Here is a 72,089-nt window from a genome sequence, read left to right as displayed (position 1 = left end):
ATGAATTCAAGCCTTGCAGTAGGCTCTGTGCTGGCAGTGCAGAGCCTGCTTGGGATTTTCTCTCTCCCTCTTTATCTCCCTCTCTTTGTCCCTCCCTGCTTGTGCACTCATTCTCTCTCTCTCTCTCTCTCTCTCTCTCTCTCTCTCTCTCAAAATAAATACATAAACTTAAAAAAAAAGTGTTTCAGGAAATAATAAAATTAAACATTAAGGTATAATATTTTCCAAATTGTATATCTTTTGTTTTTCTTTCCTTGATACAGTAGCTAAGATTGCCACAATAATATTGAATATAAGTAATGATATAGAGGACATTCTTTCTTTTCCTACTCTCCAAGGGAAGTTTATGAAATTTTCACCTTTAAACATAAGGTTGGCTGTCAATTTTTCTGTCAGGTTGTGTGTGCAGATGTATAAGATAATGTTGGCAACACAGGAAGAAAGTCTGTTGTGTGTGTGCGTGTGTGTATGTTGTACATATATAAAAAAAATTCTTAGGATTAATTGAAGAATATGAAAAGAAGTCTCAATACAAAATCAGTATATACAACCAGTTCGTTTTCTATATATTTGTAACAAGAAAAAGTTAAACTTTTTAAATCTACCATTTACAATGGTATTAAAATCTATCAAAAGAGGTATAAGATTTAATAGAGAAAATCATAAGACTTTACTGAAAGACATTAGTAAAGACATGAATATATAAATATGTCATGTTGGTTGAAAGATAATATTAAAAATATCCCATGGGTTGAAAGATAATATTTCAAAGATAACAAAACAAAACAAATTAATTAAGATGTTTGATGTAATTGAACCAGAATCCTAATATATTCTGGTGAGGAGAGGAATTTACAAATATTCTAAAATTTAAATGGATGGAAAATATTCAAAAGTACATAAGACATTATTGAAAGAAAAGAACAAGTTTAGAGGATTTGCCTTACCAGAGATAGAGATCTATTTTAATGCTACAAAGTTAAGTGAATTTAGTATTGGTGCAGCATTAGGAAAATAAACTAATGGAATGTAATCGAGAGTGGACCTCAATCTATAACAAATGAGGTAAAAAGGTAGATGTTAATTGCTGCTGGGACAATTCAGTATTCATATTAAAAAGAAAAAAATATATACCCTTGCCTCAGATAAAGGTAGACAGACCAGTAAAATGAGAGGTCATGTGGCACTCCCAGGACGGAATGGACAGACTGGCCATCTTTTATCCATGTAGGTGTCTGAGTTGGCCTCCCTATTCAGCTGTAATTTCATGGACATAGTTGAGGTCACTGCAAGAACTTGGAATCTCAGTGGGAGCAGCCACTGCATTCTGCTAGTGTAAAAAAGTCCTCCTGTTTCTTTCTTTTTTTTTTTTAATTTTTTTTTCAACGTTTTATTTTATTTTTGGGACAGAGAGAGACAGAGCATGAACGGGGGAGGGGCAGAGAGAGAGGGAGACACAGAATCGGAAACAGGCTCCAGGCTCTGAGCCATCAGCCCAGAGCCTGACGCGGGGCTCGAACTCACGGACCACGAGATCGTGACCTGGCTGAAGTCGGACGCTTAACCGACTGCGCCACCCAGGCGCCCCAAAGTCCTCCTGTTTCTAGTGGGCCTGCTCCAGTGCTGGCTTCACCTTACCTCCCCCGCCCCACAACCTGCTTCAGTACTGCCTGACCAAGAGACCTTGACAGCCTCATGGATTCATTGAGGAAAAATCTGATCACAGTGTGTGGGACCCATTCATGGCTGTCCACACAGTTATAGCTAATAAATCAGTAAAATGAAATAAATATTAAATGTAAAAGGAAGTAAAATAAAGGGGGTTGAAGCCAAAGAATAAGTGGGACAAACACAAAAGAAATATCAAGACTTTAGATTTAAACCCAAACATTTAAACAATGACATTGAATGTAAATTGTCAAGGTACCCTACATAAATGGCAGAGATCATCAGGCTGGATTTAAAAAAGTACACATATCTAACTATATGCTGCCCAGAAGAAACACACTTCAAAAAATTTTTTTTAAGATTATTTATTTATTGAGAGAAAGAGGTAGCTTATGAGCCAGGAAAGGGCAGAGAGAGGAGAGAATCCCAGGCAGGCTCTGTAGGGAGCCTGACGTGGGGCTTGAACTCATGAACCATGAGATCATGACCTGAGCCAAAGTCAAGAGTTGGTTGTTCAACTGACTGAGCCACCCAGGCACCCACACTTTAAACATAAAGAATTAAATAGACTAAAACTTGAAGTATGGAAAAAGATACAGCATGCCAACTTCAAAATAAAAAAAAAAAGCTGGAATGGTTATAGTATCAGACTAAAAATCCAACTAAGTCCAAACAGAATAAAGGAACACACACACACACACACACACACACACACACACACACACACCAAACAAAACACACACTAAGGCACATCATAATCAAAGTGCTGAAAAGAAATCATAAAGAAAAAAAGCTTACAAGAAGTCTGAGAACAAAGACACATTGCTTATAGGCTAATAGTAATAAGGTTGACTGCTCTTCATCAAAAATAATGCAAGCAAGAAGACATTTTCAAAAAGTCACTAAAATACCATTGAAAAAAATAAGACGCAAAAAATAAGACGCAACATATAATTTTATATCCAGCAAAATGCATGTTAAAAAATCAAGTGAAATAAGTTTTTTTAAATAATAAAGGACTAACATGATTTGTTACCAGCAGACTTGCTCTTTAAGCAACATTAAAGAAAAATCTTGAGGCTTTAGAAACATAATAGATGAAACCTCAGCTCTCCATACAGAAACACAGAATGCTGGCAATAACAAATCAGTAAGTAAATATAAAAGGCTTTTTTTTCTTATTCATTAAATTTTATAGAAATAATTAAGGCAAAAATAATAACAATATTCTATGGAACTTTTAACAGATATAGAAGTAAAATGTGTGAAAATAATAACTCGAAGAAGGAAAGCATAGACATTAACTGTTTTAAAGCTGTTGTAATTATAAACATAAAATATAAAGCTGTATTTAAAATAATATAATATTATTTGACTTTGTGATGAATTAGAAATATGCATATAATTCTGGAGAAACCACTAACAGAAAAAAAAGAGGCTAGCTTATAAGCCAACAGAGGAGATACAATGTCAAACCATTTTTAAAAAGGAACAGAATAGGCAGAACAAGTTTAAAAGATATAGCAAGATGATATACTTAAACCTGAAATATCAATAAATAAAGTGACTTAAACTCTTCACAAAAAAGGTATACGTTGGCAGACAGGATATTAAACTAAGACCAAAATGTATTTCGTTACAAGAGACACAAACTAAATATAAAGACACAAATAGTTAAAAGTAAAATTATAGAAAAATATATACAAATCATAAGATAAAATGGCTATATTAATATCACATAGACAAGACTTCAGAAAGAGTATTATTAGTGATAAAGAGGGTCATTTCATAATAATCAAAGGGTTAATTCATCAAGAACACATGATAATCCTAAATGTGCATATACCTAATAAGTCCAAAATCAGTTTTAAAATACATGAAGCAAAACTTACATAAATGAAAGAAGACATACTGAATTGAGAATTATACATGGAACCTTCAACACTTCTTTGTCTGCTGTCATTGAGGTAACATGCAGACTGAAAATCAGTAGGCTTTTTCATACCAAATGTTAATGGAAACACACCATATCAAAATATATGGGATTCAGGTAAAATGAATTTAAAGAAAACTAAAAGAAAATTGCACAGTTCAGGGGTGCATGGGTGGCTCAGTTGGTTAAGCGTTCAACTCTTGATTTGGGCTCAGGTCATGATCTCATGGTTTGTGAGTTCATGCCCCCCCGTTGGGCTCCATGTGGGGCATGGAGCCTGCTTATGATTCTCTCTCTCTCTCTCTCTCTCTCTCTCTCTTTTTTTTTTTTTTGCTCTCGCTCTCTCTCCCCCCCCCCACCTCCGACTGTCTCTCTCAAATAAAAAGAAATGCATAGTTCTAATGCTTACGAAATACAAGAAGAAAGGTCTCAGATCAAACTACTACCTTAAGGAGCATAAAAAAAAAAAAAAACAACGAAGAGCATATTAAACCCAAAATAAGCAGAAAAGAAAATGATAAATATAAGAGCAAAAACCAATAGAATAGACAACAGAACATTGGAGACCATTTTTAAAATGAAAACTAGGCTTTTCAAAAAAAGATTGATGAAAATGACGAACTCCTAAAAAGGAAGGCTTATCTGGAACAAAAGAGTCAAAACCAAATGACTAATGTGAAGGGTGAAAGATTATCCTATTTATATAATCTCTAGAAAGTGCTATCCAATCTACAGCAACAAAAGAAGGTGAGTTTTCCTGAGGTGGGAGGCAGAGGAAAGGGGAAAGAAGGAGAGTTTGCAAAGAGGAAACTTTTGAGATGGAGTTAAAAATAAATGACTGTAGAGCTAAATAAAATCTGAAATATCAATCTTCTGGAAGTTTTTGAGGGCATACAAAGTTTCCTTATACAGCACAACAAATCACTAACTGCAAAAAAAAGTCCTAAAATATACTTCATTAAAATTAAAGAAACAAAACAAAACCCTACTGCTCATCCAAGTACACCATAAGAAAATGAATAGGGAACCATTAATTGGGAGAAAATTCTTGCAATATATGTGTCTGACAAAGGATTTGTAACAAGAATAATATATAAATATCAACTCCTACAACTCAATAATAAAAAGACAAACAATACAATAAAAATGGGCAAAAAAATTTGAACAGCTACTTCACAAAAAAGTGTATGAAAGACTAATAAACATATGAAAATTCCTTGCAATCATTAGTTATCAGGAAATTTAAATTAAGACACAACAAGGGTGTGCCTGGGTGGCTCAGTCGGTTAAGCATTCGACTTTGGTTCCAATCATGATCTCATGGTTCATGAGTTTGAGCCCTGCATGGAACTCCATGCTGACAGCTGAGAGCCTAGAGCCTGCTTCAGATTCTGTGTCTCCCTCTCTCTCTGCTCCTCCCCCACTTGCACTCTGCACTGCTCTTTCTCTCAAAAATAAATAAACATAAAACACAATAAGATATCTACTATATATCCCTATGATGGATAAAATTAAAGAAAACGATGAACTCCCAAGTTACAAAGGTGTGAAATGAGAGTGTTCATATACTGGTTGTGGAAGTGTAAAATATTACAACTAACTTGGATATTTATCTGAAATTTTCCCATGAAGTTAAATATTTATCTATTTTTGAGTAAACATATTATTAGATAGATATATTATTAAGTAAATATATTATTACATAAATACCTAGCAACTCCATTTCTTGGGCTCGAACTCACGAACCGTGAGATCATGACGCAGGCCAAAGTTGGACACTCAAACGACTGAACCACCTAGGTAGCCCTCAAAAGCTTAATTCTGACTAAAATAAGTAAAATACAAATGAATATATATAAATACATCATTTGGTTCTATTCATATGAATTTCTAGAACAAGAGAAATATATATTGAGAGAAATCTGAAAAGCAGCTGCTTTGTATGAGGCAAGGGAAAAAGGGAAGGGATGATGCAAGTAATCTATACTTATACAAACATGTCTGTTCTTCTTGTGTTAGTAATATCCAAATGTGTTGAAATATACCCTTAAGATATGTACATTTCTCTGTATATTATTCGTAGGTAATTTAAGGAAAAAAAAAGAAAAACACAGGTATATGCAAAGAAGATCAACATGATCAAAAACAAAGAATATTAAATAGAAAGAGAATCATGTGGGTTAATGAAATGAACTACATTTAAGTTTAAAATTTCTGTTCATTAAAGGACACCATTCAGAGGGTGCAAAAAAGATTGTGAGAAAACAAAAGACTTGTGTCTAGAATATAGAAAAAATTTCATTTAAGGAAGAAGAGGAGAAAGAACCCCTCCCAATAGGTGGTAGATTTGAACAAGGATTTCACCAGAAAAAAAAAAATCTAAATGGATGACTGCCATATGAAAAGGTGTTTATCCTATTCAATAATTAAGAAAATGTAAATCAAAACCACAAGATAACTACACAACCACTAAAAACTAAAAAGTAAAAACAACTGAAAATGCCAAGTGTTGGCAAGGCTGTAGAACAATAGAAACTTTTTATACACTGCAGGCAGAATTATAAGGATTATAAGGATTCACTGAGCTGAAAATATTATACAAATAATACCTTTATTTATTTATTTATTTATTTATTTATTTATTTATTTATTTATTTATTTTTAATATTTGAAATTTATTGTCAAATTGGTTTCCATACAACACCCAGTGCTCATCCCAAAAGATGCCCTCTTCAATACCCATCACCTACCCTCCCCTCCCTCCCACCCCCCATCAACCCTCAGGTTTTTTCTCAGTTTTTAAGAGTCTCTTATGCTTTGGCTCTCTCCCACTCTAACCTCTTTTTTTTTTTCCGTCCCCTCCCCCATGGGTTTCTGTTAAGTTTCTCAGGATCCACATAAGAGTGAACACATATGGTATCTGTCTTTCTCTGTATGGCTTATTTCACTTAGCATCACACTCTCCAGTTCCATCCACATTGCTACAAAGGGCCATATTTCATTCTTTCTCATTGCCACGTAGTACTCCATTGTGTATATAAACCACAATTTCTTTATCCATTCATCAGTTGATGGACATTTAGGCTCTTTCCATAATTTGGCTATTGTTGAGAGTGCTGCTATAAACATTGGGGTACAAGTGCCCCTATGCATCAGTACTCCTGTATCCCTTGGGTAAATTCCTATCAGTGCTATTGCTGGGTCATAGGGTAGGTATATTTTTAATTTTTTGAGGAACCTCCACACTGTTTTTTCAGAGTGGCTGCACCAATTTGCATTCTCACCAACAGTGCAAGAGGGTTCCCATTTCTCCACATCCTCTCCAGCATCTATAGTCTCCTGATTTGTTCATTTTGGCCACTCTGACTGGCGTGAGGTGATAGCTGAGTGTGGTTTTGATTTGTATTTCCCTGATGAAGAGCGACGTTGAGCATCTTTTCATGTGCCTGTTGGCCATCTGGATGTCTTCTTTAGAGAAGTGTCTATTCATGTTTTCTGCCCATTTCTTCACTGGATTATTTGTTTTTTGGGTGTGGAGTTTGGTGAGCTCTTTATAGATTTTGGATACTAGCCCTTTGTCCGATATGTCATTTGCAAATATCTTTTCCCATTCTGTCAGTTGCCTTTTAGTTTTGTTGATTGTTTCCTTTGCTGTGTAGAAGCTTTTAATCTTCATGAGGTCCCAACAGTTTATTTTTGCTTTTAATACACTTACCTTTGGGGATGTGTCAAGTAAGAAATTGCTGTGGCTGAGGTCAGAGAGGTCTTTCCCTGATTTCTCCTCTAGGGTTTTGATGGTTTCCTGTCTCACATTCAGGTCCTTTATCCATTTTGAGTTTATTTTTCTGAATGCTGTAAGAAAATGGTCTAGTTTCATTCTTCTGCATGTTGCTATCCAGCTCTCCCAGCACCATTTGCTAAAGAGACTGTCTTTTTTCCATTGTATATTCTTTCCTGCTTTGCCAAAGATGAGTTGGCCATACTTTTGTGGGTCTAGTTCTGGGGTTTCTATTCTATTCCATTGGTTTATGTGTCTGTTTTTGTGCCAATACCATGGTCTCTTGATGATTACAGCTTTGTAGTAGAGGCTAAAGTCTGGGATTGTGATGCCTCCTGCTTTGGTATTCTTCCTCAATATTACTTTGGCTATTCAGGGCCTTTTGTGGTTCCATATGAATTTTAGGATTGCTTGTTCTAGTTTCGAGAAGAATGCTGGTGCAATTTTGATTGGGATTGCATTGAATGTGTAGATAGCTTTGGGTAGTATTAACATTTTAACAATATTTATTCTTCCAACCCATGAGCACGGAATGTTTTTCCACTTCTTTATATCTTCTTCAATTTCTTTTATAAGCTTTCTATAGTTTTCAGCATACAGATCTTTTATATCTTTGGTTAGATTTATTCCTAGGTACTTTATGCTTCTTGGTGCAATTGTGAATGGAATCAGTTTCTTTATTTGTCTTTCTGTTGCTTCATTACTAGTGTATAAGAATGCAACTGATTTCTGTACATTGATTTTGTATCCTACAACTTTGCTAAATTTACGTATCAGTTCTAGGAGACTTTTGGTGGAGTCTTTCGGATTTTCAATGTATAATATCATGTGATCTGCAAAAAGTGAAAGCTTAACTTCATCTTTGCCAATTTTGATGCCTTTGATTTCCTTTTGTTGTTTGTCTGATTGCTGATGTTAGCACTACCAACACTATGTTAAACAACAGCAGTGAGAGTGGACATCCCTGTCGTGTTCCTGATCTCAGGGGGAAAGCTCTCAGTTTTTCCCCATTCAGGATGATGGTAGCTGTGGGCTTTTCATAAATGGCTTTTATGATCTTTAAGTATGTTCCTTCTATCCCGACTTTCTCGAGGGTTTTTATTCAGAAACGATGCTGAATTTTGCCAAATGCTTTTTCTGCATCCATTAACAGGATCATATGATTCTTATCTTTTCTTTTATTAATGTGATGTATCACGTTGATTGATTTGCGAATGTTGAACCAGCCCTGCATCCCAGGAATGAATCCCACTTGATCATGGTTAATAATTCTTTTTATAAGCTGTTGAATTCAATTTGCTAGTATCTTATTGAGAATTTTTGCATCCATATTCATCAGGGATATTGGCCTGTAGTTCTCTTTTTTACTGGGTCTCTGTCTGGTTTAGGAATCAAAGTAATACTGGCTTCATAGAATGAGTCTCGAAGTTTTCCTTCCCTTTCTATTTTTTGGAATAGCTTGAGAAGGATAGGTATTATCTCTGCTTTAAATGTCTGGTAGAATTCCCCAGGGAAGCCATCTGGTCCTGGACTCTTATTTGTTGGGAGATTTTTGATAACTGATTCAATTTCTTCGCTGGTTATGGGTCTGTTCAAGCTTTCTATTTCCTCCTGTTTGAGTTTTGGAAGTGTGTGGGTGTTTAGGAATTTGTCCATTTCTTCCAGGTTGTCCAGTTTGTTGGCATATAATTTTTCATAGTATTCCCTGATAATTGCTTGTAAATCTGAGGGATCGGTTGTAATAATTCCACTTTCATTCATGATTTTATCTATTTGGGTCCTCTCCCTTTTCTTTTTGAGAAGCCTGGCTAGAGGTTTATCAATTTTTTTTATTTTTTCAAAAAACCAACTCTTGGTTTCATTGATCTGCTCTACTGTTTTTTTAGATTCTAAAGTGTTTATTTCTGCTCTGATCTTTATTATTTCTCTTCTTCTGCTGGGTTTGGGGTGTCTTTGCTGCTCTGCTTCTATTTCCTTTAGGTGTGCTGTTAGATTTTGTATTTGGGATTTTTCTTGTTTCTTAAGATAGGCCTGGATTGCAACGTATTTTCCTCTCAGGACTGCTTTCGCTTCATCCCAAAGCGTTTGGATTGTTGTATTTTCATTTTCGTTTGTTTCCATATATCTTTTAATTTCTTCTCTAATTGCCTGGTTGACCCACTCATTCTTTAGTAGGGTGTTCTTTAACCTCCATGCTTTTGGAGGTTTTCCAGACGTTTTCCTGTGTTTGATTTCAAGATTCATAGCATTGTGGTCTGAAAGTATGCATGGTATGATCTCAATTCTTGTATACTTATGAAGGGCTGTTTTGTGACCCAGTATGTGATCTATCTTGGAGAATGTTCCATGTACACTCAAGAAGAAAGTATATTCTGTTGCTTTGGGATGCAGGGTTCTAAATATATCTGTCAAGTCCATCTGATCCAACGTATCATTCAGGGCCCTTGTTTCTTTATTGACCATGTGTCTAGATGATCTATCCATTGTTGTAAGTGGGGTATTAAAGTCCCCTGCAATTACTACATTCTTGTCAATAAGGTTGATTCTGTTTGTGAGTAATTGTTTTATATATTTAGGGGCTCCCATATTCGGTGCATAGACATTTATAATTGTTACTTCTTCTTGATGGATAGACCCTGTAATTATTATATAATGCCCTTCTTCATCTCTTGTTACAGCCTTTAATTTAAAGTCTAGTTTGTCTGATATAAGTATGGCTACTCCAGCTTTCTTTTGACTTCCAGTAGCATGATAAATAGTTCTCCATCCTCTCACTTTCAATCTGAAGGTGTCCTCAGGTCTAAAATGAGACTCTTGTAGACAGCAAATAGATGGGTCTTGTTTTTTTTATCCATTCTGATACCCTATGTATTTTGGTTGGCGCATTAGTCCATTTACATTCAGTGTTATTATAGAAAGACATGGGTTTAGAGTCATTCTGATGTCGGTAGGTTTCATGCTTGTAGCGATGTCTCTGGTACTTTATCTCACAGGACCCCCTTAGGATCTCTTGTAGGGATGGTTTAGTGGTGATGAATTCCTTCAGTTTTTGTTTGTTTGGGAAGACCTTTATCTCTCATTCTACTCTGAATGACAGACTTGCTGGGTAAAGGATTCTTGGCTGCATATTTTTTCTGTTCATCACATTGAAGATTTCCTGCCATACCTTTCTGGCCTGCCATGTTTCAGTAGAGAGATCCGTCACGAGTCTTATCGGTCTCCCTTTATATGTTAGAGCACGTTTATCCCTAGCTGATTTCAGAATTTTCTCTTTATTCTTGTGTTTTGCCAGTTTCACTATGATATGTCATGCACAAGATCGATTCAAGTTACATCTGAAGGGAGTTCTCTGTGCCTCTTGGATTTCAATGCCTTTTTCCTTCCCCGGATCAGGGAAGTTCTCAGCTATTATTTCTTCAAGTACACCTTCAGGACCTTTCCCTCTCTCTTCCTCCTCTGGAATACCAATTATGCGTAGATTATCTCTCTTTATTTTCTAATTTTCCCCTCATACTCCTGGATTTTTTTTATCTTTTTCTCAGCTTCTTTTTCCATAATTTTATTTTCTAGTTCACCTATTCTCTCCTCTGCCTCTTCAATCCGAGCTGTGGTCATCTCCATTTTATTTTGCATCTCATTAATAGCATTTTTTAGCTCCTCCTGGCTGTTCCTTAGTCCCTTGATCTCTGTAGCAATAGATTCTCTGCTGTCCTTTATACTGTTTTCAAGCCCAGAGATTAATTTTATGACTATTATTCTAAATTCCCTTTCTGTTATATTGTTTAAATCCTTTTTGATCAGTTCGTTAGCTGTCGTTATTTCCTGGAGATTCTTTTGAGGGGAATTCTTCTGTTTTGTCATTTTGGATAGTCCCTGGAGTGGTGAGGAACTGCAGGGCACTTCCCCTGTGTTGTCTTGAATAACTTGCGTTGGTGGGCGGGGCCGCAGTCAGACCTGATGTCTGCCCCCAGCCCACCCCTGGGGCCACAGTCAGACTGGTGTGTACTTTCTCTTCCCCTCTCCTACGGCGGCATTCACTGTGGGGTGGTGTGGCCCTTCTGGGCTACTTGCACACTGCCAGGCTTGTGGTGCTGGGGATCTAGTGTATTTGCTGAGGTGGATCGGCAAGGTGCACAGGGGCGGGAGGGGCAGGCTCAGCTCGCTTTTCCTTCAGTGATCCACTTCGGGAGGGGCCCTGCGGCACCAGGAGTGAGCCAGACCTGCCGCAGCAGAGATGGATCCGCAGAAGCACAGAGTTGGGTGTTGAGGAGGTGCAAGCAAGTTCCCTGACAGGAACTGGTTCCCTTTGGGATTTTGGCTGGGGGATGGGCAAGGGAGATGGTGCTGGCGAGCACCTTTGTTCCCTGCCAAGCTGCATTCTGTCGTCTAGGGCTCAACAACTCTCCCTCCCGTTGTCCTCCAGCCTTCCCGCTCTCCAAGTAGATCTGTTAACTTATAACCTTCCAGATGTTAAGTCCTGCTTGCTGTCAGATCACTCTCTGTCCAGCCCCTCCTCTTTTGCAAGCCAGACTCTGGGGCTCTTCTTGGCGGGCGGGCTGCCCCTCCAGCCCGCTCCCTCCCGCCAGTCCGTGGAGCGCGCACCGCCTCTCTTCTCTTCCTACCGTCTTCTGTGGGCCTCTTGTCTACGCTTGGCTCTGGAGAATCTGTTCTGCTAGTCTTATGGTGGTTTTCTGGGTTATTTAGGCAGGTGTAGGTGGAATCTACATGATCTGCAGGACGAGGTGAGCCCAGCGTCCTCCTACGCCGCCATCTTCCCACCCACAAATCATATCTTTAACTCTATTACCAGGATAATGTATGAACATTGTATTAGTCAAGATTCTCCAGAGAAACAGAACCAAAAAGAGATTATATTATATTTATTATATTATGTTATATTATAAATTATATATGCCACATATATCTTATATATATCATGTATATATACATGTATATATCTATATATATATATATATATATATATATATATATATATATATGAAACTTATAAGAAATTAAGAAATTGGCCCATGTGAATATGGAGACTGGGAAGTCCCACGATCTGCAGTTGGCAAGTTGGAGACCCAGGAGAACCATTCCTGTCTGAGTCCAAAGTCTTGAGGACCAGGAGAGTCCCTGGTGTATGTTCCAGTCGTAAAGCTGGTAGGCTTAAGACCTAAGAAGAGCCAAAGTTGCAGTTCTCGTCCAAAGGCAGGCTTTAGCTCAGGCAGTCAGGCACAAATTCCCTCTCAATCATAGGGAGGTCAGCCTTATTGTTCTATTCAGGGCTTCAACTAATTGGATAATCACCTGTATTACAGAGCACATTGTGCTTTATTCACTATACTGATTCAAATGTTTACCTCATCAAAAAACACCTCAAAGACACACCCAGAATAATGTTTGACCCCATACCTGGGCACCAAATGGCCCAGTCAAGTTCACACATAATATTAACCATCATAAACATGCATACCAAATGACTAATATAAAAATGTCCAAACAGAGCATAGGAAAAATTAAATACTACATGCATGTATATCAACACTAGAATCTGTAATAAATTTTGGTTTATTGTTACAATGAAATAGTACGTAGCAATAAAAATAAATAACAGTGACTAGTAACGACAGGGATAAAGCCCATAAACATAATTTTGAAAGAAAAATGTATATAAACTATTAGATATTGCATACTCCTGTTTGTGCCTAGTGAACCTTAACTATAGATTGAGATATCAGGTGCCTGGTAATGGGAGAGAGAGAGGTGTGAGAAGGATTATGAGGAGATGGGGGTTGAGTACTGGAAACAGTGTGGAAATAGTACTATTTCCAGATGTACTGGATGTTCTAGTAATAGTCTATTCTTTGACTTTAGAAATGGTTTGAGAGGTGTCCACTTTGTGACAACTGACTGAGAAATATGTTGTTTTGTGTGCTTTACTAGAATATCAATTAAAGAGCTAAAAATTAGCTTGTTCTTAGAAATACAAATATAATGGAGGAAGAAGAGACAAGGAAACTATGTAAATTAAAATAATAACAAAACAGTGAGTGAGCCGATTTGCCAGATATATGTAACATAATAGTTATGACTGCTCTGGTGTAAGAATAGAAAACTAGACAAGTGGAATAGTATTCTACCCAGAAAAAAATAACACCCGTATGGCTATTTCACATATGATACATCTGTTATTACTGATCAGAAGAAAAATAACTATCTTTTCAATAAATGATAGAAAATTTGGCTATCTGTATGAAAAACAAATAAAAAAAACATCATCTAAAATAAATTTTACATGCTTAAAAAACCTGAATTTGAATGACAAAATTATAACATTTTTAGAAAATAATATACGATATTATACTCAAAAATTCAAAGAAAGAATTTATTAAATAACACAAAAAATGCAAACCTAAACAAAATGATAAATTTGAGTATATTGAAATTAATAAATAAAATAAATAAAATTACCCAAAGTAATCTATGATTCAATGCAATCTCTATCAGAATCCAATAACATTTATCACAGAAATAGAAAACGATCCTAAAGTTCATATGGGACCACACAAGACCCTGAATAACCAAGGCAACCTCAACCAGGAACAAAGTTGGAGGCATCACAGTTCCTCATCTCAAATTGTATTACAAAGCTATAGTAATCAAAGCAGTACAGTACTCAAATATAAATAGACATATAGACCAATGGAACAGAACAGAAAGCCCAGAAACAACCCACACATATATGGTCAACTAATCCTTGACAGAGGCACCAAGAACACAAATGGAGAAAGAATAGTCTCTTCAATTTGACACTGGGAAAACTGGATTTGCACATGCAAAAGGACAAAATTTGATTCTTATTTTATACCATACATAAAAATCAATTCATAATTACAGACTAAAACATAAGATCTAAAACCATGAAACTATGAGAAAACAGGGAAAAAACTATTTCATATTGGTCTTGACACTGATTTTGTGAATACCAAAAATATAAGCAACCAAAGCAAAAATAAACAAGTGAGATTACTTTAAACTAAAGGCTTTGGCCCACCAAAGGGAGCAATAAACAAACTGAAAGACAACCTACTGAATGGGAGAAAATATTTGTAAGCCATGTGTCAGATAAAAGGTTAATATTCAAAATATGTAAGGAACTTATACAACTCAATAGCAAATAAAAACAAACAAATGCCCTGATTTAAAAAAAATGGTCAAAAGAACTGAATAAACATTTTTCCAAAGAAGACATATTAATGACTAACAGGTACGTGAAAAGGAACTCAAAATCATTAATCATCAAGGAAATGCAAATTAAAACCACAATGAGATGTAACCTCACACTTTTTAGGGTAGGTATTATCAAAAAGCCAAAATATAACAAATGTTGGTGAGGATATGAAGAAAGGGAAATTTTGTTCACTGGTAGTGGCAATGTAAATTGGCACAGTCATTATGGAAACCAGTATGGAGTTTCCTCAACAAATTAAAAATGAGGCTACCATATAATTCAGCAACCCCTTCCAGGTATTTAGCCAAAGGAATTTAAATCATGAGTTCAAGGAGACGTCTACACTCCCATGTTGACTGAAGTATTATTCACAATAGCCAAGATATAAAAACAACCTAAGTGTCTGTTAATGGATAAATGGATAATGAGAATGTGGTATACACATACAATGGGACATTATCAGCCTTAAAAAGATGGAAATCCTGCCATTTGCAAGAAAATAAAGCGAAGGAAGGAAGGAAGGAAGGAAGGAAGGAAGGAAGGAAAGAAAGAAGAAAAAAGAAAAGAAAAGAAACAAGAAAAGAGGAGAAGAGAAAAGAAAAGAAAAGAAAAGAAAAGAAAAGAAAGAAAAGAAAAGAAAAGAAAAGAAAAGAAAAGAAAAGAAAAGAAAGAAAAGAAAAGAAAAGAAAGAAAAGAAAAGAAAAAAGAAAAGGAAGCAAGCCTGACTGCAAAAGAATAAGCAACTTCACTCAAGGGACACTAAAGAATTGCACTCCCTCAATAAAACACTGCAAACTCAGAATAACAACATATCATGGAAAAAGAGAAATGATGCTTAAGGAAACTAAATATGTTGCCAAGTCTAAAAAAGTAAACGAATTTGGGAGGGTTAAAAGGGTTACCACAATGTTAGACACTAACATGAAAAATGGAAAAGTCTAAATTAAAATCCACATATTTGCAAAGTGAAACCACAGGATAAGAAGCCTGGACACTGTGGAAGCAGGGAGCGATTATTAAAAAATCACAGGTACACTTTTGAGGCTTGGTGAAATGCTTGCTATCTTGATCAGGATGATGGTGTCACAGGAGTATAGTACGTCACCAAATTGTACTATTAAAACAAATGCAGTTTATTGTATGCTCAATACAGTTGTAACAAAGTTAAAATCAAAATCCATAAAACTATTGCAGAAGTGCTCCTGTTGTACAATTAGGGATAAAGTGAGTAACTCTGGCACTGTGGTGAGCCCATTCTGTGTGGCTGGAGTTGAAGTATTCTATCCTGTAATAACACCCACGGGCATGAGCCCATCACTGCAGGAGCTGCTATCATTCTGTCTCCCCACTCTGTTCAGTTTTTTTTTTCTTGATGGTATAGATTCACAGAAATACTGTTAAAATCTATATCTTCTGGCCCTTCTAGACTTTGAGTGTATGTTTCTTTGTGTGTTTAAATGTGGGGGAACCAGAGAGAGTGCATGCGTCTTGTGAGTCTGTTGTCAGAGGAGACATATCAGAAATTTAGAAAGTCCTGGTCTTATCTAAATCTCTTAGAGAAAACCATTTTTTTTCCTGAAACATATTTTGTCTATTCTCTTCTCAGCTTAAACAAGTGCTCATTTAGATTCTTGGTAGAAGGATTGAAATACAACTATACTTGAATAATAAAACTATACATCAGCACATTTTATGTGGCTTATGGGAAGATGATGTTATTATCAGTGATTATAAAGAAGGCAAGAAAAATAAACTGAAATGAAGTAAATTATTCTGGTTTGTTGGACTGTGAACTGCTTTATGCTTTTCATAAATAGTTGAAGACATATCAGGACAGGTCGAACTGAAAGGTTACAGGCTGCATACTCTGGAAACACACAAATGTATGGAGTGTGTGTGAGTGCGTGAAAGGAGTATGTGTCTGTGTATGCTACTACTTGATTGTATTAGCTCTCTTTTTTTCCAAACAATATACTTATCCTGGCACTTTCTCACACTTTCATATTCCATTAGCTATATGTACTAATAATTTCAAAATCAAAGCCCATAGATATATTGTTGAATTATAAACTCGTTCTAGCCCTGCATTCTAGTCTATTGACTATTTCATGGAACCTCAAATTCAACATCAGATTTATCATCTGTAAAATGGGGGTTATGATTTAAATACATATTGGCTCAAAACCAAAATATACTTTTAACGTGGTTCCTGGTTTCAAAAGCCTGTGAAACTCTGAACTATAATAAGCTGCCAAGAGGATAAAGCCTAGCATTTGTATCATGGTTTAGAATAATCTTCTCATACCACATATCACAATATATAACCTATTTTATATTTCCTTCATTCAATTTTAAGTTTAATGGGGGCAAGAAATATGTCTTTCTAGACCTCCATGGAACTATTACAATATAATTCAAACACAGGTAGCTATTTGGCACTCAGTAATATCCTTGAATGCATACTAAATAAATAAAATAGGTAAAAAAAAAAAACCATAATGAGATCATTTGTAAAAAAAAAAAAAGATCATTTGATTTTCAGTCAATAAATGTGTAAGCCCAAATTAATATGAGATTTTATTTTCCTTCTAAATTAGCACTAAAAGAGAGTAGTGATGTTTTAGTAAAGGAATTCCACATTGGTGGAACATAAACAATGAAGGTAAGTAACCATATATCGAGGTTTTACAATATGTGTGCCTTTGACTTAGTAATTCCATTTTTAGCATTGTTATATAAAAAATTAGACAAGTGTCCAAAAGATATCTACTTCTATTTTACTTATAAATAATAATAATAAAAGAAAAAGAAACAATATATGTGGCCCAATATAATGCATTTATTAAATACATTATTGCACACAAAAATGATGAAATACTGTTCATCCACTAAAAGTCACTCACAAATAGCATTTGAAGATATGGTAAATGTAAGTAACTAAATAGAAATAAAACAGCACAATAAAAAGTTGCATATATAACAATATCAAGGTGGTTATGCCTGAATGATAAATGTGTTTTCATTTTCTTACCTACATTTTGTAAAATTTCCAAATTTCCTGCAGTACATATGTATTACTTAATGGTAAGTAATAACTTAAGTAATAAGTTATGGTAAGTAATAACTTAAATAAGCTATTTAAGCAACACCTTACCTGTGAAGCTTTCCTTATTTGTCTAAAAGGAATCTTAAATGAAAATATAAGTGCTGACATGAAATACCTGTAATTTCTCATTTGAGCTGGAAAAATGTAATAAACCTTCAAAGCACAGATTGTATAACACTAATTTGTGAGCACAATTTAAAAACTTATTCAGAATTACTTTTATAGAAAACATTGTAGCTAATCAACATCAAGCCTTAGTTAATGCCATTGATTCTTAAGGCAAATAAATTAAACAGAGAAATACTGTTAATTATTAACCTATCAATACCACACTAAACACCAAAGTTAATTTGTGGAACCCCATTAAATTACCATAGATCATTCTCAATTTGGATGCAAGTTATATACATACATGTGTAAGTCTATCCCTTATCTTATCAGAAAGCTACATATTTTAATTTATCATTTTATATACAACAATTTCCTCCAACTAAAGATAATAGTAATCTTTGAATATCTCAAATTTGTTTTCCACAGTGCAAATCTAATAATCTCCTTTGAAGAGGTACCTCTTGTGATGTTGTAGTTCTGAAGTGATCTACCATTTTTTAAGGAAATCATACTAGTCTCAAAGCACCAGAAGAGAGAAAAATTTCAACACAATCTTTTATCTTTCCTTTGAGGTATGTGAATAAAATTAGTCAAAAGGATATTAGAATTACTAGTAGGCATATTATTATTTATTATTAATATTTTGCATATACATAGAATCTTTTCTTCAAGGTGTCCAGGATAGTTTCCCATGTCTGACAGTAATTCTCACATAAACCTTTCTTTTCTTTAATAAAAACCACTATGCTAGTTAAATACAAATAGCACAAGAAAATAAGTAACTTCATTAATTGATCAATTACATGTTAAATGATTGTAGAAATGTCACTATTTTCCTATGATGAGTAAAATGATTTGCTTGAAAAAAGAACTTCTAGATCCAAATATCTCTTTTATGCAATTGGCATGTGGACAAATGACTATGTCAAGAATTCTTAAGCATGGACCCACAGTAACTGTATAAAAAAAATGTTGTAAGTTCTTGCATTTTCCAGAGGAGATGGTCCATAACTTGTACTAGAATCTCAAGCTACTTGTAACCATAAAAATTAAAGACAATGATTTTAATGATATGCCATTTTTAAATAAAATTATTTACACGCCATTTAAAATAGTTTTGGTTCTATGTATTTCTTTTATACCATAATATCTTTAATATCCTTTTTCAGGAAGAGACTTTGTTGACATTGCTAGATTCTATACATTATCCCTGGATACTTTTAGAAAAACCTGAAGTAGTTGAACAGTATCATTGTTCTCCCAAGCATCCCTTCATACCTTGAATCACCAAGTCAAGGAAACAGTCAGATGTATCTGCACGTGAGGATAAAATATACACAGCTGTTCATGATTTTGTGGCTAGACACACAATCAATTGGAGTGGAGAAACGGTATTTTATACTAAAGTAATCTATAATCCCTTCTGTATGTTGAGACAAAAAATGTCTAGTTTTCTTTCAATTGCCTACTACCTGTCCTTCAAATATATTTCAATGAGGTCCTTTTCATGTGTTTCATTTTGCCATTTCAAGTTGAAAATGAGAATTTTCCCTGCCGTTTGCATCCTACATCCATTTCTTTCATGTGTGGCTGTGAAAAGCAAGTCTCATTTTTGTTTAGTTCTCATTGAACATTGCATTCATTAAATCTACAGAACCATGTTTCAATATGGGCTGATTTTGCACACATTAGGCATGCTCAAAGAGTAATTAGTGTTTCATAATGACAGGCATACATGAGATGCTAAGGTCTTTTTACTGAAGGTATATGGAGAGAAAGTTATACAATATACTAGTGTAAATTCAACTTTTCCACTAAATACAATTTCTTGTTATGAATCCTTAGAAAATAAAGGTGGAAAAAACACATTGTTAAAATGGATGATTGTTTTCTCCGCACAATTTTACTGGTCTGGCAATAATTAAGCCTCAGTTGGACTTGGTCTCTAAAATGTCTGAAAGAAATGAGAAAATACTTCTTACATTTTTCTCACATTATCTTTTCTAGAATTTTAAGAAACTCTAGACTGTTCCATGATTTCATCAAAACATCTGATCAGTAATACATGCCCCATCTTTGTTGAGGACAAAGTACTTCCACTAAGTTAACCAATTCAAGGTCATGACACCTTGATAATTTGCCTTTTTGTCATTGTTGTGATAGAAAGATAATTGCCGGTAGTGAAAATGAGTACCTATTACAGACTTAGGGTTTCATTTGATGCTGACATAAAGAATTTTGTGGAGGGGCGCCTGGGTGGCTCAGTTGGTTAAGCGTCTGACGTCAGCTCAGGTCACGATCTCACGATTTGTGAGTTTAAGCCCCATGTTGGGGTCTGCACTGACAGTTCGGAGCCTGAGGCCTGCTTTGGATTCTGTGTCTCCCTCTCTCTCTGCCCCCTCCCCCATTCACACTCTGTCTCTGTCTCTGTCTCTCTCTCAAAAAAAAAAAAATAAATAAAATAAAAAATAAAAAAAAAAAGACTTTTGGTATTGGCACAAAAACAGACACATACACCAAAGAAATAGAATAGAGAACACAGAATTGGACCCACACATGTATGGCCAGCTAATCTTTGACAAAGCAGGAAAGAACATCCAATGGAAAAAAGACAGTCTCTTTAACAAACGGTGCTGGGAGAACTGGACAACAACATGCAGAAGGATGAAACTAGACCACTTTCTTACACTATTCACAAAAATAAACTCAAAATGGATGAAGGACCTGAATGTGAGACAGGAAACCATAAAAATCCTACAGGAGAAAGTAGGCAAAAACCTCTTTGACCTCAGCCGCAGCAATTTCTTACTTGACACATCTCCAAAGCCACGGGAATTAAAAGCAAAAATGAACTACTGGGACCTCATCAAGATAAAAAGCTTCTGCACTGCAAAGGAAACAATCAACAAAACTAAAAGGCAACTGACAGAATGGGAAAAGATATTTGCAAATGACATATTGGATAAAGGGCTAGTATCCAAAATCTACAAAGAACTCACTAAACTCCACACCCGAAAAATAAATAATCCAGGGAAGATATGGGCAGAAGACATAAATAGACACTTCTTCAAAGAAGACATCCAGATGGCCAACAGACACATGAAAAGATGCTCAATGTCACTCCTCATCAGGGAAATACAAATCAAAACCAGACTGAGATAGATACCACCTCACGCCAGTCAGAGTGGCTAAAATGAACAAATCACGAGACTCTTGATGCTGGCGAGGATGTGGAGAAACGGGAACCCTCTTGCACTGTTGGTGGGAATGCAAACTGGTGCAGCCACTCTGGAAAACAGTGTGGAGATTCCTCAAAAAATTAAAAATAGATCTACCCTATGACCCAGCAATAGTACTGCTAGGAATTTACCCAAGGGATACAGGAGTATTGATGCATAGGGGCACTTGTACCCCAATGTTTATAGCAGCACTCTCAACAATAGCCAAATTGTGGGAAGAGCCTAAATGTCCATCAACTGATGAATGGATAAAGAAGATGTGGTTTATATATACAATGGAATACTACTTGGCAATGAGAAAAAATGAAATCTTGCCATTTGTGACAACGTGGATGGAACTGAAGAGTATTATGCTAAGTGAAATAAGTCAGTCAGAGAAAGACAGATACCATATGTTTTCACTCATATGTGGATCTTGAGAAACTTATCAGAAGACCATGGGGGGAGGGGAAGGGGAAAAAAAGTTGCAGATAGGAGGGAGGCAAACCATAAGAGACTCTTAAATACTGAGAACAAACTGAGGGTTGACGGAGGGTGGGGGAGAGGGGAAAGTGGGTGATGGGCATTGAGGAGGGCACCTGCTGGGATGAGCACTGGGTGTTGTATGGAAATCAATTTGACAATAAATTATATTTAAAAAGCAAAGAATTTTGTGGATATTAAAAACTAGGAAGCAAGAAGTATTTGTGACCTGTGCATGGTAGTAACAAGTAATGAAGAGGAGCAATAGGAGATATAGAAAAATAAATAACCAAAAATTATCTCCAGAAGGTGCCCAAATCAAATTAAATAAAGATAGAAAAACAGTGGGTGGCTCAGTCAGTTGAGCATCTGACTTCGGCTCAGGTCATGATCTCGCAGTCTAGGAGTTCGAGCCCCGCATCGGGCTCTGTGCTGACAGCTCAGAGCTTGGAGTCTGCTTCAGATTCTGTGTCTCCTCCCTCTCTCTCTGCCCCTCCCCCGGTCATGCTCTGTCCCTCTCTCTCTCTGTCAAAAATAAATAAACATTAAAAAAAAGACAACCTCCCTCCACACATGCACGTCAAACAAGTCACCAAAGTCCTCAGACTCTGCTTCTAAAATTATACCTAGGAATATTTCCCACTCCAGTTCTCCTCTCTATCCAACACTGCTACCATGGTTCAGATGCTGTTCAAAGCAAGTGATTTCTTTCCTTAGTGGCCTCATCTTGACTCCTTGTCACCAGTCTCGTCTTTCTTCAAGTTCTTCCTTACAATGCTGGCAGCTTTGTATTCTGAAATAAGAGTCCTGATTTGCTAGGCTCCAAGCTTAATTAGATTTCTGGAGGCTCCCAGCTGCATAAAGGATAAAATTTTAAATTTTGAATGGAGTGTACAGAGCACTTCACAATCTGCAATCACAATCTTCACTTCATCCACTGACATTTACTTCTACAGGTCTGATTACAACCATAGATAGTGGTGGGGAGGAAATTATATTTTGTTCCTCTTTTTATCCCTATGACCAGGCATAGCTCCTGCACCTAATTCATGTTCAATTACTCAATAATTATTTATGAATTAATTACTGACAAAACAGAAATGTTAAATCGACATATAACTATCAGGAGATATCTATCTAATTAAACAGTACTCTATTAAAATTTTTGAATCATAGTTTCTAAATCTGTTTGAAAGCAACATAGCATAAGAGATAGAACACTAGAGACACACTGTCTGAAAAAAAGTGGTACTTTTAGTTTCTACCATACTGAGTGATGAAGTTAAATAAAGTATTCATTTTATGTTCATCTATGAGTAAAAGGTATTACTCCTTGCCCTATCTAATTCTTAGGGTTCTTATAAGGCTCAGATGAATTAATACAATTAAAGTGCTTAGTAGAAAGTTTATCTAAATTATCATTTTACATTGTATGAGTTAGATAACGATTGATTCAGAGTTTAAACTATACCTTCCAACTACTATCTGCTAGATATAGCAAGCTTGAACACCAGAAATGGTTATTTAGCATTTGTTGGCATATTCCAATGGTTAGGTGAAAGTCAAATGCTGCAAATAGATTTGAAAAAATCTACTTTTCAAACTTGTACAGGAAAGCTTAGCAAAAATGCTTTACTGTTTCCCATAAGCTTCCATAAATAAGGAAAACATTCCTCTCTTTTAATACAATAATATTGCGTCTGTGGTTCCCATATTTGCTCTGCATGTGTTTGATTACTCTCTTTTTACTTCTGAATCCATAATAATTACGTGCTAATTTCTTTCTGTTACTTGATGAGTAGCCTTTAGAAATTCAAGTGTTGCTATATATGAGGTCCTGAAGTGTAAAATGACTGAGTAAACCTAATGCATGCCTCAAAACTGATTTATTTGTCAATACAACAATAATAATAACCTTAATTAGTCCCACTTTCTTTTTCTTTTTTCCCCGCTCTCATTCATATTTTGGGTTATATTGATAAAAGTAGTTCAGTTAATCATCAGGAAATGTCTATGTGGATTGAGGTGATCAATATGGCTATTTTTAGGTGAACTGACTAGATATTTTGGCATCCTTTAGTATCATCAGTCATGATTCATACTGATATTCCATTTATTTGAAGAGATAGTCAAGGAAGTCATTGGCAGAATAAAAAATAACACTCTAAATGCAGTATTTCTTAAATTCTCCAGGAGTACATGTCTTCAACAGTAAGAGAAATATATAAAATTGGTGACATTTCCCTCTCAGTGTTGTCCAGATGGATCCCTAGAGCCCAACCTGTTTGCTTCATTTTCTGTGGCATGCTGTCAAGATCCGGTAGGCAGTAAGACTCACTAGAAAGAAAATATTAAGGTGGCCCAACTTCTATTTAGATCTGTAACTGCTACTGGGTTTTAGTGACTGTCACTGATTCAGAGGTACTGGGGTTTCAGATCTCTCTTATAATCTACACACAGGAAGAAGTTGGAGACATCTTTATACACAATGACCCAGGCTACTTCTCAAAGGCTATTAAAATGTGGTTTTGTTCATTATTTATAAGTATCGTAAGTCACATAAATATACCACATAAGTTCAATATCCAGATATATGCTGTGATAACATATTGCCTACATCTTGCTATACTTTGTAGTACATCCATCCATGCTTTATGAATACCAGTAGAAACACATTAAAAAGTCTTTAAATACTGCCCCCTAAATCTCATTCACCTTCCCTCATCTTCATTTTGTTTTTCAGCTCCTAATCAATAGTGCTTATTCTTTTTTTTTTTAAATATTTTTTTAACGTTTATTTATTTTTGAGAGAGAGAGAGACAGAGCATGAACGGGGGAGGGGCAGAGAGAGAGGGAGACACAGAATCGGAAACAGGCTCCAGGCTCTGAGCCATCAGCCCAGAGCCCCACGCGGGGCTCGAACTCACGGACCGCGAGATCGTGACCTGGCTGAAGTCGGACGCTTAACCGACTGCGCCACCCAGGCGCCTCGATAGTGCTTATTCTTATTCTAGTTCCACCTAGACTCAGTTTTTCGTTATAGTATAGCGGTTGTTCAAAAACCAATGAAAAAGCAGAGGACTGGAACACTGACAGTGTTAATGCTGGTGATTGAATAATTTTCTGAACTAGTCATGACTGCTTTCGTAATGGGATAGTCCCCTCTCTCACCCAAAAAGAGTGCAAACGTTGGCCTGGCTCTCGTCACACATTTACGTACCATGCTATCCTCTGCCTTTAAATGTCATCCAACTGATTTAGAGCTAGTCTTCCAATCTACACCAGACCAAACCAGGTCAAGTCTCCTAAGGAAAGGAAAAACCTGAGAACATTCCGGCCACATTTCTGGGAACCCTGACTCTGAGCTTTGTTTTCCTCTGTTATGAGTTACATTTTCTCTGCCATGTTATTTTTTCTTTTCTTGCATTTAAACCCTATTTTATAGAAAACTGATCGTTTGATGAGATGTTTTGCTTAATTGCCCTGTCATATATCTTGATTAGGGCCATATTTTATTATCTCATTTCTACGAACTGTCCAGAAAAGGCAAATCTGTAGAGACAGCAGATCAGTGTTTTCCTAGGTCTGGGAATTTGCTATAAATAGGTACAAAGGAATTTTGGGAGGTAATGAAAATATTTTAAAACTGGATTGTCATAATGTTTGCACAACTCTAAATATTCACTAAAAGTAATAACTTAAAATGGGTACATTTTCTTTCGTGCAAATTATATCATGCAAATGATGCCTCAATAAAGTTATAAAAATACATATTCAGCAACAAGGTATTAAAAGAGATATAAATAAAACAAAATTGCCATTATATTGATAATTGTTGAAGCTAGTTGATAGATAATGGGGTTTGATTTTAGTATTTAATAGCTATGTGCTTTTTACACTTAAATGTGATAAAAAAGTAAAATTATAGGAGATTATATAATCACAGCAAAAACACTGTGATTAATAAATAAATCTAGATATGTTTAATACTTATTTGTTCCCTAATATGCTTTATATAGATTTGATATTAAGGGTAATTTTCAAGTAATCTGTTTCTCCCCTCATTATTCATGGGAGGATATTAGTGTCTACTTCTAATCAAATTTTGGGGATTTTCTATTCCTAGTCTCATCAGTTGACCCATCCCTCCATTTATTTCCTCCGTGTTCCTTTTGTATGCCATTCTTTATTTTGACACCAAACAGTATTCTTTTGAATTTAAGTCGGCGGTGCACGAGCACTGAATCTTGCAATGAATGTATCCAATCAGGTTTTAATATTACTATGTTTATGTGGCCCAAAGACCCAAGTAAAGGATTTAGGATTCATAGGAAAAAAAATCAGAGCTATAAAAAAAAGCAGAAAGCACTCTAATGTATTATTTTTGTTTCAAAATATATACAATTCAAATTTGAAATTGCCATTTCCAGTTTTTTTCAGAGAGAGTTCTGATCTCCTACTATCTGTTTCAGACTCTTCACCCCCTCAAATATCCCCAAGGATGTTGGTAAGTACACTTCTATATTTACTCTTTTTCTTGTTCATTTTTATAAACTTATTTTTTTAGTAGGTAGGTGCTAGTAAAGGCACATCAAGGTGAGAATAGGCAGTTGGTTGGAACACAATTCAATAACCAGATAGTGATGGGTAGGAACCAATAGTATTAAGTAAATTTTAATGAAAAAATTACTCCAATGTTCTTCCTTTTATTTTTTTCAATTCTCTAGTTTAATGATATATCAGAGATCTGATTGCCTTTAAAAACATCAATTTATGTTTTAGTTAACACCCTTTATAAACAAATACAATGATGTGGTAAATAGACATTTAAATAGTTCAAAGGTATATAATAAAAATAAACTATTCCTCCTACTATTATAGATTTCCAGTATTACTCCTCAGAAGCAATGACTTTTTAAAAAAAAATTTTAATGTTTATTTTTGAGACAGAGAGAGACAGAGCATGAACGGGGGAAGGGCAAAGAGAGAGGGAAACACAGAATCCAAAGCAGGCTCCAGGCTCTGAGCTGTCAGCACAGAGCCCGATGTGGGGCTGGAACTCACGAACTGAGAGATCACAACCCGAGCCAAAGTCGGATGTCTAGCCTACTGAGCCACCCATGCAGGCGCCCCAGAAGCAATGACTCTTAAGTGACTTATTTATGTATTTGCAAAAAGAAAAATTAAGTATATCCTGTTATATACTTAATGATGCATTTTGAAGTTTTTTTATATCAAAACATTTGGATTAACATATTCCTCTGAATACTTGCTACCATTCTATGGCAGTAACAATGAGGGTTTTTTAGATTTTATTTATTTATTTTGAGAGAGAGAGAGAGAGAGAGAGAGAGAGAGAATGAGTGGGGGAGAAGAGGAGAGAGAGAAAGAATCCCAAGCAGGCTCCATGCTGTTAGAATATACGTGTACACTTTTTCTACACCATAGAATTTAAGTTTTCTTCATGTTAAATTTTTGATAAGTGTTCTTTTGGCACATAAAATAGAAAGATGCTCTTCATTTCCAAGGACGTGCATTTTATATACCTCTATTAGATTTTCAGGAATAATTATATTTTTGCAGTCCTTAATATTATTGTATGTAACTTTTTGCTATTGTAGCTAACTTTGCCTAAAGACATGTTCTAATTATTTATTCCTTGCTTAGTGCCATCTTCCATGAGAATATTTATGGTACATTAATTTTTTTTTAAATATTCAATTTGGGGCAGTTGGGTGGCTCAGTTGGTTAGGCGTCCCACTTCGGCTCAGGTCATGATCTTGTGGTTCATGGGTTCAAGTCACGCATCAGGCTCTGTGCTGACAGCTCAGAGCCTGGAGCCTGCTTCGGATTCTGTGTCTCCCTCTCTCTCTGTCCCTCCCCTGCTCACACTCTGTCTCTCTCTGCCTCTCAAAAATAAATAAATGTTAAAAAAAATTTTTTTTAATTCAATATAACTTTTTAATTTAGTGTGATAATTTCTTTATAAAATGTCATTCTTGAATCCTTAATGATTTAACACTTCAATTAAAACTTGCTTAATATATAATTATGTGACTCATGAAACTATTTATTTGTACCTGATGTTTTTAATATGTTTTACCTATTCATTTTTTCTTGCCTATTTATTTTCAACCTGAGTCACTTGTTTTACACACTTATCTTAATTATGCAACTTTTAAAAATATTTGTTTAAATCTAATCAAATGCTTTATTTAAAAGGGTAAGTTCATTAACATTTATTCAATTGACATATATATTTAGTCTTTATTCTGTTACTTAATGCTGTATTTTCATATTATATTTGTCTTTTAATTATTTTTTGTTTTAATTGTTTCTTTCATTGTATGGTGTATGATATCTTTATGTTGTTTTGTATGTCTGTGCTTTCTTTCAGAAATAATTGTTTCTATAATCTATTCTTAATCCTTATGGATTCTTCTAACGTAAATTTATTTAATTAGCTTGCAACCTGAGTTTTTTATATTTAAACAATATTTTTGTCCACCCACATTCCACTCTGAGGTAAGAAAACAGCATTCACAAACTTCTTACAAACTCCTATTCTCATACTCTACATTCCAATTTTTGTTACCTATATTTTAAGTTCCACAATATCAAGAGTTATAGATTTTCTACTCAGTCATCATTTTCCAGTTATTTTCCCTTAGTTTTATATTTCAGTAGACTCCAAGTTCACCACTGGTCCTCTACAATAACTTCCTCATTCATGTATTTGTCAGTGCAATTCAACCAGTAGATCGTTTTTCAAGAAGCTATGCACATTGTAGACCCTTATTTCTTTCTCTTGTTTGAAAATAACTCTCTTATCACTCAAGCCATCTCTTTGAATGCAATTGTTTGGGATAAAGATTGGGAGATACACCTTGAACATTGGTATATTGGATTCAGTTTACAAACCTTCTTAAATTGTATGCTGCATATATTGCCTTAACTATGTCTTTCATGATGACAAGGAAGTTATAATGGGTTGCAAGGAAGATCTTGTTTTTCACTGTCTTCCATCACCTATTTACTTTGTTGAATGAAATCAGTAGATGCAGAGCTCCCTGCAAAAGTGTCAAATTATGTCTCTCCTTACTCTATCCTGCCTCCATTCTGTGCTGCTTTAGTTTCAAGCCATGAGTCACATACTAGGCTTTCTATGTGTGTCACCAACTTGTAAGAACCCTGAATGTAACTTGATTGTCTGCTAGGGCATTTTGCTCTCATGCCTTTTCAATATTTGATCTGAATTTCATTTCTCATATTAAGTACTAGAAGTGTAGCTGTTTTCTAATTAATTGCAAATTGAGTAATCTGTGTGGATCATTCTTTTTGTAGTTTTCAGTTGGTTTCAGGAGGGAAAGGGGGTAGAAATGGCTTTCATTTGCCATTTTTATCTGAAAGGCTCCAGACGATTTCTTATCTGAGTCATATAACAAAATGATAGTTGCTTGGGAACAATTTAATCACATACTTTATATAAACTAGTAACTGAATTTTCTTTGGAGTTAAGTTAAACATTATAATTAATTGAAAGCACAACATACCAATTTCAGTTTAGCTTTGATAACTTGAACCTTTTCATACAGGGTAAGTGGTGCTTAGCCTAAGAAAACAAGGTCTGTAAGCTATCTTGAATCATTCTCAAGTCACTCTTGGCTGCAGTTGACGAGCTTCTGGAGAATACTATCTTTGACAATCATCCACAGACAAGACAGCCTTTGTGGAAGCTCAGGTTTCCAGTGGGAAAGTTCCAGCACACCGTTGGAGCAAGAAAACATGAGTTTGTATGCACTGGGGAGGCTGAGAGAAAAGTTTGACATTACCTGCATAAACCTTCACCCGAGGTGGCACAGTTCAGTGCCAAGAAAGATCTTCTTAGCCCCTGATTTCTCCCATGGGGCAAAGTGAGAGCATGTGAGTCAGTGCCCAGTTTCCCCAGCTCTGTGGAATGCTGCCAAAGAGGTCCGTTTCTCTATCACCCTATCCACGGTCCTGAGTCATGAGCTGCCTGACTGGAGGGTAGGAACAGGCTGTAAGAATGGCAGATAGGACTCTTGGAAGACAAAAAATGGATGTGGATCCTCTGAACTGTGTTGCAAATTCCATCAAGAAACCCAAACTTAAAAAAATTTTTTTTTTAAATTAGGGGCACCTGGGTGGCTCAGTCAGTTAAGCATCTGGCTTCAGCTCAGGTCACGATCTCGCAGTTCGTAGGTTCAAACCCCTCGTCAGGCTCTGTGCTGACAGCTCAGAGCCTGGAGCCTGCTTCAAATTCTGTGTCTTCCCCTCTCTCTTACCCTCCCCTGCTCATGCTCTGTCTCTCTCTATCTCTCAATAATAAATACACTTAATTTTTTTTTTTAAAAGAAGCTCAAAAGTGAGCCACTGGGGATGCCTCACTGACAGATTCCTCTAACTTTTCCAAGGGCACTCTCAGCATAGCCACCTCATCCCCACCCACCCCCCAAACCTCCTCCCTATGGATGGTTCTCTGTGCATGATGCTGACAGTGGCAAGGGAAAGCTTCAACAGATGTCTAGTGAGTATGTGCAGAGAGCTGGACCAAATTTGCAGGCCAAGGATAGAACATAAATTTGAGCATTAGCTTTGCTGCCCTCGGGAAAGCAAAAGAGAGACTTCAGCACCCAGTGTGGTGCATTATAGGATCAGGACAAGGCATACAAGCTTAAGGATTCTGCCATAAGGGAGTGCAAGAAGCAGGGAATTGATGTGTCCATAGACAATCTGAGAGAGCCTCCCTAAAAGGGCTGACAGAAGGTGTTTTTCTCCTAGTTCCGAGTTAGTAAAGACTAGGAATTGATTGCTACTTTAAATGCAAAATGCACTACTTCAAGTGGCATGAAAAATCAAGAAAACATGACACAACTAAGGGATCACAATAATCTTCCAGTAACCAATCCCTAAACCATGGATGGAGATATTATTTATTTTTAAATTTATATTTATTAATAGAATATTAACAAAATAGTAATATCATTTTTATTATATATATGTTTATCCTTATAATTCTGGAATAACTCCACAGGATATATTTATCCTTGTAATATTTAAGGATAAAGGATTTAAAATAGCTGCTTAAAGAAGCTCAGTCAACTCCATGAAAATATATAAAGGCAATTCAACAGTCACAAAAACAATACATGAACAAAATGAGAAGACTAACAAAGAGATATATCATAAAAAAGAACCAAACAGAAATTGTAGAGCTAAACAATATAGTGAATGAAATTAAAAATGCAATAGTGACCACCAATAACATATTAAATGAAGCAGATGAATGAATCTGTGAGACAGAAGATAGGACTTGAAATTATCAAGTAAGAGGAGTAGAAATATAAAAGAATGAAAAAATAGTAAAAAGAGCCTATTTAAACATCAAAAGAAACAATCTGTGAATTATTGGAGTTCCAGAAAAAAGAGAGTAAAGGGGGCATAAGCTTATCTTTAAAAAAATGTCTGAGAACATCCCAAATCTGGGAGAGAAATAGATATCCAAGTTCATGAAGCTCATAGATAACAAAATAAACTCAACTTAAAGAGATCTTCTCCAAGACACATTATAATAAAATTGTCAGAAGTCAAAGAAAAAGAGATAATATTAAAGGCAGCAAAAGAAAAGAAAGTTGTAACTTACAAGGGACCTTCATAAGTCTATCAGTGGAAAGTCTCAGCAGCAACCTTACAGCTAGAGAGTGCATGATGTATGAAAAATGCTGGGGTAAAAAACACTGCCTACCAAGATACCGTATTTGGCAAAACTGTCCCTCAGAAATGAGAGATGAAGACTTTCCCAGACAAACAAAAGCTGAGGAAATTCATCACCATTTTACTGGCCTTACAAAAAGTGCTGAAAGGAGTTCTTCAAGCTGAAATGAAAGGAGGCAAATAAGTAACATAAAAACATATGAAAATATACCATTGGCAAAGTACGTGATCATATTTAGAATACTCTAATATATTGTAACAAGTGGTGTGTTAACCACTTAACTCTAGTACAAGGGTTAAAGAACAAAAGTATTAAAAAAAACTTTAGCTACAATAGCTTGTTAATGACTATACAATAAAAAAGGTAAATTGTGACATCAGAAACAAAATTGGGGGAGTTAAAGGGTAGATTCTATCTATGCAATTGAAGTTAAGTTGCTATCAGCACAAAACACACTATTATATATATATAAGATTACATATCTACAAGATTATGTAAGCCTCATGGTGACTACAAACCCAAAACATAATTATTATTTAAAAAAATTTTTTTAATGTTTATTTATATTTGAGAGACAGAGAGAAACAGAGCATGAGCAGAGGAGGGGCAAAGAGTGAGGGAGACACAGAACCTGAAGCAGCTCCAGGCTCCAAGCTGTCAGCACAGAGCCTTACATGGGACTCAAACTCACAAGCTGTGAGATCTGACTTGAAGTCAGATGCTTAACCGACTGAGACACCCAGGTGCCCCAACAAAACCATAATTACATAACAAAAGATAAAGAGAAGGGAATCAAAGCCTTAAACTATGGTAAATCATCAGTTCACAAAGGAAGGCAAGAAGAGAGAGAAAGAAAACAAGGGAACTACAAAACAGCCAGAAAATAATTAGATGGCATTAGTAAACCCAAATTTAGCAGAAGGAGGCAGTAACAAAGATAGCAACAGAAATAAATAAAATAAAGAACATAAAACCACTAGAAAAGATCAATGAACTAGGAGATGGATTTTTGAAAAGATAAAATTGCCAAGCTTTTAGCTAACCTAAGGAAAAAAGAGAAGACTCAAACAGAACCAGAAATAAACTGACTAAAATTTAAACTGAAACTGATACCAGAAATGCAAACGATTATAAGAGAGTACTATGAATAATTACATGCCAACAAATTAAACAAACTATAGAAATGGATAAATTCCTAGGAACTTACAACTTACTAAGATGTAATCATAAAGAAACAGAAAATCGGAACAGACCAATAATGAGTATGGAGAATGACTCAGTAGTTAAAAAATCTCCCAACAAAGAACAGCCCAGTACAGATGGTTTCTGTTGTGAATTCTACCAAACATTTAAAGAAAAATTAACACCAATCATTCTCAAACTCTTCCAAAAAATTGAAGAGAAAGGAACATTACTACACCCAATTTATAAGGCCAGTATTACACTAAAAGCAAAACCAGATAAGGAAAAAAAAAAAAAAGAAAAGAAAACTACAGGCTAAAATCCTTACTGAATATAGATGCAAAATTTCTCAACAAAATATTAGCAAAGTAAGTTAAATTGTATATTAAAAGGATCATACACCATGATCAAATGTGATTCATCTCTGGAATTCAAGGATGGTTCAACATATGCAAATGAATAAATGTGATACACCACATTATGGAAGATAAAAATCACATGATCATTTCAATAAATGCAGAAAAAGCATCTATATGATAAAATATATTTTCGTGGTAAAACTTATCAACACATTGGGTTAAAAGAAATGTACCTAAAACATAATAAAGGCCATATATGGCAAGCCCACAGCTAATGCCACACTCAGTGATCAAAGTTTTAGTTTTTCCTCTAAGATCAGGAAAAAGACAAGGAAATTCATTCTCATCATGCCTATTCAATACAGTACTAGAAGTCACAGTCTGAAGAAGCAGGCAGAAGGAGGAGGAGAAGGAGGAGGGTAAGGAGGTGGGGGAGAGCAGGAGGAGGGGAGAGGGAGGCTGAAGAGGAGAAAGAAGAAAAAGGAGGAGGAGGAGGAGGAGAAAGAAGAAGAAAAAAGAAAAGGCATCTACATCAGATGGAAGAACTAATCTTGTCTTCATTTGGATATAATATTGTCATATATATAGAAAATCCTAAAGACTCCTCCCCAAAACTGTGAGAACTAATCAACAAATTCAGTAGAGTTGCAGGAAGTAAAATCAGCATAAAGAAATCAATTGCATTTCTATGTACTAACAACAAAATATGTGAAAAGGAAGTAAAGAAAACAATCCCATTTACAATAGCATCAAAAACAATACAATACTTAGGAATAAATTTAAACAAGAAGGTGAAAAACCTGTACAATGAAACTATAAGATTTGATGACAGAAATTAAAGACACAAAGGGAAAGATACCTTGTGTTCATAGATTAGAAGAATTAATATTTTGAAAATGTCCATACCCAAAGCCATCTATAGGTTCAATGTAATCCCTATCAAAATTCAAATGACTTTTCTCACAGAAATGTAAAAAAACAAGCCTAAAATCTGTATGGAACAACAAAAGATCCTGAATAGTCAAAGCTATCCTGAGAAAGAACAAATCTGTAAGCACCTCATTTCCAATTTCAAACTATAACACAAAGCTGTAGTAATCAAAAGAGTTTAAAATAGTATAAAAATAGGCACATAGGGCGCCTGGGTGGCTCAGTCCATTGAGGGTCCAACTGTTGATTTCAGCTCAGGTCATCATCTCATGGTTTGTGAGTTTGAGCCCTGCATCGAGCTCTGTGCTGACAGCACAGGGCCTGCTTGGGATTCTCTCTCTCCCTCTCTCTCTCTGCCCCTCCCCTACTCATGTTCTCTCTCTCTCTCTCTCTCTCTCTCTCTCTCTCAAAAATAAATAAATAAACATTTAAAAACTAGGCACATAGACCAATGGAATAGAATTAAGACTCCAGAAATAAACCCTTGAATATATGGTAAACTAATATTTGACAAGGGAGACAAGAATATTCATTGGGGATAAAAATAGCCTTTTCAATAAGTGCTGATAGAAAACTAAATAACTGGGGCACCTGGGTGGCTCAGTCAGTTAAATATCTGACTCTTGATTTTGGCTCAGATCATGATCTCATGCTTCGTGAGTTCAAACCCTACATGGGGTCTGCCCTGACAGCATGAAGCCTGCTTGGAATTCTCTGTCTCTCTCTGTCTCTATGCTCCCACCCCACTCTCTCTCCCTGTCTCAAAAATAAATAAATATATTTTTTTTTTAGAAATTAAGAACACTAAACAACCACATGCAGAAGAATTAAATTGGACTCCTATCTTGTAACACTCCTAAAAATAAACTTGAAATGAGTTCAAAACTTAAAGATAAAATCTGAAACCATAAAACTCTTAGAAGAAAATACATGGAAAAGTCTCCTTGACGTTGGTCATAACAATGAATTTTTGGTTATGACACCCAAAACACAAGCAACGAAAGCAAAACTAAATAAGTGGGATGACATCAAACTAAAAAGCTTCTGCACAGCAAAAGAAACAATCAACAAACTGAACAGGTAACAACCCACAGAACAGGAGAAAATATTTGCAAATTATGTATCTGATAAGAAGTTAATATCCAAAATATATAAGCAACTCACTCAATCAATAGTAAACAAAAGAATCTAATTTAAAAATGGGCAGAGCTGAATAGACATTTCCCCAAAGAAGATATACAAATGGACAACAGATATGAAAAGGTACTCAACATCACTAATCATCAGGGAAAACAAATTAAAACCCCAAGCAATAAGATATCACCTCAAAAAGACAAGTGATAACAAGTGCTAGTGTGGATGTGGACAAAAGCCTTTGTGCACTATTTGTAATAATGTAAATTGGGTCAGTTAAGCAAAACAGTATATAGGTTCTTTATGAAATTAAAGATAGAACTACTATATGACCCAGCAATTCCACTTTTGGGTATATATCCAAAGGAAACCAAGTCAGAATCTCAAAGAGATATCTGCACTCCGATGTACACTGCAGCATTATTCATAATAGCCAGTATATGGGAATAGCCCAAAAGCCTGTCTACAGATGAATGGATAAAGAAGACGCATGTGGTGGAACATTATTCAGCCATGAGGAAGAAGGAAATCTTGCCATGTGTGACAATATGGATGGATCTTGAGGGCAATATGCTAAGTGAAATAAGACAGAGAAAGACAAAGACCGTATGATAACACTTATATGCAGAATCTAAAAAAAGCCAAACTCATCGAAACAGAGATTAGAATGGTGGTTGGAAGGGGCTGGAAGAGTGGAGTAAATGGGGAGATTCAGGTCAAAGGATACAAATTTCCAGTTATAAAATGAATAAGTTCGGGGGATGTAACATACAGCATGGTGATTATAGTTAATAATACATGATATCTACTTGAATATTACTAGAGAGTAAATGCTAAATGCTCCCACCACAAATAAGAAATGATAATCATATGAGGTGAAAGAAATGTTAACTAACCCTATTGTGGCCATCATTTGACAAGATGTAAGTGTACCAAATCCTGACAATGTATACTTTAAACTTACACAATGTTCTATGACAATTGTATTATAATAAATTGGAACGAAGTAAATGGTGGCTCAAATTATTTTTTAAACACTATGTAGGAAACAAATCATATCTTTGGACAAGAAAATTGGCCTGAGGATACCTGTGTTTCCCTCTGATACAGTCATACCCATTTTGGGCAAGTTTGGCTCCCCCTCTGGAATATATAAATAATATATATATTATTTTCTTCACATTTCACCTTCTCTTTTGTAGATTTTCTCTCTCTAGCTGTTGATGTCACTTCCCATGATAAATTAACTTTTACCTCTAAGCATTCAGAGAGATCTCACACTGTACACATTCTAAGAGCTGTTTCCTACTTGCTGCTGCTTGCTGAACTCATGAATGTACCCAGATGTTCTAAGACTCCATCTACTATTGCAGTAAAAATTGTATCCAAGTGAGAAGATTTCTCTGGTCATGAGGGATAAAACTAGGTACTTCTATCAGGTAACACTGTCATTTTGTATAAGAGCTAACTAGTTTCCTTGAAATACAACACTATGCAGATCATTATCACCAGGGGCACAGCAGGAATGTTTTATCATTAATTCTTAGAGTTAAGGTACAACTTCCTTTAAAAAAAACTAAACTAAACTAAACAAATATTTGTCCCTGGAGCTCCAAATATGTTTAAAGTGCTTTTAAAATATCTCATGCTTGTTGGGGCACCTGGGTGGCTCAGTCAGTTAAGTGTCTGACTCTTGATTTTGACTCAGGGCATGACCTCATGGTCATGAGATTGAGCCCTGCTTCATGATCCATGCTAAGATCCTCTCTCTCCCTCTTTTCCCCTTCCCTGCCTGTGCTTCCTCTCTCTCTCTCTCTTTCTCTCTCTCTCTCACTCCCCCCCCCAAAAAAAGAAAGAAAATCTAATGCTTACAATATATATTAAGATACATGTCACTTTCATTGGTAATTATTTATATAATGGATACTACTTGATTTGAGAGTTAGGTTTACAGTTATCCTCAGAAATCCTGGTTTTTACATGCTTCTCAACTTTGTGAATTATTTAAATATTTTTAATGTTTATTTATTTTTTGACAGAGAGAGAGAGAGAGACAGAGCATGAGTGGGGGAGGGGTAGAGAGAGAAGGAGATACAGAATCCGAAGCAGGCTCCAGGCTCTGAGCTGTCAGCACAGAGCCCGATGCGGGGCTTGAACTCACAGACCGGGAGATCATGACCTGAGCCAAAGTCGGACACTCAACTGACCGAGCTACTCAGGCGCCCCTTTTTAAAAATTTTTGTGAATTATTTTAAAATAGTATGTGCTACTGAGAAAAATATAAGCCATATAAAATTGGAAACCCCATTACTCATAGAGTTATACATCAATTTGTGGATTACATGAACATTCTGATAACAACAACAACAACAACAACAACAACAACAACAACAAAAGCCTGACAATACCAAATGCTGAAAAAGATGTGGAATAACAGGAACTGTCATTCATTGTTGGTGGGAATGCAAAATAGTGTAGCCACTTTGGAAGACATTTTGGCAGTATCTTACCAAGTTAAATATAGTCTTACTGTACGATCCAACATTCACACTCCTAGGCATAAAGGAACCTTAAGTGAATATTGCCGAGTGAAAGAAGTGAGTCTGAAAAGGGTGCATACTACATAATTTCAACCACACAAAATTCTGGAAAAGGAAATACTATAGAGACTGTAAAAGATCAATTGTTGGCAGGAGTACAGGGGGAGTAGGAGGGATGGTGAACAGGTGAAGCACAGGAAATTTTTAGGGTAATGGAACTATTGTAAATTATAGCGTAAGCGCAATTACCTGGAAGTATGCATTTGGCAAAACCCACAGAACTGCAAAACACATAGTGGACCTTAAAGCAAACTATGGACTTTCTTCAATAATGTATCAATATTCATCCATTAATTGTAACAAATGCACCACACTAACTGAAGATATAATAATAGAAAAAACTGTGTGTGAGCAAGAGGGGGTATGTGGGAACTCTCCATATTATCTGCTCAATTTTTCTAGAATTCTAGAACTGTTCTAAAAAATAAGTGCAAAAAATACCTTGTTCCAAATTTGTTTCTCTTATACTGTTTCTTATTTCAAGTAAATCTTACCACCTATTCAATTGCACAAAGTAGAAAATCAGGCATTACTCTTAACACCCCCCCCCCCTCATGTTTTGATGCACTTTGCTTCCCAAATATCTTATAAATCCACCTTCTCTTCCATGTCCAACTCCTGTGATATAATAACAAACTGTGGCCATGCTAAGATGCCAGGATAACTTAAAGAGCCTCTGCCTGCCCCCACCTTGCAACTTCTGTCCTCTCTTGTGCAGTGGCTACAGAGTAATCTTTTCAAAATGCAAATCCTGTCATTCTCTCCACTCAAAATCATTTAATGATGCTCTAGTTACCTGGATAAATGCAACGATTACACACATCTCTGCATGCTCTGGCCCCAACCTACCTCTCAGTTCACCTCTTACCATACAATCTTGATTTTCATTTAGCCATACTGATTTCCTTATAGGTTTGCACTCTTTAATCTCTCTCCCACTGTAGGAACATTACATATGTCGTTGACTCCAATATGAGTTGTTGTTTTTTTTCTCTGTCATTTCCCTTGGTTGTTTGCTTGTTTGTTTCAGGCTTTTATTTAAATTCTAATTAGTTGATTTTTTAGTGCCGTCTGCTCCCGCTGACCTGAATCACTGACTGCACAGCTCTGGTAGCCTGGGTCCCCAGTTAGCCAACAATATTTGGAGTTCTTACAACATGGCAGACATTGACACCAAAAACAGTCTGAACTTGATCAAGATCTGGATGATGTTGAAGAAATAGAAGAAGAAACTGGCAAAGAAACAAATTTCAAAGCACGTCAGCTGACTGTTCAGATGATGCAAAATCCTCATATTATTGTAACCCTTGAAATAAGACTTGATGGTCTGATAGAAACGCCAGCAGCATACATTGAGAACTTGCCTAGGGTTGTTAAAATATAAGTGAATACTCTCAAAAACAATGAGTTAGGTGTGCAAAAATAGAAGCCAAGTTCTCTGAGGAAGTTGCTGGTCTTGAAAGGAAGTATGCTGTGCTCTGCCGGCCTCTATTTGATAGTGATTTGAGATCATTAATGCAACTTATGAACCTATGGAAGAATGTGAATAGAAACTGGATGAGGAAAATGAAATTTTGTAGAAGCTGAAAGGAAAGCCAAGAATAAAGATGAGAAAAAGGATGAAAAAAAAGGACTCCAAGATAATTCCTGAATTCTGGTTGACCGTTTTTCAGAATGTTGACTTGTTCAATGATATGGTTCAGGAATATGATGAACCTATTCTGAAGCACTTGAGAGATATTAAAGTGAAGTTCTCAGATACTGACCAGCCCCTGACGTTTGTCTGAGAATTTCACTTTGAACCCAGTTAACATTTCACAAGTGGAAGTGTTCACAAAGACATATACGATGAAATCAGAAGCAGATGATTCTGATCCCTTTTCTTTTGATGGACCAGAAATTATGGGTTGTACAGGGTGCCAGATAGATTGGGAAAATGGAAAGAATGTCACTTTGTTTTTTTTTTTTTTTTTTTTTTTCAACGTTTTTTATTTTATTTTTGGGACAGAGAGAGACAGAGCATGAACGGGGGAGGGGCAGAGAGAGAGGGAGACACAGAATCGGAAACAGGCTCCAGGCTCTGAGCCATCAGCCCAGAGCCCGACGCGGGGCTCGAACTCACGGACCGCGAGATCGTGACCTGGCTGAAGTCGGACGCTTAACCGACTGCGCCACCCAGGCGCCCCAGAATGTCACTTTGAAAACCATTAAGACAAAACAGAGGGACAAATGGGTGGCTCAGTTGGTTAGGTGACCAATTCTAATTAAGAGTTGCCCGGCTCCGATTGTAGTCTCACGGACATGGAATCAAGCCCTATGTTGGGCTCTGTGCTGACAGTGTGGAGCCTGCTTGGGTTCTCTGTCTCTCTTTCTATCTCTCTCTCTGCCCCTCCTCCACTTGTTCCCTTTCTCACTCTCAAAATAAATAAAGATTTAACAAAAGAAGCAGAAACACAAGGGACATGGGAAAGTTTATACTATGACCAAAAGAATTTCCAATGACTAATTTTTTTGCCCCTCCCCAAAATTCCCAAGTGGAGATCTGGATGATGATGATGAAGCTATCCTTGCCATAGACCTTGACATTGGTCACTTTTGGGGCGCCTGGGTGGCGCAGTCGGTTAAGCGTCCGACTTCAGCCAGGTCACGATCTCGCGGTCCGGGAGTTCGAGCCCCGCGTCAGGCTCTGGGCTGATGGCTCAGAGCCTGGAGCCTGTTTCCGATTCTGTGTCTCCCTCTCTCTCTGCGCCTCCCCCGTTCATGCTCTGTCTCTCTCTGTCCCAAAAATAAATAAACGTTGAAAAAAAATTAAAAAAAAAAAGAAATTGGTCACTTTTTACACGAGCATATAATCCCAAGACTAATGTTATACTTCACCAAAGAAGCCATTGAAGATGATGATGATGATTATGATGAAGAAGATGAAGAAGCAGATAAGGAAGGGGAAAGAGAAGGAAATGAGGAAAATGATCCAGACTATGACTCAAAGAAAGATGAAAACCCAGCAGAGTAGAAGCAGCAGCGAAGTAGTAAGTATATGGCCTTCAGGATAACCGGCACTGGTCTACCTTCTGCTTGTCTGGAAGGGATGAATTTACATCATGTGATAAGCCTATGTGAAACTTTTTGTTGTTATTGTTTGTTTGCTAGTTTTTGTTTTTGTGGCCTAAAATAAAAAATTTCAAATGTAATTTTAGTTCTCACACACACACACAAAATTCTAGTTAGCTAACTTATAATGTACATTAGTTTTAGGAGAATTTAGTGATTCATCACTTAACATATAACACCCAGTGTTCATCCCAACAAGTGCTCACCTTAATGCCCATCACCCATTTAGCCCATCCCCCCACCCAACACCTCTCCAGCAACCCTCAGTTTTTCTCTATAAGTCTGAGTCTATTTTATGGTTTGCTTCTCTCTCTTTTTTCCTTTCCCCTGTGTTCATTTTTTTTTGTTTGTTTCTAAAACTCCACATGAGTGAAATCATATGGTATTTGTCTTTCTCTGACCTACTTATTTCACTTAGCAAAATACACTCAGCTCCACCCATATCATTACAAATGCCATTTCCCTTATTAAATGTTCTGTCTGCATGCTATTTGTTTGGGAACCATAGACTGCCTTAGTTGACATGGTACAATTTTCCAATCGTCCACTTTAGTATTGTTTATGCTTCCTTGTGGCATTTGTCTCCATTTCTACTTTAAATTAGTTTTATGTGTTTATTTAAATATTTCCTGGCTCCCCCTCTAGTCTAAAAGCTCCACAAGAGTGGAGCTCTTCAATTTTTTCCTTACTATTCTACCTTCATTATTTGCTGTTATCTGGCATACAGTAAAAACAGTACATATACTACTGAATGAATAAAATAATGAACATGTAAATGAAAGATTGAGTGAGTTTTCCAATGTGTTCTAAGAAAAAAAGATCATAGTATTGGAGAAAGGAAGAACGGTAAACTGTAAGACAGAGGATCTAGAACAAGTTTAATCACAAACAGAATCCCTTGTTTATTATTTTCCTATAGGATATAAAGCAGCCATTTAGGTAACAGATCTATTTTTTTTTTCCTTCTAAACTGTAACTCATTTCAAGGTATGTCACCATTCAATGAAATCTGCTCCAGCGGTTCAGCCTTTTGTTGCTGTGGGTTAAAGAATTGTGCAGGCAATGACAGTGCAGCTTTTGCAGCAGAGCAAATGAAGACAGAGTGTTCAAACTCTTCTTACTGTAATCAGTCAGGGAAAGAATGTGGGGCCTGGATAGAATGGAGGGGGGTGAGGATAAACATGTGATACAGACAAGTAGCATACAAAGCAACCACAAAGGACTAGTCCCCAGTTAAGACCTCTCTTTCCCAAAACTACTAAAAGAAGGCAAACATTATGGGAATGGTTATATTTGGATAACATAAGTTAGAGTCGTCAACAATTTTTGCTGAAAATAAGCAACTCCCTTTTTCTCGTTCTTAGCTAACAATCTTCCCCTTTAGCTTACTCAGAGAACAGAAGCACAATTTTGTGGCTTTTGAGATGCAGGAAGCCTTTAGGGAATGGAGTTAGTGGGTAACAGGCAATTATAGGTGAGGTGGATTTGAAATGTGTTGGAAATAAAGGCTAAGCAGTCCTACAATTATGTATAGAGAGTTGTCTGTGCACCCTTGCTACTATGGTGGTGCCATTATTTTACGATGCAAATCTACAACTGTTTATTTACTGTTTTAAAAATATGCAATAAGCCCTTTTTAGCAGCATGGTATTAAAAGAAGGCAATTTTTAAAACTTTTTTTATGTTTATTTTTTTTGAGAGAGACAGAGTGCAAGTGGGGGGAGGACGAGGAGAGAGAGGGAGACACAATTCAAAGCAGACTCCAGGCTCTGAGCTTTCAGAAACTGTGAGATAATGACCTGAGCTGAAGTCAGTCACTTACCCGACTGAGCCACCCAGGTGACCCCCCAAAAAGGTAAATTCTTTTTTTTTTACATTTTATTTATTTTTGAGAGAGAGAGAGAGAGAGAGAGAGAGAGAGAGAGAGAGAGAGACAGAGCACAAGTGGGGGAGAGGCAGAGAGAGAGGGAGACATAGAATTCAAAGCAGGCTCCAGGCTCTGAGCTGTCAGCACAGAGCCCAACGTGGGGCTCAAACTCACAAACCGTGAGATAATGACCTGAGCTGAAGTTGGACACTTAACTGACCAAGCCACCCAGGCACCCCCAAAAGGTAAATTCTTAATGACAAATTAAACATTGAATTTTTGTGCATCAAGAAAGTTAATGATAAATGTGTAACTTGCACTAAATGGTTATCTTTACCATTTACCCTCAAGGTCATAGTTATGTCATTGACCGTATTAAGAGCAGAACATAAAATTCAGCTAATGGAGAAAGCCCATCTACTTCAATGGCCATTTGTATATTAAGCAGATATTAAATATGTAACAACACACGCAGTGGCAAAAGTTGTGTTTATATATTGCTCTATGAAGCAGGATGTTTTGTTCCAAACAAATGAAAATGACTGTTTTTATTCTAAGGTTTTTTTGCACACGTATGAGGAATGAAGTGATAGCTATTGACTCCATTCACAGATTTTTCTGAATTAAATGGTATTAGTTTTATATCAATCAAGAAATGTTTCAAACAATAAATTCATTAATCAGGCTCTAAGAGTTGAATGTATCTCATCCAATTAGGAAGCTCATTCTGTCAAAGATGAAATATATAACATTAACATTATTATAAATGCATATATACAGTTAGAAAAAAAATAACCCTGAAAATATTTCAGTTTTTAAGTAACTAAATAAAATAGGGTCACAAGACTGTCAGAAATGCATGCAAACACACATAATACTCTATCAAAATAAAATAACGGTAAGGATTTTATGAGAAATATTGATTATTGAGCTCCCTTCACTAATGACTTAAAAATCAGACTAGAAATAAAATAGCAAGTAATTAAGGAACAATGTGCAAAAGCGACAATGTCTGATAGAAAAACAGCAGGAATCTTATTAAAAAGAATAGACCAGGGAATTGAACCAACTAAGAAAAGGATTTACAGATATTGAAAAATCTATTGATTTATTTTCCTACTTTCCATAAGTAACTTTGACAAAGCATGGTTATATGACCAAAAAAGGGTTCCATCTATTTAGTTGTATGTCTAGGCATAACAATTTGTCTCCTGCCTGTATTTAACCAACTGACATGACTGTTTCAGTGATCAAAAGAGCCCAGAGATTAAGGTACTTTTTTTGGTACAACTCCTAACTCTTGGAATGACTTCATGATAATAGCTGAAATGATATTTGTTTTAAAACACAGCCTTAATGCCTGGGCCTTTCCTACATTACTACTAAACTAGTAGTGAAAGACAATATATGTGATATAAGACAGATTATACTGTAAGCATAATTTGGGAAAGACTAATAGAAATATGGTAAATTTTTCTAGGTTGCTTTGAACAGAATGTCTTCTTAATTGTCCAGCATTATATATTTATATATATATATATATATATATATATATATATATGTGCACGTATATACACACATATATAAAGAAATATTCTCTTAATGAGCTAAATCAGAAATTAAGTGTGATTTAAAGTAAAAACCTATGTAAGTTCAAATGGGCAAGGTTATTTTGTGTTAACACAAACCCTCAAATATCTGAGGCCTAACACAACAGAAGTTCATATTTTGCTCCCGTTACCTGTCCGAATCAGGGGAGTAGTGGGGCTGTGCACATCACAGTCTTTCAGTTACTCAGGTTAATAAAGACTCCTCCTTGACTCATGCATCCCGTAAAGGAAAAAAAATAGCAAATCATCCACTGACTCTTCAAGATGCCAGAGCTATACTTTCACCACTTCAGTCACATTTTTTGGCCAAAACACATCAAACAGGTGTATCTAAATTCAAAGGAATAAAGGAGTGCCTGGCTGGCTCAGTCAGTCATTAGAGCATGCGACTTTTGATCTCTGGGTTGTGAGTTTGAGCCCCATGTTGGCTGTAGAAATTACTTAAAAAATAAAATAAAATAAAATAAAAATTTCTAAAAAAAAAAAAAAAAGAGGAGAAAGCACAATCCCCATCATGTGTTCAGAAAGGAGAACTGGAAAAACAGCGGTAATAATTCAACTTTCCAGTCACTAAATATTCATTTCACTCCCCTTTGCCTGTGACATACATTCACCACCTTCCCAAGAGAGAAAACCCAAAACTCCATTTAGTTACAGCATTGAGCTCAAAGTTCAGGATCTCTGGATAATAGATGAGTGGTAGTCTCTACGTTAGGTTTAGTGGTGGCTCCTTTTGTTCATACAAACTGTAAGGGCAAGCTATATGTACCCCCAAACCCAAGATGTGTGTGCATAACAGGGGCAAGACAGTGCAATAAACACTTGCGTTCAGAAAAAGAAAGATAAGAGCTACAGAAGACAGGGTGAAATCAGCTGTGCAGGTGGGAGCATGCGCTTTAGTTAAGCCCTTCTTCTGTGGGTGGGTCCTCTCCTCCACTGTTCTCCTGACCCTTGACTTTGCCCTTTAGGAAGTTTTTTCATTCCTTGATGGTGCTTGGCTACATCTCTAATGGGCACTGGAGAATGTGCCCTCTTTAAGGTCCTATAGAATGATTGGGCCTAAAAGAAATGGGAAAATTTTTCAATGAAAGATCTCATTCATAAATCTCAGAATCTTCTTTAAAATCTTCCTTAAAGTCTTCTTTAAAAACTCAATGACTTCCTTATCTATTTGCCTGCAGTGAGTTCTAAGTACCATTTATTTTTAGATTTCTCATCTCCCACCCACCCCCTTTCTATTTTAACTTAAAGGTGGGTATTTTAATAAAATGTATACCTTAAGTATCTTTTTACTGAGCCATTTTGTCCAGTTAAAATACTTTACTAGATGTCATACCCTTAGATGGTTCTTTACCATGAGACATTTTAATACTTTCAGAAATTTTAACAATGATTATGACAGCTACACTGCTCCAATTGTCTTTGCTGTGTAACAAAGCATGCCTAAATTAGTGGCATAAAACAATAACTATTTGATTATGTCCATGGATCTGTGGGTCAGGAAGTCAGAAAAGGCACAGCAGGGATGACCATTCTCTACTCCAAGGTATTTGGAGCCTCACCTGGAAAGACTCAAATGATCACGGTCTGGAACAACTGGAGCTGAAGGATGCATTTACAAGATACCTTCTCTGCTTAAGATGGCTGCTGATAGAAAGTACAGTGGTGGTTGCCAAGGGTTGGTGAGAGGGGAAAAATGGAAACTTCCTGTTTCCTGGGTACAGAGTTTGCATTTGAGAAGGTGAAAAAGTTTTGGGGATGGATGGCAGGATGGATGCACACTGTGAGAATGTACAAAATGCCATAGAACTGTACACTTAAAAATGGTTCAGGTGAACTTTATGTTATGCATGTTTTACCACATTAAAAAAAAAAAGGCTAGTTCTTGGGGTAAGAGGGCTTAAAAGCTGGCTCAGGTGGAATTGTTTATTGGAATATCTAACACCTGGCCTGTCTTTGTGGCTTAGGCTTCTTACACTATATTGGCTGCGATCTGCAGGGGCCATTCCAAAGGGAGACCTCCAAACAGCAAGCCTTCTGACCTGGTCTTGCAGGTCATATAGCATACCTTCTGCCATGCTGTCTTGGCTGGAATGATCACAAACCCATCAAAATTGCAGAGGAGGGGTAGGAGACCCTATCTTTCAATGGAAGGAGTGTCAATGAAATTGAGACCATGTTTTAAGAGTGCTGCAGGGCAGGTGCCTGGGTAGCTCAGTCAGTTAAGCATCCGACTTCAGCTCAGGTCGTGCTCTCACAGTTTGTGAGTTCGAACCCTGCCTCCGGCTCTGTGCTGACAGCCTGGAGCCTGCTTCAGATTTTGTATCTCCCTCTCTCTGCACAACCCCCCCCCCCCACATTCGCATTCTGTCTCTCCAAAATGAATAAATGTTAAAAGCAAAGTTAAAAAAAAAAGCGCTGCATGTACTCTTGACTTAACCCTTGCAACAAAGCTAAGTTTAACTTAGCTTTCTCTATTTCATTTTCTACTTATTAGATTTGTGGAGGAGTTCTACACTCCAATATTACAATTCACCAAACTTCTGAACTTTCCTTTTCTTCTTTGCCTGTAAACCAGTTATTCTTTTTATTCCAAGCTACTATTTCTCATGGTCCCTTGCCCAAATGCTACCAACCACTAAAACACAATACCAACATTTATTTTTTCAACAACTTCTCATACGAGGTATCCTTTCCAAATAATTGTGAGAATTTTTCTAAATGTATTGCTATTGCATAATGAATTGTAATATATTTTTCTAGACTACCAATATTAGTTTCCTCAATGCTCCTTCAACCCACTTATCAAGGCAACCCCCCATATTTTAAGCCACTTTGTGTATTAGCCAGGGTAAGTATTATGTGTTATAAGAAATAACTTCAAAAATTCAGTTATTTAGCTATATGAACTTTTACTTCCTACACACACTTCCTGTCCAATTTTGGTCATCAGGGAAGTTCTGCTAATGATAGTCACGTAGGAACTAGGCTGATGGAGACCTCATTTCAAACTTGTGGTAAATCAAGCGCTGGCTTTTAAAGCTTCCATCTAAAAGACATATATCTTTCACTTCTGCTCACATTTAATTGGCTAACACAAGTTGCTTACGGACATTCAATTTCATAGAGCAAAGATGTTCAGTGTTATGATGTGTCCCATAAATAGGAGAACTAGAAACATTTATTAAATAGTACTAATGATCACTAAAGAGTTCTAAATGATAAGATCTACAATACCTAATTTGGTAATTTGGTAATTTGTAATAAATGTTAAGTATATTCAGTGGCAACTGTAGTACTGGGAATAATTAAAATTTTAATCTTATTCAAATGTAATATACTTATATAGATTTTCTTAACTGTGGATATAGAATTTTAAAAAGAAAATTAGGAAATAAAAATTAGAATTCCTCCAAACAAATCAAAAGCATTTCCTGACATATAGGATTCTTAAATACTGGAATATTTTTCTTTAAAAAACTTTAACATTTATTTATTTTTTGAGACACAGAGAGAGACATAGCATGAGCAGGAGAGAGGCAGAGAGAGAGAGACACACACACAGAATCCTAAGTTTGCTTCAGTCGGCACAGAGTGTGACATGGGGCTCAAACTCAAGGACCACAGAATCATGACCTGAGCTTAAGCTGTACATTTAACCGACTGAGCCACCCAGACGCCCTTGGAAACTTTTCTAAAGAAAATTGTGGTTTTTTGGGGTTTTTTTTCTGAAGGATCTGCTATCAGAGAATGGTATTATTATGCACATTGAGTTTTCTGAAATAATTTGCATGTAACATTAAGATTAAAATGGTATAGATAACTGTTTAACAGTCTCCGATACTGCTGGTTGGATAGTAAATTGGTACAAACTTTCTTGAAAGTAAATTGGCAATATGTATCAGTAGCCTTAAGATATTTACTTGACCGGGGCGTCTGTGTGGCTCTATCAGCTCAGGTCATGATCTCACAGTTCGTGAGTTCCAGCCCAGAATCTGGCTCTGTTCTGACATCTCAGTCTGGAGCCTGCTTCAGATTCTGTGTCTCCCTTTCTCTCTCTGCCTCTCCCCCTCTTGCACTCTGTGTCTCTGAAAATTAAATAAACACTTAAAAAAATTAAAAAAATTTACTTGACTTAGTTATTTCACTTTAATCTATATGAAAGAAATAATTAAGAGGTAAAATCATGGTTTTGAAGATTGCTTATATTTTTATGCTTGTGTGCATATATATATATTATATATATATATCATACATATGTATCTGATATGATTTTCTATTTATACCCATATTCTACAGATACACTCATATGAAGAGAAAATACATAAAAATATTGTTAGCACTTATATGTTAGATTCATGCTAACATTTTGGTATTTTTTATACTTTTGATGCTGTGAATTCTATAAAGTGCAATTATTTCTTTTATAATTTAGAAAACTGATCCATAATTAAATTAGCATCATTCTATTGAACTACCTATCCCTTTGTATCCATTATCCCTTTTCATATTATTTCAGCACTAATTATACAAATCAACTGCTTGCCATTGTATTATCTGCTCTGGATGCAGGGAAAAAAGAAAAATATTTGTTGTTATACAATGTCTTTTATCAGGAATGTGTCAGCGTATCTATTAGAACCAATACAGAGAAAAATTGACCAACATTATTTTTGTCTGTTTATTGGAGAAAGGACCCTAGATAAAAACAATGGAGGCTCGAGCAACTTGATTTAAAAGGTTTTGCACCCATAATGAAAATTCCAGGTTTTAGGCTTTAGTTTCAGTCTGTATAAAGTCCTACCCCCACTTTAACACTTTCCATGATTTTTCATTTTTATTTCCCAACAAAAAGCTATTTTCTAACAGAATTGGTTATGAAATACTTTTTCTTTTGTCAGATTTTAATCATCTGGTATTAAAAGTTGCTGTTATATAATTAGAGAAGAAAATGGTGGTTCTGTTTTAATTAATGACAAAGCAAAAGAGAAAAATCAGCATTCAGCCCTCTCTTAATTTCAACAAAGTACCACAAGGATATTATTTTCCCCACTAATAAATAATTCTATTTATTTAGGTCTGTAGGCTGGGATTGCCATACATATTTTTCAATAAGAATGCTGTTATAAAACTCAGAAATTAGTAAAAATTACATTAATTTTTATTCAAATTGCTCACTGCATAATGTGTTGTCTTTTATACAAAGAACCTTTAAACCAGTTTCAATTATTCACATTAAGTGAACAAAGGATAGTCCTCTTACCATTTTGTCTTCTTTGAAAAATATGTTACAGCAAAGAGTACACTTTAGTGTGCCCACAATAAAGGAAAACAGGAAAAATTTGGAGTATTTATCCCTTTGTACTGCAGATAGCCATTACCAACAAAATAATTCTATTTCATCTGTCATCAAATACAATTTGAAAGTAATAACATAATTGCATAATCATGATATAAAACTATTAGCATGCTACTTCTCTGAAAGTAGCATTGCTTATTTAATTTCTTCCTCCTGCTTTTACTTTAAAAAATTATGTCCCTAATTGAAATGTGAATCTAGAAGCAGCTGTCAGCAATTTCTTTAAGAGGTAAAATTATTTTTGGCACCTGGCACCTGAACTTTTGGCTCTATCACACCACCTCCTTCAGCCTGTCTTCACCTCCATTTCTGACACCCACTCTCCGTCGATGCTTTTGCCTTTCCACTAACTTACCAGGGATCTCATTTTTTTTCCCTTTTACCCCTTTGCAAAACCTGTTCCTTAAATATGAGCCTGGAAATCTCTGCATATAGATTTCTAACTGTAGCCAGTGATTAAGAATTACCAGAGTGACAAAATCAAATGTGTATAGGCCAAAGCAGGTGTCTTTTAAAGAGTGAATTGGCCTGGTGAGATCAATAAGACAATAGTCATGGCCAAAAAAGGTAAATTAATGTGGGGCAGGGGCCAATGTAGGAGCAGATAAAATAGAAATGAATTTAGTGGAAAATTAGCTACTTCATGACTAAGGAATGTTTACTATCATCTTTTCCAAATCAGGAAATAAAAAGTTGGGAAAAGGATAAAAATTGGGGCAATGTTGAAAGTTTTAAAAATGTCCAGGGAAAGCATGATTAACTCGTATTATAGTATAAGAAATTTACTTTAAAATCCCATTGAGGCCTCGAGGCAGCAGTTGCGGCATCAAGAATTCACACTCTGGGGGTGATCTGCTGTCCTTTAATCTAAAAGGCCACCACCAAAGACAGCTCCTGTAGGTATTTCAGCTATTTTTATCTTCCATCAACACCTGAACTACTAATTTACTAACGATCAGAATGTTTATCCATCGGTAAAACTAGTGGTTTATCCCCCAGCTTAGAGACTTTGAGAGAAGAACTTGCGTTGGCAAAGCTGGTGTGCTTTTCTTTAACTATATGTTTGTACCCATATACATGGGTACATTGGGAGTATCTGACTGCAACAACTGACGACCAGAGTCTTATTACCAGACCATTGTCACTTTGTCTCAGATGAACCTTCCACGAAAGGCTTTCCAAGAATCCAGAAATGATGGACAGCTTGGTTCTCAGTTCATTGCAAGATAGGTTCTAGAATTATTATTATTATTATTATTTTTGCTGGCTTGCTAACAAATACTGTGTGGCAGAGTTTATTCTGAGGCTTGTTCCCATTAGAAGCCAGTAGTGACAGTGTAAGGGAGAATAAAAAGAGGAAAGAGGAGGGGGAAAGGAAGAAAGGAGAAGAAGAAGAGGGAGAAGGGAAAAAAGAGGTCTTAATAGTTAAATATTTCCTAACTGAATTAGGCTGGTTGACAAAAACTGGTTTGCAAAATTAAGAGCTCAGTAGGCATGAATTTAGTATCCCCCATGGGCATGGAAGAATGTTCAATATGAACAAAAAGCTTAATAAACTTCTCACAGTTTTTATGACAAGTAATAGTTTTGGAACAAGGCTCCTATCAAATTTAGGCTCTAATACTCCCACAGAAACTGGAAAATAAGATGCTATCTTACTTGGTGATTACATTTCAAAGAGATAACTCAAGGAAAGGGACTCCTGATCTTAAAGTTAGCAACAGGTTTATTAGCTTGTAAAAAAGATTTTATATACATTTAAAAGAGACAGAGAAAAAAAAAACGTCATATTTACAAGTTTTCTAAAATAAATGCTCTTAGAAAAGGGGGGGGGGAGAAGTCTCTTCCATTACCTTGAACAAGGAGAATTAAGCCCCTTATTTTATTTGTATATGCCCTTATACATCTCAATAATTCTCAAGCACACTAAAATTTGAGAACCATTGATTTAAGCCACTGTTTAAATATTCTGTTGTATTTCTGAGAATAAATTTTGTATTTATAGCGATAATCTCTGTGATCTTGAGGTTGAAGTAGACAATAGCTAGTTAAAGGACGATTTGCAAAACACAGATAAAACCAAGACTCTTATACAGATACAAAAATGCACATATGTTAAAGATTTTATTCTAATCCTTAGTCATGAGAGGCCCAGATAGATATTATAATTAGTTCAAAAATCCAAAGACAAGCATATTTATAGATAAGAAATATGTAAAAACTGCTTTTTTCTAGGGAGGGAAGACATTGTACCTCTATAGGGCAGAACAAAATTTGCATGTCCATACACAATTACCGGTTATTACTATCAGTTGCTGCCTTACTCTATTTGGGCTTTTATAACAAATATACCATAAACTGAGTAGCTTATAAACAATAGAAATTTATTTTGCGCAGTAAACTTCATATTGGAAATAATATCAAGGCATCAGGTATCTAGATAGGCATATTTTCTTTGTAACTTCACATTGTGGAAAAGGCAGGGGCACTATTTCAAGCTGCTTTTATAAGGGCACTAATTCCACTCATGAGGATTCTGCCCTCATGACCTAATCACCTCTTAAAGGCCCTACCTCCTAATACATCACCTTGGGGGTTAGGTTTCAGTACATGAATTTGGAGGTGGGGAGACACAAACATTCAGAGCATAATGATTACCTGCAAGTTACAGTCTTGCAAAATAGCTCAAAGACAATAAAAGAGTTGATTTCAGATAATCTGGTGGGGTATCCTCTAGAGGTGCATAACTGAAGTATAATTCTTTTTTTTTCTACAAGATTAGTGGTTTCAATTTGAAATATGTAATTGATTCAAGACATGATATTTTAATTTGTAAGGTATTAGATAATATGATTGTTGGTAGGCAGTAGCTGAGTACTTTAAAACAAGCTGAATTATTTCATGTATATGTTTGATTTATTAGATTTACAAGAATTGCTTGAGGGCATTAATGATCCTTCAATCCTCCACACATCTAACAACTCTCAGAGCTGGAACTATAACTCAATCCCCTTTCCATGTTACCATTCTGGCCCTCCAAATTATGCATAAGAATTAGAATGGTACTGTCTTCTCAGCTTCTAAAAAAGTAACCTGGTGGATGACCACAAATTAGATGGAGAACTTCCAATAGTCCAGACATGTAGAATAACGTTTCTCAGTCTTTATTCTCTTATAATTTATATGATTTTACTGTCATAAATAAATACTGTACTATTATTTATATAGCATTATGTCATATTTATGTATTATTATTTATGAAGTTTAATTCAATATTAAAGTTACTCACTTTATTCTCTTATAATTTATATGATTTTACTGTCATAAATAAATACTGTACTATTATTTATATAGCATTATGTCATATTTATGTATTATTATTTATGAAGTTTAATTCAATATTAAAGTTACTCATAAAAATTTTTATGTTTATCTTAAGCTATGATGTCCTTGAAATCATGGATTCAATATATTTTTTCTGAAGTTATTTTTTAAATATATAAACATTACAAGTATAAGTGATTATCAATGGACTGCCTGCCATTATCTTACACAGCAATGCATGTATACATAACACATTCTGAGAAACACTGAGAGGAAGAGGAAAGGTCTTCTATCGTAGATAAAAATACATTTAAAAAAACAAAGAGGCTTCACATAATTGTTAGGTTCAGGATCATTACTTTTCAGTTCCATTTTCAACTGAGGATAGGATGCAAGAAGGTTATAACTCTAATGACCCCTGAAATTGAACAAGCCAACATGTAAAAATATTATCAAAATGAATTAAATTATTTGAATTCACTTTATAAATAGTAGAATATAAACAAAATAATTAGTAACACTGAAAAGTTTCAGAACTTCACAACAAGTCCTGCCATGGCTATGGGATAGGCAAAGGTTTCTACAAATTTATAAATTATTAAGGAAGAATACATAATTTTTAAAGTTAGATGAAGTCAAGAGGTAAGTCCTAAAATTTAATGCATGCTTTGAATTAATGTCTTATGCCTTTACTTTGTTATTATAAAGTTGATATTTACAAACATAGTCCATTAAAAATTACTGTTCTTTTCTAAAATGCATGAGTGTTGGGCTATATCTCTCAGTTCCTCATTTGTGATGAGGTCAATCACAAGGTCTGTGTGTTAATGATGTCCCATTACCTATTTCTAATCCTATGCCCAGAATTACTCCTCTACATTCATGGAGTAAGTCTGGAAAGTTAATTCATAATTCAGAGCTGGCATTTTTTTCTAGTGAATTTGAAGAAGACATATAATATTGTCTTATACAGTCTGTAATAGTTGAGATTCTTTGCTTAAGTGATCTGCTTTGTACAAGATCCTATACATTTAGGCTTTTGTTGTTTTAAGTTTCAAGAATCAAAGACTGTGCCAACTAGCTAAGATTGAAAATATGAATTATAGTCTGGTGACAATGGTGAGTGTTAAAATTATGCCTCCACTCATCTATTTTATGCAACATGGTGGGACCCTGAACTGATAAGGACAAAATAGATTAACATAACAGTAAGACAGAGAGAACATTTTCTAAAGTAGATGTGGGGAATAAGCTTAGGAATTCCCTAAGCTTGCACCAATGGGTTAACAAGACATAAAGAAATAGAAAGCCACAGGATGTACACAGCCAAGATTAGGTAAAACAGATTAGGTAAACAGGGCAAAGGCCCCCAGTATAGGACAAAGGTATAGGAATAGGAAATCTCAAGATGGAAACACCCAAAATTAGGTAAACACGATTAGGTATTCAGGGAGGAAACACCCCCCAACTTAGTACAATAGCGGAAAGCTGCTTTCATAGGAAGGAAGGACCAAAATAGGTAAACAGGTAAACAAGGATATAGATGGCAGCAGGGCAAAGTTGCCCAGAGTGGAGCTAATTAGCAAATTAAAGGTGCCTTGTTGACCCTGAGGTAGCAAGCTCTGTCTTATCCCCTAGGCTAGCTAAGATAAACAGATGTGGTACCTCAAGCCTGCAATAAACAACCAGCACTAGGACTTTATTTTGTATTGACCCAAACCCCTAACATCACATATCTTCAAAACCCCCTTTCCCTCACGCCCATGAGTTAATGTTCTCGATTTTATTGTCTCTTTGTGCATGTCCATCATGCTTGTAAGCCTTCTGATCCAAAAAAAAAAAAACGGAGCAAGGACCCTTACTTGGGACTCTTGTCTCCTCCCAGACATTAGCCTCTCTTGCATTTCAATCCTGCGTCCACTGTCTTGCTGGGCAAGAGAGAACTCCAGACCCAGTGTCTACAACAGCAGGTAGTATACTAAAGTAACTAGTAGTAAGACTACATGAAGTTTATGCAAATGAAACAACTATAAATGTTTGAAAACTTGAGCACCTATTTTCAAATTTGGTTTTGTATTATCTCCAAAAATTTTAGATTCCTTTTGTTTCCAAATTTAGACTCCTAGCTTTTTCTTAGTTTGCTTCCATTCTTCTCTCTGGGGGAAACTTGCTCTGATTTATAGACTTTTCTCCTGTGACAGGTCCCATTACTGATTCTTCATTCTATTACTTACCTAGAATTCAATTTCCAGAAAATGTTCAATCTCCAGAGACAGAGCAAGTTGACAGTTTGTTGTTTCTTATGAAAATGGACTTTGTGTCGTTTCATTTAGGTATGACTTGCCCCCTAACTCCGTTATATAAATATTATATAACCAAGTATAAGATTCAAAATCAAAAGCAAAACTCCTGCTAAAATTCCTTTAATTTCTGCTGTGAGTCTATTTGCATACGTGGAGTATTGCTTTATTTGCATATTTAAAAAAATAGGGAAAGGTAACAAGGAAACCTTTTAACTTAGCCAAAATAAACAAATTTTTCATTGTATAGACAGTCATATATAACTGTATGTTTATGAGCTGTTCCATTATATGGCATACCATTTTAATATTTCTTGATACATGATTATTTTGGGGGGTTATAAATCAGGCAAATTTCAAAGTATAATTAGTGCTTATAATAACCCAAGGCAAGTAAAACAATCTCTCTGATTTATTTATTTGTATTAGATGATTCTTATTTTCATGACATTCTATATTAAGTTTAAATACAGCAAACTCAACAAACTGCTCAGTAGAAGTGTGCACCCGTGACATTAGTGGGGTGTCATATCACTTTGTATCAGAAAAATGTTCATTCATTATTCAGATGCTTGAGGTTAGAATCAAATCCTTTCCATGCAAATGGTATCAACATTAAAGTTACTTCAGAAAAAATTTTAAAAATAATAGCATAAGTTGTTTTTTAATTTTTTTAATTACTTTTTTAATGTTTATTTTTGAGTGAGTGCACACAAATGTGCAGCAGGGGAGGGGCCAAGAGAGAAGGGAACAGAGGATCCTAAGCAGGCTCTGCGCTGACAGCAGAGAGCCTGCTGTGGGGCTTAAATTCATGACCCATGAGATCATGACTGGAGCCAAGGTTGGACTCTTAACTGACTAAGCAACCCACGTGCCCTTAGCATAAGTTGTTTAAATAACAGTCAAAGAGCAGAACTAAATGGAATGATTTCCTGATACTTATGAAATAATATAACCTGTGGACACAGCATCCACAGTTTTAGAACAAAAAATCAGGATGTGTAGTTACTTTAAGATATGTTATGAAATATCATCAGAAGCTACAATTTTTAGGTGGCTCAGATGTGTCTCACATTGAACTAAACTCTTTTGCAAAGTTATTCCATTTAAGTGTTATTTTAACATTATTTCAAATGTGAATTTACACATACTTTGAGTATTTTAAAGTCAACAGTGTTCTTTTTTTCTTAGTAAATGCTATAGTCATATAGTTTAATGTAAAATAAATTAGTAATAAATTTAATCTGTTACTCTTTTCTATATTTCTACCCTATTTTATTATTAATATTCATTGAACCATGATCTACCAGTGTACGAACAATAGGTAACACATACATGGACAGTTTGGACCTACTCAATATGGAAAACTATCATTTTCCTAACCCTTTATTGCTCTTAGTCTGAACCATCCTACTTTCGCAAATCCAACTCCGTAACTATGGAATCAGAGTATTTGATGTAAATATTCATTAGTCATTGTCACCATGCATAAACCATTCTATACATTTTAAACAACACACATTATTCAAAAAAACTTTACATTCTTTGTCTATTGCTGTGTAACATATTACCACAAACTTAGTGGCTTAAAAGAACACACATTTATTATCTCAGTTTGATCACAAGTCCAAGCAGGGCACAGCTGGGTTTTCTGCTCAGAGTCTTGCAAAAGCCAAAATCAAAGTTGTCAGCTAAAATGTGTTCTTATCTGTAGTTTGGGATCTCCCCAAGCTCATTCAGGTTGTTGGCATAATTCAATTCCTTAAAGTTATCCTCATTTTCTTTCTGACTGTTGGTCACAATGGTTCTCAGTTCCTGGAAGCTACTCTCAGGTCCTATACATGTGGGCCTTTAACAACATGGCAGCTTGTTTCCTAACTAAAGCCCAACTGCAGATTCTCTTCCAGTTTGTTAGAGTGGAGTCCTATGTAATTTAATCACAGAAGTGATTATCCTCTCGTATTCACAAGTCCTACCTACATTTCTGGGAAAGGATAATACACAGAGAAGTACAGCAGAAGACAGGAATCTTGGAGGCCATCTTGGAATGCCTGGGCCAACTCAGAAGCTGGAAGGATATTCAGGAAACATTTATCAAGATTTTTATGTGTGCTAGATGCTGTGTCAGGCCCTGAGTTACACAGATGAGCAGTATAAGGTCTTTGACATAGAGGGATGCTTGTATTACAATGTAATCAAAGGGAATCTTCATAATACATGGAATTATAGCCTGCTTCATCCATATCTAGTGCTACGAAAATTTTAAGGAATATTATTCCCAGGAAGTGAAGACACACTGGCTTTCCATCTTTGTCCCTCTTTCTATCTCTATAGATAACTATTTGCTCTATTTTCTTTTACTTTTATAATTATCATTGGGAGAAAACTATAATACCCCTAATTAATATGCAAATACTGAAATATCTATGTATTAGTTAATTGAAAATCAAAACATCAAAAGGACCAAGAAAGAAATAGCTTGAATTTGCAAATGTGATTAATTAAGTAGAGTATTAGGAAATCAAATTAGTATGTTTTCAGTTGCACATTTTCCTTTTTTAGTTTCCAAACAAGTATTCCTTCAACTTTAAACAAGTCAACATCTCTAATTAGTGGCCTTTATTGATTTTTAAAGAGTGTTTTATGGTTAATAGGCTGAAATTGTAAAGCATTCATAGTGTATTTAAAGAGAGTGATGATATTTTATTTCTGGCACGAACTGGTGCCATATGGAGTCTACAACACCTCACATTATTAGGATCAAAATGCTGCCTGTTCTCTAGGGAAAAAATATTTACTGAGTAACTGGTTAAAACACTTCTAAAAAATTAAAAACATGGTACTCCAATATCAGAAGAATTTGGGAAATAAAGAATATTTAGAAAAGTACTATTAGTTGTAGTATTTTAAAATTAAAATCTTTACTCCAAATATCCCAAGTATTTTGCCCACACTCAAAAATCATTTTACTTGAGAAACCATATAATTTATCATTAAAACTAAGATTTCTAAATATAGTGCTTTCTACTAACAACTGAAGCTGAATTCACAAGGACATTTGCATTGAGAGGCATAGAAGAGTGGCTATAAATATTTTTGGCCCATGAGTCACTCTGCAGAGGCAGAAAAGTGTCCCACTCATATTTTTCTTTTGCTGTATTGTTGGAGAGGGAAAAGTATCTCCCCCAGACTGGTTTGTTTTGAATGGCTGAGTCTCAACTTTTGGAACTAGGCAAGTGTAAGCCTTATTTTCATTACAAATTTAAAAAATAGAAAGAAAATAAAAAATATAAATAGATAATATAGTTAAGAAGGCTAATATGAAGAAATCATAATTAAAAAGAACTATGTTGAAGTATGTTCCCTCTAAACCTACTTTGTTGAGGGTTTTTTATCATGAATGGATGTTGTACTTTGTTGACTGCATTTTCTGCATCTAAACGATCATATGGTTCTTATCCTTTCGTTTACTAATTTGGTGTATCACATTGCTGGATTTGTGAATATTGAACCACTGTTGCAAACCATAAATAAATCCCACTTGATTATGATGAATGATTTTTTTTAATGTATTGTTGGATTCAGTTTGCTAGTATTTTGTTGAGAATTTTTGCATCCATATTCATCAGGGATATTGGCCTGTAGTTCTCTTTTTTTAGTAGAGTCTTTATCTGATTTTGGTATCAGAGTAATGCTGGCCTCATAAAATGTATTTGGAAGTTTTCCTTCCTTTTATATTTTTTGGAATAGTTTGAGAAGGATAGGTATTAACTCTTCTTTATATGTTTGGTAGAATTCTCCTGTGAAGCCATCTGGTCCTGGACTTTTGTTTGTTGGGAGTTTTTGATTACTGATTCAATTTCTTTGCTGGTTATCAATCTGTTCAAGTCTTCTATGTCATTATGTTTCATTTTGGTAATTTATATGTTTATAGGAATTTATCCATTTCTTCTCAGTTGTCCAATTTGTTGGCATATAATTTTTTATAATATTCTGTTACAAGTGTTTGCATTTCTGTGTTGTTATTTCTCCTCTCATTTGTGATTTTATTTACTTGGGTCCTTTCTCTTTTCTTTTTTATAAGTCTGGCTATGGATTTATCAATTATACTAGTTTTTTCAGAGAACCATCTCCTGGTTTTATTGATCTGTTGTATTGTTTTTTTTTAGTTTCTATGTCATTTATTCCTGTTCTAATTTCTCTGACTTCCTACTGCTGGCTTTAGGCTTTGTTTATTGCTCTTTTTCTACTTCCTTTAGGTATAAGGTTAAGTTGTTTGAGATTTTTCTTGACTTTTGATATAGACCTATATTTCTATATACTTCCCTCTTAGCGCCACTTTTGCCACATCTAAAGGTTTTGGACCATTTTGTTTTTATTTTCATTTGTTTCCATGTATTTTTTTTAATCTATTCTTTGATTTCTTGGTTGACCCATTCATTGTTTAGTAGCATGTTGTTTAAACTCCATGTATTTTTGTCTTTCTAATTTTTTCTTGTGGTTGACTTCAAATTTCATAGCATTGTGGTTAGAAAAGGTACATGGTATGATTCCAATCTTTTTGTATTTGTTGTGACTTAATGCCTAATTTGTGACCTAATATGTGATCTACTCTGGAGAATATCGCATGAGCACTTGAAAAGAATGTGTATCCTGCTGTTTTAGGATGGAATGTTCTAAATATATCTGTTAAAACCATCTGGTCCAGTGTGTCATTCACTGACACAGTGTGTCATTGTGGATTTTCTGTTTAGAAGATCCGTCCATTGATGTAAGTAGAGTATTAAAGTCCCCTACCTTTATTATGTTATTATGAATTAGTTCCTTTATGTTTGTTACTAATTGTTTTACATATTTGGGTGCTCTCACACTGGGTGCATAAATATTTATAATTGTTATATCTTCTTGTTGGATTTTCCCCCTTATGACTGTAAAGGCCAGATATGAAAAACCCACAGCTAATATCATCCTCAATGGAGAAAAACAGAACTTTTTCCCTACGGTCAGGAACAAGACAGGGATATCCACTCTCTCCACTGTTATTTAACACAGTACTGGAAGCCTAGCCACAGCAATCAGACAACAAAAAGAAATAAAAAGCATCCAAATCAGCAAGGAAGAATTAAAATTTCCACTATTTGCAGATGACAAAATACTCCATACATAAAACCTAAAAAACTTCACCAAAAGACTGCTAGAACTGATAAATAAGTTCAGTAAAGTCACAGGGTACAAAATCAATGTACAGAAATCTGTTGCATTTCTATATATCAATAATGAAGCAGCAGAAAGAAATTAAGGAATCAATCTCATTGACAATTGTTACAAAACAATAAGATACCTAAGAATAAATCTAACCAAAGAGGTGAAAGATCTATACTACAAAAACTATAAAACACTGATGAAAGAAATTGAAGATGACACAAAGGAATGGAAAGACATTCCATGTTCATGGATTAGAAGAACAAATATTGTTAAAATGTTGATACTACTCAAAGCAATCCCTATCAAAATATCAACAGCATTTTTTCACAGTGCTAGAACAAACAATCCTAAAATGTGTATGGAATCACAAAAGAACCTGATTAGCCAAAGCAATCTTGAAAAAGAAAAGCAAAGATGGAAGCATCAAAATTCTAGACTTCAAGTTGTATTACAAAGCTGTAGTGATCAAGACAGTATGGTACTGTCACAAAAATATACACATTACCCAACAGAACAGAATAGAAAGCCCAGAAATGAACCCAAACTATATGGCCAATTAATCTTCAACAAAGCAAGAAAGAATATGCAACGGGAAAAAGATAGTCTCTTCAACAAATAGTGTTGGGAAACTGGACGCAACATGTAAAAGAATGAAACTGTACCACTTTCTTACACTATACACAAAAATAAATTAAAAATAAATGACTTCAATGTGAGACAGGAAACCATCAAAATCCTAGAAGAAAACACAGGTAGTACACAGGTAGTAACCTCTTTAATATTGGCTGTAGCAACATTTTTCTACATATGCCTCCTGAGGCAAGGGAAACAAAAGCAAAAATAAATTACTGTGACTTCATCAAAATAAAGAGCTTCTGCGCAGTGAAGGAAACAATCAATAAAACTAAAAGGCGACTGGGGCGCCTGGGTGGCGCAGTCGGTTGAGCGTCCGACTTCAGCCAGGTCACGATCTCGTGGTCCGCGAGTTCGAGCCCCGCGTCAGGCTCTGGGCTGACGGCTCGGAGCCTGGAGCCTGTTTCCGATTCTGTGTCTCCCTCTCTCTCTGCCCCTCCCCCGTTCATGCTCTGTCTCTCTCTGTCCCAAAAATAAAAAAAAAAAAAACGTTGAAAAAAAAAAAATAAAAAAATAAAAGTTGACCTTCAGAATGGAAGAAGATATTTGCAAACAACATATCTGATAAAGGGTTAGTATAAGAAATATATGAAGAACTTATAAAACTAGGGGCACCTGGGTGGCTCAGTCAGTTGGGCGTCCAACTTTGGCTCAGGTCATGATCTCGCGGTCAGTGAGTTTGAGCCCCACATCAGGCTCTGTGCTGACAGCTCGGAGCCTGGAGCCTGTTTCCGATTCTGTGTCTCCCTCTGTCTCTGACCCTCCCCCGTTAATGCTCTGTCTCTCTCCGTCTCAAAAATAAATAAACATTAAAAAAATTTTTAAAGAACTAAAACTCAACACTCAAAAAACAAATAATCCAATTAAAAAATGGGCAGAAGACTGAATAGACATTTTTCCAAAGAAGATATACTGATGACCAACAGACACATGAAAAGATGCTCAACATCACTGATATCAGGGAAAGACAAATCAAAATTACAATGAGTTATCACTTCACACCTGTCAGAATGGCTAAAGTCAACAACACAAGAAACAACAGATGTTGCCAAAGATGTGAAAACACTATAGAAGTTCCTCAAAAAGTTAAAAATAGAACTACCCTACCACCCAGAAATTGCACTACTAGGTATTTACACAAAGAATACAAAAATGCTAATTCAAAGGATACATGCACCCTGATGTTTATAACAGCATTATCTAGAATAGCCACATTATAGAAACAGCCTAGTGTCCACTGACTGATGAATGGAAAAGAGGTTGTGTGTGTGTGTGTCTGTGTGTCTGTGTGTGTATATGTATACATAAACAAAATATTACACAGACACAAAAAAGAATGAAATATTATCTTTTGCAATGACATGGATGGAGCTAGAGTATCATCAAAATGAAGTAAGTCAGTCAGAGAAAGACAAATACCATATGATTTCATTCATATGTGGAATTTAATATGCAAAACAAAGGAGCAAAGGGAGAAAAAACAAAAGAGAGGCAAACTGAGAAACAGAATCTTAATTATAGAGAATAAACTAATGGTTATCAGAGAGGAGGTGAGTGGGGGAATTGGTGAAATAGGTGATGGGGATTAAGGAGTGTACTTATAATGAGCACTGGGTGATGTATTGAAGTTTTGAATTACTATATGGTACACCTGAAACTAATATTACACTGTATGTTAACTAACTGAAATTTAAATAAAAACTTAAAAAAAACAATAGTATATCACTGACCACCCCCAAAAGAATTGAAAAGATGAATAAGACCAAAAAAATGAGACAAGTTTAAATAATACTTAATTCACATACTTAAAATTCAAGAGAACATTGCACTAACATATTAAGGGTAGGTAATGAGGAAGAGAGAAGAGGAAAACACAACATTCAAAAGAAAACTATGTATGAAAAGTTTGATTTTAGTGTTAATTACCACAATGAAGTATATAAAAATAGATCTAGATAGCAGAAAACATTAAAGAACACAAGCTTGTGTAACTTTATAAAACTTGTAAGCATGTATAATTTATAGAGAAGAAATAAAGAAAAAAGTAAATGAACTATGAAGCATAGTCTTAAGAGAATCTATTTGCAATTGGAGTTGAAAGAGAGAGCACATGCAAATGAACAATAAAAATAAATTCATTGAGATAGTTATTCAAGAAATACATATGTTTCACCAATATGTGTTAGACATAGGAAATAAAATAGTGATTTAAAAAATATTCCATAGCCACTGTCTTCATTTAACTTAATGACTACTGACAGAAAAAGACACTGATTTAATAATTATTCAAAAGAAGTTACAAGTTCATCTAGAGTAAGCTCCTTGGAAGATTTTTACATGGCACAATGTTAGCATGTCATGGGGGACTCACCAAGAACAGGGGAAGGGGGAGAGATGCATTGCTTTTCAAATGATCTTCATGAGCAGAAATTTCTAGATGAGGAGTAGTGGAGGATAGAGTGGGCAGTGAGTAAGTGTCACAAGCAGAGGAAAAGGCAGAGCAATACCTGAACTAAGGAAAGGCTTGAGTTGCAAATATGAAAGGTTCGATGGAACCAGAAAAAATTCATGAAAACAAAATAATTCCTGGTCAAACGTTTGAATATCGTAGCACATGAATATGGGCTACCAATATCCAGGCTTCAAAAGCAGATCATACTTTAAAAATACCAATGTTTTGCTGGTATCAGATATCTCCACACCTCCATATTCTGTTAGATGATAGTGTAATATTTACAATCACTTGCAGGGGAAAACACTATAACCCAAGCTCTCATTTACATCACCCCTTACCCTATTCTGTGTTTCTTCATCACAAATAACCACACTCTTGGATCACATATTCTAAACTTTCTCTTGGGTTTCTTTGTGTTTTACTTACTACATAGGTATGAACTTCTAATGAATACATTGTCTAATTTTTTTTCTTGCTTTTGGACATTATACCATGCCATATAGGTTTTTGTGCAACTTTTATTCAAATTTCATTTCTAATATTTACGTGTGTTCATATGTGTAGCTGTGGTTTTTATATATCCAATGAAATTGGGTATTCTATTTTGTAACAATTCACAAGGTATTTATATCTTTCCCTGACAATATGTATCTAGGCTGTTTCTGGCTTGGAGTTACCACCAAGGCTGCTGGAATAAATGTTCCTATACATGCATCCCCTAATGTAGCACAGAAGTATTTAGCACTGTTTGATCACCTTCTCAGATTATACCTATCTATTACACTATTGGATGATCATGCTATTAAAAATTAGTTCTCCTGGTTATATTGCAGCTCACTGATGTACCTAAACATTTGTAATTCAGTTCTAGTGTCTGAACACTTTACCCTGACATTTTCCAAATGGGAGACTGTGGAGTACTGCCAGTCATGAACATAGAACTCATGAATAAAAGTTAATTGTGGATTTCAAAGGATTCAGCTTTACTGACAGTTATAGATAATATGACTTCAATTCTCAATTTCTCATGGCACTTTTTGAAAAAGTCAGTTTCCTTCCAGTCAAATAAAAGATAATCCACTGATCCTCACAAATTGTTTTAAAGTTTTGTTGTTTTCAATGGAGTACTATGTGGCAATGAGAAAGAATGAAATATGGCCCTTTGTAGCAACATGGATGGAACTGGAGAGTGTTATGCTAAGTGAAATAAACCATACAGAAAAAGACAGATACCATATGGTTTCACTCTCATGTGGATCCTGAGAAACTTAACAGAAACCTATGGGGGAGGGGAAGGAGAAAAAAAAAAGAGGTTAGAGTGGAAGAGAGCCAAAGCATAAGAGACTCTTAAAAACTGAGAACAAACTGAGGGTTGATGGGGGGTGGGAGGGACGGGAGGGTGGGTGATGGGTATTGAGGAGGGCACCTTTTGGGATGAGCACTGGGTGTTGTATGGAAACCAATTTGACAATAAACTTCAAAAAAAAATAAAGTTTTGTTTTATTTTATTGTTATTGTTATTTTAATTTAGGGAAGGAGAATCAAAATTAGAGTGGTCAACATTGAGATGGATGCCAGTGATCCAGTTTCAATCACTTTTACTGGTTTTGAATAATATCTTATCTTGCTGCTCTCTAATGGCTTCTACAAGGCAGTTGAAACACCCTTGAAATCTCCAACAGAGAAATTCCTGAGTTTACTATAAACAAGGCTGGGCATTTTATCCTAGGTAAAGTAAGGGATAAAATTCATTTCTGCCTTTTTTCCCCAAGTCTTAAATACTTACTAAAGGATAAGCAGGGATTGAATCCCAAGGGGAGTATAGAGCACAAGAAAAAAGGCGATGCAACTTATGACAGTATTTTCTAGTCCCATTTATGAAGGACCCTTTGGGGAACTCTGGAAAGCCAGAAACTCTATGAAAGTGCATCAGTTCTCACTAAGCACAGGCTTCCCAACATGAAGAAAACCAGGATTTGAATCATCAGAAAAACTGCCTTTCAGCTGAGTGTAATTTTTGAAAGGGTGCAGCAGTATCCTATCAGCAACCAACACTCTCAGTAGCTGGGGACGAGTGCCTAAGACCAGATGTGGAAGTCCAGGTGGTGGGCCACAGCACTCACAACATGTACTGGTCCTACCATCTTTAAAAACACTTTCCTTCTACACCAAATCAGATCCATCAAACAAAAACTTATGTAGCAGTTTAGACACTATCTTTAGTTATCTCTTGCTGTGTAACAACTTGCTTCAAAAACTTAGAAGTTTAAAAGAAGTAAGATTAATTATCTCATAGTTTTTGTAGGTCATTCATGTCACTAGTTGTGACGTATCTTGGTGCCTCTGACTCAAGTTTACTCATGAGACTACAGTCAGGCAGGCAGACTACAGTCAGGCAAGACTATGATCTCGTCTGAAGGCTCTCCTTGGGGAGGATCCACTCCCATGCTCACTCACATGACTGCTGGCAGGATTCAGTTCTTCACAGATTGTTGGACTGAGACCTCCTTTGGTTCCTCAACATGTGGGTGTTGTTATAAGCTGAATAGTGTCCTCTTCAAATTCCTATGCGGAAACCCTAACCCATGTTACCTAAGAATGTGACTGTATTTGGAGACAGGGCCTTTAAAAGGTGATTATGTTAAAATGAGGCTGCTAAGGTAGGCCCTAATCCAATCTGATTGGTGTCCTTATAAGAAAAGGAACTTTGGACACAAAAAGAGATACCAGAGGGCAAGCATGTGAAGACTTAGCAAGAAGATAACTATCTTCAAGCCACAGAGAAAGGTCTCAGGAGAATCCAACTTTCCTGGCACCTTGATCTTGGACTTGTGACAAAACAATTTTCTGTTATTTAAACTACCCAGTCTATGGGACTTTGTTATGGCAACCCTAGCAAATTAATACAGGCCTCCATATAGGGCAGCTCACAAGATGGCAGTTGGCTTCCTTCCTTCAGAATGAGGGAGCAAGTGAGTACACCCAAAATGAAAGCCACAGTGTTTTTGTAATTCAATCTCAAAAGTAACATCTGAATACTCTGTTGTATCCTATTCACTGTTGTATCCTATTCAGTTCAAATGCAAAGGGAAAGGATGGCATGAGGGCATGAAACTATAGGTTGGAACCATGAGGGGCCAGCTGAGAGGCTGCCCACCACAGACATATAACATCTATAACTTATGGACCCTAATTTAGGTGAAGAAGAAAAAGCCATGATATTATATGATAAGTGAATTATGTAGGAGCTACGATAAACAACGTTTATGAGTGTTTGAACCGGGTCTAAACTGGAGGAGGAATTTTCAACCCATGACAGTAGTAACTGTTTTCATCCCATGGCGTTACATGAAAAGAAACTTAGGAGATCGCTAGCAATCATCATAGTTGATATGAACACTAAATCCAATTTTGTTTTCTTTATCATCACCTACATTTACTCTCTTATCTGACACATTCTTCTAAGAATAAGAATAGAAGAGAGTTTAATTAGGTGAGCATCAATTGCCCTTGTACTGCTGCTTTTGCATTTAGTTTTCCATCCACCCCTTGCCAGTTTCCATGCTTGGCTTAGAAACACCTCTGCATGAGTAAAGTTTGCAGTCAATTATTATGTGACAGTACCAACTATTGCCCTAAATATATATTCAAATTAAGGGTTATATAGCGGGCATTTCTAAAGCAGAACATTCCTGTAAAGCAAACAAAAACCAAGCCAGCTGGAATGTTATTTTGGATGCACCGTCCTTCCTCAGGACCATTATTAGTTTTTTAGGACTTATTTTCAAAAATTCACTCAGAGGGAAAAAAAAGATAGACTCGCTTATAAGCAAACACTAGTTAAATGCATACTATTAAAGGTGAGACAGAGGTGCTGAGAATCCCAAACAATCTTTCTTTTAAGAAAAAAGAAGAAACTCCATATATTTTAAGAGTCAAAAAGACAACCAGAGGCATATTTATGATTATTTCTTTCCATAGCCAAAGAGGAAAAAGGTCAGTTTGAAAAATTTTGTGGAAGACTACAACTTTTGATCCAGGTAACCTAAGTTTTAAGTCAATGGAACAAATCCATAAGTTTAAGTTCTGAATTACCTGGCATTAAAAAAATACACTCATATAAAAAGTATGTGTACTCTTGGAATAGGCCATACTTGGAATTATGACCATTGGCATTTAAAATTGGCCTTGGGAAGCTTAAAGCTCCATTACTAAAGCCTCCCAAATGCTTCTACTCTCCACCTCCATCTTTCCCTGTGCCATCATCTACTGGCACATGGCAGTGAGAAGTATGGAGCTTGGACTTAGACTGGCTGCATCTGAATCCCAGCTCTATCCTTCACTAGCTATAAAACGGTTCTAAGACTTAATTTCTTAATCTGTAGTGTGGGAATAAAATGGTAATTGTAGGGTTTCCATGAGGAATAAAAGGTCACTTTTTATCCAACATGACCAAGAGTAAACATTCAAACCATATCATCCATTACTAAATTGATTATTCTGTCCGAAATTCCCTTGCCCTTCTTCAATTTGTTGACTTGCCAAATGTATTTTCCTCCTTCAAGATACAGCTCAAATATCTCTTGTTCTAGGATATCTCTGATAAGTCCTCCAAACTCCTTCTTCTGGGCTTTCATTTCATTTTATCTCTCTCTGTTTGTGCACTTGTCACTTTCATCATGACTTTCCCTACCCCCCACCCCCTTTTTTTTTTTACCTGACTCTCCACTTGAGCTCCTTGAGACTATCAGTCATAACTTATTCTTTTGGTCCCACATAATAGATGCTCAACAAATGTTAATGAAATGAAAGGTCATAAAGACATTGATATGACATTCTGTTGAACACATGGATGTCAGGATAGAGTAAGTTATGTTAACTAGCATCTTTGAAAGGAGGATTAAGAAAAAAAATCTTATTCTAAAAATGTCTCATATCAATATATTACATACAAAACAAAAACTACTCATGTTTGGCACGATGGACACTTTGAACAGGGAGTAGGTTTAAAATACATGATGCTCATACTACTGAGATAACTTATTAAAAAATGTGTGCATAAGGGTTCATTATAACTTGTCAGGTATCATTTGTATTTGGCATTTCTTTTTTTTTTACTTTTATATAAAGTTTTTATTTATTTTTTATTTTTTTTTCAATATATGAAATTTATTGTCAAATTGGTTTCCATACAACACCCAGTGCTCATCCCAAATGGTGCCCTCCTCAATACCCATCACCCACCCTCCCGTCCCTCCCACCCCCCATCAACCCTCAGTTTGTTCTCAGTCTTTAAGAGTCTCTTATGATTTGGCTTTCTCCCACTCTAACCTCTTTTTTTTTCCTTCCCCTCCCCCATGGGTTCCTGTTAAGCTTCTCAGGATCCACATAAGAGTGAAACCATATGGTATCTGTCTTTCTCTGTATGGCTTATTTCACTTAGCATCACACTCTCCAGTTCCATCCATGTTGCTACAAAGGGCCATATTTCATTCTTTCTCATTGCCACGTAGTACTCCATTGTGTATATAAACCACAATTTCTTTATCCATTCATCAGTTGATGGACATTTAGGCTCTTCCCATAATTTGGCTATTGTTGAGAGTGCTGCTATAAACATTGGGGTACAAGTGCCCCTATGCATCAGTACTCCTGTATCCCTTGGGTAAATTCCTAGCAGTGCTATTGCTGGGTCATAGGGTAGTTCTATTTTTAATTTTTTGAGGAACCTCCACACTGTTTTCCAGAGTGGCTGTACCAGTTTGCATTCCCACCAACAGTGCAAGAGGGTTCCCGTTTCTCCACATCCTCTCCAGCATCTACAGTCTCCTGATTTGTTCATTTTGGCCACTCTGACTGGCGTGAGGGAGAAAAGATATTTGCAAATGACATATCGGACAAAGGGCTAGTATCCAAAATCTATAAAGAGCTCACCAAACTCCACACCCGAAAAACAAATAACCCAGTGAAGAAATGGGCAGAAAACATGAATAGACACTTCTCTGCAGAAGACATCCGGATGGCCAACAGGCACATGAAAAGATGCTCAATGTATTTGGCATTTCAAGCCATCTACTGGAATAGCATATTGTGAACTCAGATAAAAATGGCATATATTAAGAATGTTAGTGATTAAAAGATTGTGAAAACTGATATTTGAGGGACTAGTCAAAGCAACCATTCAGTCTCTATATTTAACCACAACCAGTATTTAGCATCATAGTTATTGATATCCATCTTAAAGTCCTATGATACAGCAATATCCATTCATTTATATCTTAGCTCAAATAAATCATTACTCTGTGCTTCCACATCTTTCATCTAAATATCAACATGTTAAAGCTTTACTTCCTAACCTGACCTTTAATGACATGTTTTTTAATTAACTTTGTATATCATTATCAATTCTTCAGTACCTGGTTTGAAATATTAGATAATTAAGCACATATTCAAATCAGCATTATTTCACAATGTAAGCAAGATCCCCATTTGAATGAAATATTTTAAACTTTAAAAATAATGTTATTTAAATCTCTTGTTAGTGTGGGAAGTATCAGTGTATCTCACAGTATGAATATTCAATTTTCAATTATTAGTGCACCCAAAACACTTTTTAGTGGCTAATATCATCAAAAATAGTCATAATACATATGCCATTCACGTAATTGGATATCAAAAAATTGGGGGTATAATTATACTGAATACACTGAAATAATAAATTATGAATTAACTCTACAAACTTATTGCAGATGTCCTTAAGATTGTTTACAGTCCCTTCAGTAGGGCTTATAAGACAAAATCAGAGTAAATTCAAAAAGAACCTAAATTCTTAAAGCTCATGCCTCAAATAAGGATTCATTTCTTATTTCTCAGCTTCCTTACCTACTTGGCTTTTATTTTTAATGCATTATAGAATGCGGTCTCTGCCATCTCCAAATTATACGAAAACTCTTTCTTCACTGCCACCATCACAGACTAAGTAGCTATCATTGTTTGACTGACTACTATCAATCACTTCCTAAGAGATGACATTAGTGATTCCCCCCTTCTATAGTTTCTTCAAAGGTGAATATATTTTGACATTCAGTCAAACGTCTTATGAGACATTTTTTAAATATTCTAGAAACAGTACTAACCTCCCGCAGTTTAGAGGAATGGTGCTGGTATAAGTGTGCTGGTAACTGAGCACACTGCAAAATAAAGACTGCCTCACCTGATGCCTCTCTTCCTATCTTAGGTCACTAGGGCCAAAGGGATGAAGCTGTAAAGGCTTAAACTTAGCTTACATCATTATATATTTATATTTTCATCTGATGGAGGGAAAAAAATAGAGATAAAAAGAGAAATAGGCAAATCTTCAATTATAGTTGTAGACTCTAATATAACTCTCCCCAACAAAATAAAGAGAGATAAAAGTCAGTAAATGTAAAGATTTGTGTAGCACAATTTAACCATCTTAATCTAATTTATATCAACAACTACAGAATACATAATTTTTCAAGTTTATGCAGCACATTTACCAAGGTTGTCTGCTATCGCCACATTTATTCAATAATGTATTGGAAGTCCTAACTGAAGCAACAAGGCAAAAAAGCAGAAATAAAAATTAGAAGGATTGAAAAGGAAAAGTAATGATTTTTCATCTTAAACATAAAAATGAATCTTTAAACAGGCTATTAGGAGTAATAAGTACATCAAGATCATAGACTGTACTATTGATGTATAAAACCTAACTATATTTATATATAAAAGAAAAAATAGAAAAGGAAAACAAAAATATAAATCTTTACAATAGTACAAAAAATCAATAATCCTATAGCACAATTTTAAGAATAAATAAAAAACATATGCAATATTTCTCCATTTAAAACTACAAAAGATGAAATAATTTCTAAAAGAACCTAAATAAATTGAGAGGTATAACATTCCAGTGGACTGGAAGATTCAGTAATGTTAAGGTATCAATTTTCCCAAAATTGATAGATAGTTATAGATCATGCAATTCCAGTCAAATTCACACTGGATTTTGTTTTATTATCTTTAATTTATTTTGTTTTTAAATTACATATTTATTTGTCTACTTATGAAATTGCCAAGGTGATACTAAATATGGAAATAGTCAAGAATAGTAGAGAAAATCTTGAGGAGCAAGCTGGAGAATCACACTACCAAATACCAAAACTTACTATGAAGTTACAGTTGTTAAGCCAGTGTGATATTGCTGTAATATTACTACAACACACTAATGGAACAGAGTAGTGTTGGAAAAGACCAATACAAATACATTTTCCTAATTTACAACAAGATGCCACTACAGTTCAGTGAGGAAAAAGGGTTTTTGTTGTTGTTTTTAATAAACAGTACAGGTACAACTGGATAACCATATGGAAAAAATGATAGTATACCACACATAAAAATTAACTCAAGAGGCATAACATACTTGAACGCAAATGATAGAATGTTAAAGTTCTAGAAGAAACATAGAAACATATATTCACAAACATGAAGTAAAGTTTTCTTCAATAGGATATGAAAAGAACTAACCATAAAAGAAAAGACTGGTAAAACACATTTCATAAAAATCAAGATACCAAAAAAATAAGCAACAGAATGAAAGACGAGGTTCATAACACAAAGCAACCCAGTTAAAACTTGGCATAAAACTTGAACCAGAATTTCATGAAAATACCAAAATGGCCAGTCAATATGTACACAGACAGTAAACAACATAGTCACCAGAAAAAAATGGAAAT

At 35.5% G+C, this 72,089-nt stretch overlaps 1 pseudogene; it reads left to right on the top strand.

Moving 5' to 3' along the window:
* Window positions 1-38,614: 38,614 nt before the first annotated feature.
* LOC124501881 (nucleosome assembly protein 1-like 1) lies at window positions 38,615-65,486 on the top strand (annotated as a pseudogene).
* The last annotated feature ends 6,603 nt before the right edge of the window (window positions 65,487-72,089 follow it).

This window comes from Lynx rufus, unplaced genomic scaffold (assembly GCF_022079265.1).
Source record: "Lynx rufus isolate CCGP_SWC_20201006 ecotype Redwood Valley unplaced genomic scaffold, mLynRuf1.p SCAF_7, whole genome shotgun sequence".
NCBI classification, from domain to species: Eukaryota; Metazoa; Chordata; class Mammalia; order Carnivora; family Felidae; genus Lynx; species Lynx rufus.
Note: the sequence above shows the minus strand (reverse complement) of the source record. Positions and strands in the feature narration are given on the sequence as shown.